General features: G+C 49.9%; 1 protein-coding gene and 1 pseudogene across 1 annotated transcript; one reads left to right on the plus strand and one right to left on the minus strand.

Annotated features, from left to right (window-relative positions):
• Window positions 1-14,627: 14,627 nt before the first annotated feature.
• mrps15 (mitochondrial ribosomal protein S15) lies at window positions 14,628-44,377 on the minus strand. The gene is made up of 8 exons (XM_068006377.1): window positions 44,213-44,377; window positions 42,933-42,989; window positions 40,563-40,638; window positions 26,692-26,740; window positions 22,616-22,700; window positions 21,017-21,075; window positions 15,996-16,187; window positions 14,628-14,852 (listed from the first exon to the last, which is right to left on the minus strand). The coding sequence occupies exons 1-8, from the start codon at window positions 44,343-44,345 to the stop codon at window positions 14,739-14,741; spliced, it is 765 nt and encodes a 254-aa protein (XP_067862478.1). The 5' UTR covers window positions 44,346-44,377; the 3' UTR covers window positions 14,628-14,738.
• A 22,240-nt stretch (window positions 44,378-66,617) lies between these two features.
• LOC137342474 (ralA-binding protein 1-A-like) lies at window positions 66,618-68,912 on the plus strand (annotated as a pseudogene).
• Window positions 68,913-72,089: the final 3,177 nt, after the last annotated feature.

Consider the following 72,089-nt stretch of genomic DNA (forward strand, 5'->3'; position numbering starts at 1 on the left):
TATCCCCAGAATCCCCCTCACCTTCTATCCCCAGTATCCCCCTCACCTTCTATCCCCAGTATCCCCCTCACCTTCCTCCCCAGTATCCCCCTCACCTTCTATCCCCAGTATCCCCCTCACCTTCTATCCCCAGTATCCCCCTCACCTTCTATCCCCAGTATCCCCCTCACCTTCCTCCCCAGTATCCCCCTCACCTTCCTCCCCAGTATCCCCCTCACCTTCCTCCCCAGTATCCCCCTCACCATCTATCCCCAGTATCCCCCTCACCTTCTATCCCCAGTATCCCCCTCACCATCTATCCCCAGTATCCCCCTCACCTTCCTCCCCAGTATCCCCCTCACCTTCCTCCCCAGTATCCCCCTCACCTTCTATCCCCAGTATCCCCCTCACCTTCCTCCCCAGTGACCCCCTCACCTTCCTCCCCAGTATCCCCCTCACCTTCCTCCCCAGTATCCCCCTCACCTTCTATCCCCAGTATCCCCCTCACCTTCCTCCCCAGTATCCCCCTCACCTTCCTCCCCAGTATCCCCCTCACCTTCTATCCCCAGTATCCCCCTCACCTTCTATCCCCAGTATCCCCCTCACCATCTATCCCCAGTATCCCCCTCACCTTCCTCCCCAGTATCCCCCTCACCTTCCTCCCCAGTATCCCCCTCACCTTCTATCCCCAGTATCCCCCTCACCTTCTATCCCCAGTATCCCCCTCACCTTCCTCCCCAGTATCCCCCTCACCATCTATCCCCAGTATCCCCCTCACCTTCTATCCCCAGTATCCCCCTCACCTTCCTCCCCAGTATCCCCCTCACCATCTATCCCCAGTATCCCCCTCACCTTCCTCCCCAGTATCCCCCTCACCTTCTATCCCCAGTATCCCCCTCACCATCTATCCCCAGTATCCCCCCCTCACCTTCTATCCCCAGTATCCCCCTCACCTTCTATCCCCAGTAACCCCCTCACCTTCCTCCCCAGTATCCCCCTCACCTTCTATCCCCAGTATCGCCCTCACCTTCCTCCCCAGTATCCCCCTCACCTTCCTCCCCAGTATCCCCCTCACCATCTATCCCCAGTATCCCCCTCACCTTCCTCCCCAGTATCCCCCTCACCTTCTATCCCCAGTATCCCCCTCACCTTCTATCCCCAGTGACCCCTCACCTTCTATCCCCAGTATCCCCCTCACCTTCTATCCCCAGTATCCCCCTCACCTTCCTCCCCAGTATCCCCCTCACCTTCTATCCCCAGTATCCCCCTCACCTTCCTCCCCAGTATCCCCCTCACCTTCTATCCCCAGTATCCCCCTCACCTTCTATCCCCAGTATCCCCCTCACCTTCTATCCCCAGTATCCCCCTCACCTTCCTCCCCAGTATCCCCCTCACCTTCTATCCCCAGTATCCCCCTCACCTTCTATCCCCAGTATCCCCCTCACCTTCCTCCCCAGTATCCCCTTCACCTTCTATCCCCAGTATCCCCCTCACCTTCTATCCCCAGTATCCCCCTCACCTTCTATCCCCAGTATCCCCCTCACCTTCCTCCCCAGTATCCCCCTCACCTTCTATCCCCAGTATCCCCCTCACCTTCTATCCCCAGTATCCCCCTCACCTTCCTCCCCAGTATCCCCCTCACCTTCCTCCCCAGTATCCCCCTCACCTTCTATCCCCAGTATCCCCCTCACCTTCTATCCCCAGTATCCCCCTCACCTTCCTCCCCAGTATCCCCCTCACCATCTATCCCCAGTATCCCCCTCACCTTCTATCCCCAGTATCCCCCCCTCACCTTCCTCCCCAGTATCCCCCTCACCTTCTATCCCCAGTATCCCCCTCACCTTCTATCCCCAGTATCCCCCTCACCTTCCTCCCCAGTATCCCCCTCACCTTCTATCCCCAGTATCCCCCTCACCTTCTATCCCCAGTATCCCCCTCACCTTCTATCCCCAGTATCCCCCTCACCTTCCTCCCCAGTATCCCCCTCACCTTCCTCCCCAGTATCCCCCTCACCTTCTATCCCCAGTATCCCCCTCACCTTCTATCCCCAGTATCCCCCTCACCTTCCTCCCCAGTATCCCCCTCACCTTCTATCCCCAGTATCCCCCTCACCTTCCTCCCCAGTATCCCCCTCACCATCTATCCCCAGTATCCCCCTCACCTTCCTCCCCAGTATCCCCCTCACCATCTATCCCCAGTATCCCCCTCACCTTCTATCCCCAGTATCCCCCTCACCTTCTATCCCCAGTATCCCCCCCTCACCTTCCTCCCCAGTATCCCCCTCACCTTCTATCCCCAGTATCCCCCTCACCTTCTATCCCCAGTATCCCCCTCACCTTCCTCCCCAGTATCCCCCTCACCATCTATCCCCAGTATCCCCCTCACCTTCTATCCCCAGTATCCCCCTCACCTTCTATCCCCAGTATCCCCCTCACCTTCTATCCCCAGTATCCCCCTCACCTTCCTCCCCAGTATCCCCCTCACCTTCTATCCCCAGTATCCCCCTCACCTTCTATCCCCAGTATCCCCCTCACCTTCTATCCCCAGTATCCCCCTCACCTTCCTCCCCAGTATCCCCCTCACCTTCCTCCCCAGTATCCCCCTCACCTTCCTCCCCAGTATCCCCCTCACCTTCTATCCCCAGTATCCCCCTCACCTTCCTCCCCAGTGACCCCCTCACCTTCCTCCCCAGTATCCCCCTCACCATCTATCCCCAGTATCCCCCTCACCTTCTATCCCCAGTATCCCCCTCACCATCTATCCCCAGTATCCCCCTCACCTTCCTCCCCAGTATCCCCCTCACCTTCCTCCCCAGTATCCCCCTCACCTTCTATCCCCAGTATCCCCCTCACCTTCCTCCCCAGTGACCCCCTCACCTTCCTCCCCAGTATCCCCCTCACCTTCTATCCCCAGTATCCCCCTCACCATCTATCCCCAGTATCCCCCTCACCTTCTATCCCCAGTATCCCCCTCACCTTCTATCCCCAGTATCCCCCTCACCTTCCTCCCCAGTATCCCCCCCTCACCTTCTATCCCCAGTATCCCCCTCACCTTCCTCCCCAGTATCCCCCTCACCTTCTATCCCCAGTATCCCCCTCACCTTCCTCCCCAGTATCCCCCTCACCTTCCTCCCCAGTATCCCCCTCACCTTCTATCCCCAGTATCCCCCTCACCTTCTATCCCCAGTATCCCCCTCACCTTCTATCCCCAGTATCCCCCTCACCTTCCTCCCCAGTATCCCCCCCTCACCATCTGTCCCCAGTATCCCCCTCACCTTCTATCCCCAGTATCCCCCTCACCTTCTATCCCCAGTGACCCCTCACCTTCCTCCCCAGTATCCCCCTCACCTTCCATGTATAATATAAAACCAAGTGCTTACTGTCATGTTCAAGTCTGCACCTTGTGATGATGTGCCTCTGCCTCCTAGGTGTTATTACATAAAGCAGAGTTAGTTTGTTCAGCTCTGTGTCTGACTCCAGCTGTGGCAGCTCAGGGAAGTAGGAGTTCATTTCACTTCACTCTTCACTGATCAAAAATAAAGTAATGCCGATGTTGAAAACCTGAAACATAATCAGGAAAAGCTGGAGATAAAACAGAGGCTGCCTGTGCTGAGTATCTCCAGTGTTGTCTGGTTTTGTTTCATGTCACTCTGTGTTGTACTGTGGTCCTGTTGTGATTTGGCTGCTTTACAAAACGATGAATACAATTTGAGGCGGGTTAAATGCGACACTCTAAAGGTGAGTTAATTTAAGCATCTTATAGCTGAATGGTGATTTGATAGAGGTATTTAAAATATGTAGGGATAGGACAGATTAGATAGAAACAGACTGTTTCCAGTGGTTTAGGGGTCTAGGAGAAGGGGACAAAGATTTAAGATTGAATGTGAGATTTGGGAGAGAGAGCAGGAGATACTTTTTTTTCAGAGGGTTGTGACACTGTAGAATGCAATACTGGAGTTAGTGATTGAAGCAGAGACCATGTCAGCATTTAAAAACAGGTTAGATCAGTGGGTGAAGGAAAAGGGAGTAAAGGGGATCTTGGAGCAGGATGGGCACATGGGATTAGGAGACATGTGGAGGGTAACCGCCAACACAAACTGGTTGGGCCGAATGGCCTGTGTCTGTGTCATAATTTCGATGTAGTTCTATAAACCTTAGGCATTAATGATAGATTCCAGTCTGACTTTCTGATGTGTGGGTGTTAGAAAGAGGGGAAAAGAATTGCCTGATAGTCTGATTAATATCTACCAGGACTTCAGATTCAACAGCCTAGACTTTCCAATAGGGGCAGGTCTTCCACCCGCCAGAGAGATGTGCTCCTGGCCCAAGCCCATCTTCTGGCCTTGGGTCATTAACATACTCGAGGCAGGCTCCTGGCCTGCTCCGAACTCGGGTCCCAGGTTGACATGTGCCAGTCTCCAGATGCCTGCACATCAGGAGGAAGCAGACAGCCTCCGAGCTGCCTGAAAAGTTCTTGGTTATCACAAGTTTTCTGCACTCCCGCTAAGACCTGTGTGGCCATATTCCGAGAGCAACTGCACAGGTCCCTCTACAAAAACAACCTCTGAGGTCCCGAGGCTGACCTTTAAACCGTGGGCGCCCGGACTGAACGGGCAGCCCTCACCTTGAAACATCTAATGGGGCAAATGGTGTGAAATACGGCAGAGGCCATATTTCCCTTATTTAAATAGGCTTTGCCTGCCCCTGCCCTCTGGGTGATAGGGGGAGGGTGGCATAGCGGAGGGCGTGCCCGAGCCCCTTCCCAGCTCTGTCCACCGTGGCAGGAGCTGGGGAAGCGGAGAGTCTATGGCAATATATCTCACAGGTTCTGCGGGGTTTAGCAATCAACAGTCGTTTAGTTGTACGGGTTCCTCATTTCGCCCTGTGGCGAAGGCAAGGAGAAAAAATGAAATGTGTGTCAGATTGCTCAACCTCACCCCGCAAGCCAGTTCTCTAAAATCACCGATCAGATTTCTCTCCTCTTAATAAATAGTTACTGCGGCCATTTTATACCGAGCTCCATTCATCAGCAGAGCCTCTCTCAGTACGGGACTCATGCCCTGGGGGGACTCGCTCAGGTGTAGAATCCTACTTCCCACTCAACCTCGCCTCAAAACTTTATTTGAAATTTAAGTTCGTTTTTCACCAGACATCACAAAAGTGCATCTCCCGACGACCCTATCCCAAGCCCATTCTGGGTATCAGCCACTCTGTGTGAAGGAGAGCTTCCTGACATCAGTCCTGAATTGGCCTTCTACCAGTTTATCCCTGTGTCCCCTTGCTCTGCAGTCATGGTTTAACTTTAAATAATGCTTAGGATTAACATACTCTAGCCCACTTAGTGGCCTCTCTTTGTCTGTAAGGGCCCTTCTCATTCACCTCCTTTCAAAGTTGAAGAGTCCACATTTTTCGAATCTTGCCCCATACCTCAGTCCCTCTGACATTTCAACTCATCCAAAACTCCAATGGCCAGACTCTGTCTCACCCTTCATCCTCACTGACTTCCATTGAAGCAATCAATTCAAAATCCTCGTCTTAATTTACAAATCCCCCAGGGTCTCACCCCAATCCACCCCTGAAACCTCCTCCGGCCCTACATGCTCACGTATGCCCTTCAGTCTCTTGACTCTGGCCTCTTGTGGATCCCCCCCCGTATCTGCTTCGCCATTGGCAGAGTCTTCAGTTGGTCCTCTGTGGGACACCCCACCATTGCTACCACCCTTGCCCTCTTGAAAAGTCTCCTGAAAACCTGACCCTTCCACCGGGCTATTCAGCCCCTGGCTCGTCCGTCAGCACTCAGTCTCCATTTTCTCCTCTCTCAGGCATTTGGGTTGTTTACTACATTACAGACTATCAATGCAAGTTGTTGTAAAATTAGTTAATGGCATAAATAAATTGGATTTGTTTATATATATGTTACCATGCCTGGCAAATTATTCCAAATACTTATCACCCTTTGAGTGATTGGGGTAAAGTTTTCACCATGTCTGCTGGTCTTTCTCTGAAGTTCCAGCGGGAGATCCGGATCCAGGTGATTTTACTGGCCTAACTTAGGCAAGCTGGGTTCACCTTATCTACATTATCTATTACTTTATACACCTCAATGAAGTTCCCAACTTTAACCTCTCTCTCCAGACTAGAGTTTTTTCAATCTTTCTTCAACCCCTTTGTACGTGGGATCACTTTTGTGTCGGCCGTGGCTCAGTGGTATGAGTCAGAAGGTCATGGGTTCAAGCCCCACTGCAGAGACTTGAGCACATAATCCTGATACTTCAGTGTAGTACTGAGGGAGTGCAGCACTGTCGGAGATGCCGTCTTTTGGATGAGACATTAAACCAAGGCCCCATCTGCCCTCTCAGGTGGACGTAAAAGATTCCATGGCACTATTTCAAAGAAGAACCAGGGCATTGTCCCTGACAAACAGATCAGAGAGTTAAATGCGGGGCTCAGAGTGGTGTGGGAGACAGGGGGTTCAATTCATGGGGCACTGGCACCAGTACTGGGGAAAGAGGGAGCTGTTCCTTTGGGATGGGCTCCACTTAAACTGGGCTGGGACCAGTGTCCTGGTGAATCGAGTGACTAGGGCTGTAGATAGGTGAGGGGAAATTTAAAAATCTAATGAGAAAAGTTAAGACAATAGAGCAGTGTAGTGACTTGGGTAAAGATAAGCAGAGTGTGACAGGAAGGGACAGGGAGTTTACCAATAATAGTGCAACAAGTAAGGTCAAAGCAGGAAAAAATGGTAAAAAGTCAAAATTAAAGGCTCTTTATCTGAATGCATGGAGCATTGGTAACAAGATGGATGAAATAATGGAACAAATAGAGATAAATGGATTTGACCTAATAGAATCATTAAATCATAGAAAGGTTACAGCACGGAAGGCCATTCGGCCCATTGAGTCCATGCCGGCTCTATGCAAGAGCAATCCAGCTAGTCCCACTCCCCCGCCCTATCCCTGTAGCCCTGCAATTTTTTTCCTTTCAAGTATTTATCCAGTTCCCTTTTGAAGGCCATGATTGAATCTGCCTCCACCACCCCCTCGGGCAGTGCATTCCAGATCCTAACCACTTGCTGTGTAAAAAAGTTTGTTTCTTTTGCCAATCACCTTGGCAGGCTTCCCCAGGGTGCACGGTGCCCCAGACTGAACCCACATTGCCTTACGTACTCCCCATCACCAGACTGGCATCTTTATCAATCATAAGGTTTCCACTCCCTCAATGTCCAGCTGGTTTGCAACCACAGGCAGTGCATCATGCAGGTCTGTGCCCGGTATCCTGGCAGCAGTCATGATTCAATTATCCTGCACCAGTCCCCTGTACCACTGTTGTTCCAACCAGGCTGTAAGGTCACAGGTTGACTACTGGGCAACAAGGGCAGTCTCCTCTGGATATGGCTCATGACTCCTGTCAGGAACCTGGGCCCAGTTGTAGAGCAGGCCTACAGTGAGAGCCGTGCTGCACCAGAAAACATCGAGCAAACAATCAGCGTCCTCAAACAACACTTCCGCTGCCTGTACCGTTCCGGAGGAGATTTGCAGTAAACCCCTGAGTGGGTATCCAGATCTGAGGTCATCTGCTGCATGGTCCACAACTTCACCATCACTCCTAGTAGTGTCACTGCCCCTTTTTTATTTCTTAGCTCAACCCATATGGCCTCGATTGATGATCCATTTAGCATATCATTCCTTCTAACAATTGTAATTGATTCTTTAACCAATAATGCTACCTCCCCTCCTTTTTTATCACCCACTCTATCCTGCCTGAAAACTCTATATCCAGGGATATTGAGCTGCCAATTATCTCCCTCTTTAAGCCAGGTTTCCATTATAGCAACGATGTCATGCTGCCATGTGTCTATCTGTGCCCTTAGCTCATCTGCTTTGTCCGTAATACTCCTTGCATTGAAGTATCTACCCTTTAACCCCGTCAAATTCCTGTACTGAACATTATTTAACCTTTTGCTTCTTTTGCCTTTCTGAGTCGCTAACTACGTCACTAACTGCTTTTCTATTTCTCGTTTCCTGGTCTGAATTTGTCCTATCTGTGCCTGCCCTTTGGTTCCCATCCCCCTGCCATACTAGTTTAAACCCTCCCCAACAGAACTAGCAAATGCCCCCGCGAGGATATTGGTCCCAGTTCTGCTTGGGTGCAACCCATCCGGCTTGTACAGGTCCCGCCTTTCCCAGAATCGGTCCCAATGCCTCAGGAATTTAAACCCCTCCCTCCTACACCATCTCTCAAGCCACGCATTCACCGCAGAAACACCTATCTGTTCCCCTTACGATGGAATCCCCTATCACTATTGCTCTCCCATTCTTTTTCCTCCCCTCCTGTGCAGCTGAGTCACTCGTGGTGCCCCGGTCTTGGCTCTTGCTGCTTTCCCCTGATAAGCCATCTCCCCCAACAGTATCCAAAGTGGAATATCTGTTTGAGAGGGAGATGGCCCCAGGGGACTCCTGCTCTACCTGCCTAGTCCTTTTACTCTGTCTGGCGGTCACCCATTTCCTTTCTGCCTGTGTAATTTTTACCTGCGGTGTGACCACCTCACTGAATGTGCTATCCACGATAGTCTCAGCATCGCGGATGCTCCACAGTGAATCCACCCGCAGCTCCAGCTCCGAAATACGGTTAGCCAGTAGCTGCAGCTGGACACACTTCCTGCACACATGGTCGCCAGGGACACCTGTAGTGTCCATGACTTCCCACATAGTGCAGGAGGAGCATATCACGGGTGTGAGCTCTGCTGCCATGACTTGCCTCAGATTAAGCTCATTAGTTACTCCCTTTAAGGAGTTTACTCCTTTAAATTACTCTTAATTTAGAGAATGTTAACTACACTAGGGACCTTGATTCACTAAAAAACACTACTTGCGATAAATTAAGTTTAGTTTTTTTTAAATTTAGTTTATGCTGTAAGTTACTGAGCCCACTGTCCTAAGAAAGAAGAAAACAGAAGAGATTGTCACCACCAACCACCGACCTGCCTTACCCGTGACCTCACACTGCAGTTTTGTTTTGTTGTTGCTGTGACCTGCTCTCGGGACGCTCCTCCCCGCTCTCGGGGCGCTCCTCTCCGCTCTCGGGACGCTCCACTCCGCTCTCGGGACGCTCCTCTCCGCTCTCGGGGCGCTCCTCCCCGCTCTCGGGGCGCTCCTCTCCGCTCTCGGGGCGCTCCTCTCCGCTCTCGGGACGCTCCTCTCCGCTCTCGGGACGCTCCTCCCCGCTCTCGGGACGCTCCTCTCCGCTCTCGGGGCGCTCCTCCCCGCTCTCGGGGCGCTCCTCCCCGCTCTCGGGGCGCTCCTCTCCGCTCTCCGCGCGCTCCTCTCCGCTCTCGGGGCGCTCCTCCCCGCTCTCGGGGCGCTCCTCCCCGCTCTCGGGGCGCTCCTCCCCGCTCTCGGGGCGCTCCTCTCCGCTCTCGGGACGCTCCTCCCCGCTCTCGGGACGCTCCTCTCCGCTCTCGGGGCGCTCCTCCCCGCTCTCGGGGCGCTCCTCTCCGCTCTCGGGACGCTCCTCTCCGCTCTCGGGGCGCTCCTCCCCGCTCTCGGGGCGCTCCTCTCCGCTCTCGGGGCGCTCCTCCCCGCTCTCGGGGCGCTCCTCTCCGCTCTCGGGACGCTCCTCTCCGCTCTCGGGACGCTCCTCCCCGCTCTCGGGACGCTCCTCCCCGCTCTCGGGACGCTCCTCCCCGCTCTCGGGACGCTCCTCTCCGCTCTCGGGACGCCCCTCTCCTCTCTAGGGACGCTCCTCTCCGCTCTCGGGACGCTCCTCTCCGCTCTCGGGACGCTCCTCCCCGCTCTCGGGGCGCTCTTCCCCGCTCTCGGGACGCTCTTCCCCGCTCTCGGGGCGCTCCTCCCCGCTCTCGGGGCTCTCCACTCCGCTCTCCGCGCGCTCCTCTCCGCTCTCGGGACGCTCCTCCCCGCTCTCGGGGCGCTCCTCTCCGCTCTCGGGGCGCTCCTCCCCGCTCTCGGGGCGCTCCTCTCCGCTCTCGGGACGCTCCTCCCCGCTCTCGGGGCGCTCCTCTCCGCTCTCGGGACGCTCCTCCCCGCTCTCGGGACGCTCCTCTCCGCTCTCGGGGCGCTCCTCCCCGCTCTCGGGGCGCTCCTCTCCGCTCTCGGGACGCTCCTCCCCGCTCTCGGGGCGCTCCTCTCCGCTCTCGGGACGCTCCTCCCCGCTCTCGGGACGCTCCTCCCCGCTCTCGGGACGCTCCTCCCCGCTCTCGGGACGCTCCTCCCCGCTCTCCGCGCGCTCCTCTCCGCTCTCGGGACGCTCCTCCCCGCTCTCGGGGCGCTCCTCCCCGCTCTCGGGACGCTCCTCCCCGCTCTCCGCGCGCTCCTCTCCGCTCTCGGGACGCTCCTCCCCGCTCTCGGGACGCTCCTCCCCGCTCTCGGGACGCTCCTCCCCGCTCTCGGGACGCTCCTCCCCGCTCTCCGCGCGCTCCTCTCCGCTCTCCGCGCGCTCCTCTCCGCTCTCGGGACGCTCCTCTCCGCTCTCGGGGCGCTCCTCCCCGCTCTCGGGACGCTCCTCTCCGCTCTCGGGACGCTCCTCCCCGCTCTCGGGGCGCTCCTCTCCGCTCTCCGCGCGCTCCTCTCCGCTCTTGGGACCCCCTCTCCGCTCTCGGGACCCCCTCTCCGCTCTCGGGACCCCCTCTCCGCTCTCGGGGCGCTCCTCCCCGCTCTCGGGGCGCTCATCTCCGCTCTCGGGGCGCTCCTCCCCGCTCTCGGGGCGCTCCTCCCCGCTCTCGGGACCCCCTCTCCGCTCTCGGGGCGCTCATCTCCGCTCTCGGAAGCCCCTCTCCGCTCTCGGAAGCCCCTCTCCGCTCTCGGAAGCCCCTCTCCGCTCTCGGAAGCCCCTCTCCGCTCTCGGGACCCCCTCTCCGCTCTCGGGACCCCCTCTCCGCGCGCCCCTCTCCGCTCTCGGGACGCTCCTCTCCGCTCTCGGGACCCCCTCTCCGCTCTCGGTGCGCCCCTCTCCGCTCTCGTGGCGCTCCTCTCCGCTCCCTGGGCGCTCTCCGTGCGCCCCGCTCCGCTCTCGGGACGCCCCTCTCCGCTCTCGGGACCCCCTCTCCGCTCTCGGGACCCCCTCTCCGCTCTCGGTGCGCCCCTCTCCGCTCTCGGTGCGCCCCTCTCCGCTCTCGGTGCGCCCCTCTCCGCTCTCGGGGCGCTCCCCTCCGCTCTCGGGGCGCTCCCCTCCGCTCTCCGTGCGCCCCGCTCCGCTCTCCGTGCGCCCCTCTCCGCTCTCGGGACCCCCTCTCCGCTCTCGGTGCGCCCCTCTCCGCTCTCGGTGCGCCCCTCTCCGCTCTCGGGGCGCTCCCCTCCGCTCTCGGGGCGCTCCCCTCCGCTCTCGGGGCGCTCCCCTCCGCTCTCCGTGCGCCCCGCTCCGCTCGGGGCGCCCCGCTCCGCTCTCCGTGCGCCCCTCTCCGCTCTCGGGGCGCCCCTCTCCGCTCTCGGGGCGCCCCTCTCCGCTCTCGGGGCGCCCCTCTCCGCTCTCGGGGCGCCCCTCTCCGCTCTCGGGGCGCCCCTCTCCGCTCTCGGGGCGCCCCTCTCCGCTCTCGGGGCGCCCCTCTCCGCTCTCGGGGCGCCCCTCTCCGCTCTCGGGGCGCCCCTCTCCGCTCTCGGGGCGCCCCTCTCCGCTCTCGGGGCGCCCCTCTCCGCTCTGCTGACTAAACAAATGCATCTCACCCCTTACTGCACCGAATCCCCTCACTCACCAAATTCCCAATTATAGACTCTGTCGAAACCAGACTCCATCGACAGCTGCTACTCCGTGCTCCCTCACTTATTGGCTTCAATAAATGAAAGGAAAGGAATGTCTGGACTACATATGCCTCAAACACTCAGCCCACTGGATGGAGCTACACCAGCAATACAGCCTGCAAAGCACTGGCCCACCCTTCACAACTTACACCCTCTCACTGCCATTTCACTGACACTGCTCCAACTTGGTTGCAGGTGCAGACCAAGGTGACCTTTGTCTGACATAAGGGCTGCATGTTTTCTCACTCACTCACTATGGCTCCTCAGAATAGTTGCATGGCCTCTACTCCTCCTTTCACACCAGATGGAAAGTACACCTTGCGTGACATTCTGATGCTAAAAGCATCCGTCTGCTTGGAATAGTAGGAACCCTCGTTCATGCCATCGTCACCCCCAGAGCTGACTTCGCCATTGCTCGCCAGCTGACCTCCCATTCTTCACGATCCACAAATTCCAGCTTCTCCAAAACTCTGCTGTTTGTATCCTCCCCTACACCAAGTCCCACTCACCCATTACCAGTGCTTGCTAACCTACACTGGCTTCTTGATCCCCAACATCTCAAATTTGAAAGTCTTGTCCTCCAATTCAGGGTCTATATCATATAGGGCCCTATACCAATTCAGGGTCTATATCATATAGGGCCCTATACCAATTCAGGGTCTATATCATATAGGGCCCTATACCAATTCAGGGTCTATATCATATAGGGCCCTATACCAATTCAGGGTCTATATCATATAGGGCCCTATACCAATTCAGGGTCTATATCATATAGGGCCCTATACCAATTCAGGGTCTATATCATATAGGGCCCTATACCAATTCAGGGTCTATATCATATAGGGCCCTATACCAATTCAGGGTCTATATCATATAGGGCCCTACACCAATTCAGGGTCTATATCATATAGGGCCTTACACTAATTCAGGGTCTATATCATATAGGGCCCTATACCAATTCAGGGTCTATATTATATAGGGCCCTACACCAATTCAGGGTCTATATCATATAGGGCCCTACACCAATTCAGGGTCTATATCATATAGGGCCCTATACCAATTCAGGGTCTATATCATATAGGGCCTTACACTAATTCAGGGTCTATATCATATAGGGCCCTATACCAATTCAGGGTCTATATTATATAGGGCCCTACACCAATTCAGGGTCTATATCATATAGGGCCCTACACCAATTCAGGGTCTATATCATATAGGGCCTTACACTAATTCAGGGTCTATATCATGTAGTTACTGTAAAGCTTCAATTTCCTCAGTCTTTTAAAATAATAAAGTTCCAATTCAATGTGCCTGCTCTTCTCCAATTTCCCTCAATCAAGTTTCTAAAATTTTGGCAAAAAGTTCTGGCTACATGCTTGACTAATCTGATTACAAAATTCACTCCTGAGGCAATATTCACCATCTGCTCACTGTAACCCATTAAGCAAGGGACAGGGAACGGTTTCTTCCAGATTCTCCCTGCAAATAAAGTCTCTGACTAGAGTTTATAGCAGACTACTAAAGCAGATGAGAGTCAGTGAGGTCTTTATTGAATGGACGGCCCACCTCAATGCTGTCCAGACCCTCAGTCGCTATGAATGAGATGGCTCGAGTCAACTCCCTGCACTCCTGAAACATGCAGCAAGGATATCTCTCCATTCACTGGGTACAGTCTGTGAGGGAACCCTTAGTAAGTCCGATACGTGCTCACCTGGGGGTTGGTGGACCCTCAGTCGATGGCACAGAACACAGCCCAACTACTTGCATCTGTATAGCAACGTGTGTGCAGGAAACATCCCAAAGCACGTCACAGAGGGAAACTGGACACGACACAGGAGTAGCACTAGATGATCAAAGACATGGTCAATGAGGTTTAGGGAGAGTTCCAGAGTGTAGGGCCAAGAAAGCTGAAGGCTTTATCACCAAAGATCGAGTGAAGGGAGGGGAGGATGCACAGGAGGTGGTTGTTGAGGTACAGTGGGGTAAGGCTACAGAGAGAGGTGTAAACGAGCACACAGACTCTGAACTCAGTGCATTGGGGAGCCAATGGAGATCGGTAAGGGCAGGGATGATATGGGATCAGGATGAGATGCAGATGCTGAAGTTTTGGACAAGGTGGGGTTTATATAGGGTGCAATGCAGGAGGCCAGCGAGGAGAGCTCAGGCTCAAACAGAACATCTAAGCTGTGCACTGATTCAGTGTGAGCAGACAGCCCGAGTGATGCAGCCCTCTCCCAGTCCCGTCTAACCGGACATGTTTGGACTAACCAGAGGGTTTCCACAACTGAGGTTCATCTTTAGTGCCCCCAACCCATGATTGACCCTGCTAGACCAGCTAACTCAGGACAGACCTGGGATTGGTCTTTACCAGTGGAACTATTGTTGCTAAATGAATCAAATCCTAGCCTGGGCCATTAGGCACCCAATTCACTCTCCATCCTCTCCTCGAGTTACACCCCGATTGTTACTGTGGAGTCTGTTTGCCAACATTTAGTACTTGGGTTATTCATTCCCTGACTGTTGCTGCAAATGTTATTCCAATGAGTTTGTGCAGCTGTCTCTGAGCTGACCCTGCCCAGACTCCAGCCCAACACATTCTCTGAACAGCAGCAATCTCGTGGGCTCGGTGGAGCTCAGCTCCATCTCCGTGGTGTTCTATTGGCGTGGGGATCAGAGAACGGGCCAGTGTGGTGACAGCAACAGCTGGAGTGAGAGGAGGGGGATCAGGAAGAGGTAGCAGTTGTCAAACTCACTTAAATCGATCTGGAAAACATAGGCATTAGAGGAATCTGATTCGTCTACAGACATTTCATTCACATCAGTGGGATTCACCATACACATCTCATCATCAACACGATTCGATGTTTTCTTAAAAAAAAAGTTTTAAAAGAGTGCAAAGGAGATTTAAAGAGATAAATATTTATTAATCTTTGACAGTGGAGTTTGACGGTCGCTGTGTAGCACATACACACACCCGTCCCAGCAGTGTGTGCTCCACACGCCCTCCCGATCATACCGGTGTGCCTTCATTCACTTGCTTGCTGACAGACTGGGCTTTCTCTGCAGCCGCTGCCTTCTGCTTCTGCCGTTCAGCAGCGCGCAGTTTCTGCACCTCCTGGAACACCTGAAACAAAGCAAAACACTCGTCCGTCTGTCTGCGTGCGTCCAGCCTTTCCCGTCTCTTATAATCCACACTGGCTTCCCGTGTTTGCACTCTCGGCTGGGACTGGCTGCTCTCTGCTCCCCTCTTCAATTCTGTCGGTCTCGATGGGGGTTTTTCTCATTGCCCAAACTGGTTCTGATGATATCACCACCCAAAAGGCTAACCTACTTTACCCCCTTCAAATCTGCTGTGTATTTCCAGCATTTTGTGATTTATCTTTTAATCAATAACTTTTGTAGCAAATATTGCTCTACTTTCATTAACAGAGCGTTTGGTTTTATGACTTGCCTTTATTCCTTTCCGAGTGCCCCATTAATTCTTGCAGTTTCACCCCTCCCTCCTCAGCGTGTTATCTCAAGCTGGACCGCAATTCCACTGGCACCAGGCGGACACCACGCCTCACCCAAGTGACCATTCTTCACGTATGAGTCTAGACAGTGTATGTCGGCAGGCTATTCAACCATGAGGTACCACTGCTGAGCCTGATTCCACATGCATCCAATATCAAGAATTGTACTTTCCAGTGTCAGTAAAGAGGGGTGTGTGTGTGTGTGTGTGTGTGGGGGGGAAGAGCAGAGAACTGCAGTTTCTTTCTGGAAGGCCAGCCTGGGATGGGCCGAGCGGCCTGCCCCAGCTGTAACTGTTCGGTGACCTGATAGAATATCAAATATCCTAGCCTCTCCTCAAACCAACTTCCGAACATCCTTGCAGTACTAAAGCAGGGAGACAGTATTGAGGTGGCACTCTCCTCACTGGGGTAAGTGCCTAGGAGGTAATTCTATAATTGTATTGTAAACTGGGCTCAATCTGAAAGCTGGGTGAAGCACGAACACTGCGCATCTACTGACATCTGTTCGGCTTTCTCACCACAGTGCTGGCGTATGTGTCCACTCCTAATGTGTCAGTCTAGACAGTGATCACTGATGAGCTATTCCACCATGGAGGTCATCGCACAGCCTGATCCTGCCCTCACCAGATATCCACACAGTACGCACTGGAAGGTGATCGGACTAATTTCCCTTCCAGAGAGCGGAGACCGATTGCAGCTCCCCAGATTATATTTAAGACTAAGCCCCCCGAGGAGCAGTTGGTTCAGGTCCTTACCCTTATGCACAAAGCTTTCTTGGCAGCCCATCTCTGTGTCACCCTCCTGTAATACTCGGGGGGAAAGGTGTACTGAATGCCCAGCTGGGTGCACACGTTCTCAAACACCTCGTAGCGAGTTCGACGCAGGTACTTCAGCAGCTTTTTCCGCCTGTCGATCGCCAGCAGCATGTGACGTTTGTTGGTCTTATCCTGTTCAAACAAAACCCACGTCTGAGCACCTTGTAAAGGGGTTCTGGAGTATGTAACTACCACACAACACAACTTGCATTTATATAGCGCCTTTAACATAGTAAAACATCCCGAGGCGCTTCACAGGAGTGATTATCAGACAAATTTTGACACCAAGCCACATAAGGAGATATTAGGACAGAGGCAGGTTTTAAGGAGCATCTTAAGAGAGAGGGGTGGAGAAAAAAAAAAGAGGTTTAGGGAGGGAATTCCAGAGTTTAGGGCCTAGAAAGCTGAAGGCACGGCTACCAGTGGTGCAGCGATTAAAATAGGCGATGTGCAAGAGGCCTGAGTATACCCTGAGCCACCTTAGTCTGGTACCAAGTTTGTGTTTGTGCGGGGAGGGGGAGGGAGGAGGGGGGAGGGTCATGCAATTGGTTTATAATTGCACACCTACTCAACAGTCACAAGTAAGAGTTTTGTGCTCCCTTTATTTTAACCGGTGTGAGAGATAATGTTCAGTTTGATTTCACCCGCACTGTGGGAGACTCTGGCAGGGGGGGGGGGGGAAATGAACTCAGGATCAATACAAGGAGGAATTATTGTCATGCAAAGGGTAGAATACACAATCCATTACCACACGGGGCCACTGAAATCCAATCAATCACAATATTTATAAACAATTTTACAACACCAAGTTATAGTCCAGCAATTTTATTTTAAATTCACAAGCTTTCGGAGGCTTCCTCCTTCGTCAGGTACATTTACCTGAGGAAGGAGGAAGCCTCCGAAAGCTTGTGAATTTAAAATAAAATTGCTGGACTATAACTTGGTGTTGTAAAATTGTTTACAATTGTCAACCCCAGTCCATCACCGGCATCTCCACATCAATCACAATATTTAGATAAACATGAGGAAAAATATAAAGGTCACGAGGAAAGAGCAGCAGAATGGGACTGGAGCAGAGCGCTAGTGTGTGAAGTTAGCACAGGCAAAATGGCCTCCTCCTGTCCTTAGGTTTCTATGAATTGGCACAAACTTTTAAAGCTCACCAGCACTTCTCTTGTATGAATTTTATGCAGGTTAAAAGTAAAGCTCCCTCTACACTGTCCCATCAAACACTCCCAGGGCAGGTACAGCACAGGTTAGATACAGAGTAAAGCTCCCTCTACACTGTCCCATCAAACACTCCCAGGGCAGGTACAGCACAGGTTAGATACAGAGTAAAGCTCCCTCTACACTGTCCCATCAAACACTCCCAGAGCAGGTACAGCACAGGTTAGATACAGAGTAAAGCTCCCTCTACACTGTCCCATCAAACACTCCCAGAGCAGGTACAGCACAGGTTAGATACAGGGTAAAGCTCCCTCTACACTGTCCCATCAAACACTCCCAGAGCAGGTACAGCACAGGTTAGATACAGAGTAAAGCTCCCTCTACACTGTCCCATCAAACACTCCCAGAGCAGGTACAGCACAGGTTAGATACAGGGTAAAGCTCCCTCTACACTGTCCCATCAAACACTCCCAGGGCAGGTACAGCACAGGTTAGATACAGAGTAAAACTCCCTCTACACTGTCCCATCAAACACTCCCAGGGCAGGTACAGCACAGGTTAGATACAGAGTAAAACTCCTTCTACACTGGCCCAAACACTCACGTTGTTTCCACTGATCGATGAGACAGTAATGAGAAGCACAAATTAAGATAAGTGCAAAAAAAATGAATGGGAAAGTTAGAAAAGAATTCTTCAGAGGGGGGTTAGAATGTGGAATTGCCTGCTACAAACTGTTATTGAAGCACAGTCTACAAATTCTTTAAAAATATCATCGAACGGTTACAGCATAGAAGGAGGCCATTCGGCCCATCGAGCCTGTACCGGCTCTTTGTAAGAGCAATCCAGTTAGTCCCAATCCCCCGCTCTTTCCCCATAGCCCTGCAAATTTTTTCCTTTCAAGTATTTATTCAATTCCTTTTTGAAAGCCGCGATTGAATCTGCTTCCACCGCCCTTTCAGGCAGCACATTCCAGATCATAACTCACTGCGTAAAAATCTTTTCCTCATGTCGTCTTTGGTTCTTTTGCCAATCACCTTAAATCTGTGTCCCCTGGTTCGCAACCCTTCCACCAATGGGAACAGTTTCTCTTTATTTACTTTATCTAAACCCTTCATGATTTTGAACACTTCCATCAAATCTCCTCTTAACCTGCTCTAAGGAGAACAACCCCAGCTTCTCCAATCGATCCACGTAATTGAAGTCCCTCATCCCTGGAACCATTCTGGTAATTTTTTTCTGCACCCACTCGAAGGCCCTCACATCCTTCCTATGTTCCTTGTGCCTGCTAAACAGTAGCTTTGAAAAGAGAAAAATTAACGGATATGGAGACTGATAACAAGAGTGGGATTAGATTGAGTTGGATATTAAAGGGTGTGGGGAGTGAGCAGGAGAGTACCTGCTCTGGGAGTGTTTGATGGGACAGTGTAGAGGGAGCTTTACTCTGTATCTAACCCGTGCTGTACCTGCCCTGGGAGTGTTTGATGGGACAGTGTAGAGGGAGCTTTACTCTGTATCTAACCCGTGCTGTACCTGCCCTGGGAGTGTTTGATGAGACAGTGTAGAGGGAGCTTTACTCTGTATCTAACCCGTGCTATACCTGCCCTGGGAGTGTTTGATGGGACAGTGCAGAGGGAGCTTTACTCTGTATCTAACCCGTGCTGTACCTGCCCTGGGAGTGTTTGATGGGACAGTGTAGAGGGAGCTTTACTCTGTATCTAACCCGTGCTGTACCTGCCCTGGGAGTGTTTGATGGGACAGTGTAGAGGGAGCTTTACTCTGTATCTAACCCTGTACCTGTCCTGGGAGTGTTTGATGGGACAGTGTAGAGGGAGCTTTACTCTGTATCTAACCCATTAATACCCCACCCAGGCTGTCGAACTGCACCAGATCTGCTGCTGATGGCACTGCGATAAACCAAGAGCAGCTCTCACTAATCTGAGTGGAGCAGGTGATAGGAACGCTCAAACTGCTTCAGTGCCTCAGAGAGGAGGAGGGAATTGTCAGCCAGGTCTGGTGCTGCTGGTTGCCTGGAGATCCCTGTGGACAGCGAGAGAGGTCAGACTCGGTCGTGATCCCTGCCAGAGTCGAATATCCAGCTAACACTCACTGTCCACCTTTACAATGAAGAGCAGACACCTGGCTGAGGATCACAAGTGACACTGTCGCCTGCAGAAACATCCGGCAGCAAGGAATCAATATCCCTCCTTGGAAAGTGGCGGGAAATTGGTAGAAAAGGAGGATTTCTGTAACAATGAGAGTAAATTGAGAAATCAATCGGGCTCATTTTGTCATCTCCTTTCCCAATATACTGTCACAAGCCATTTTTGTGAAGCAAGCCTACAGGAAATCGTTCACCCATGTACCGAGATTTGTGTCAGTCAGTGAGAAAATTGCAAAATTGAATGATCTAAAAAAAGAGAAACGGAGAACGGCCAACAGCAATTTAACATGTACTGGTGTCAGCCGCAGCTCAGTGGGGGCTCTCTCCCTCCGTCAGAAAGACGTGGGTTCAAGCCCCACTGCCGGACTTCAGCCCATTATCCAGGCTGACACCCCAGTGCAGTACTGAGGGAGTGCTGCACTGTCGGTGGTGCCGTCTTTCGGATGAGACGTTAAACCGAGGCTCTATCTGCCCTCTCAGGTGGACGTAAAAGATGCCATGGTACTATTTCAAGGAATAGTAGGAGTTCGCCCCGGTGTCCTGGCTAACATTTATCCCTCAACCATCATTAAAACAGATTATGTGCTCATTATCACACTGCTGTTTGTGGGAACTTCCTGTGTGCAAATTGGCTGTAGTAATTTGCTACACTTCAAAAATTCTGTAAAGTGCTTTGGGATGTTGTGAAGTCATGAAAGGCGCTCCATGTGCACGCTCATTCCTTAGTTCTCACAAGAATTAGGGTAATCATCCAATTTTTTTTTTATTACTTCTTCCCTGCTGGCTCACACAGGGGTACAGTTCCACAGACCCTGGCTCACACAGGGGTACAGTTCCACAGACCCTGGCTCACACAGGGGTACAGTTCCACAGACCCTGGCTCACACAGGGGTACAGTTCCACAGACCCTGGCTCACACAGGGGTACAGTTCCACAGACCCTGGCTCACACAGGGGTACAGTTCCACAGACCCTGGCTCACACAGGGGCACAGTTCCACAGACCCTGGCTCACACAGGGGCACAGTTCCACAGACCCTGGCTCACACAGGGGCACAGTTCCACAGACCCTGGCTCATACCCGAGCCTCACTCGATGCCCACACATACTCACTACCCAGCACTGGCCAAGTATCAGCACTGGGGACTCAACTGATTATTTTTCATTTATTAGGATGAGAGAGGCCAGAGACCTGAGCCCATAATCCAGACTGACAATCCAGTGCAGTGCTGATAAATGCAAGCTGGGCCCTTTCTCGTCTGTCATGACTCGGTATGATAAACAGCACACTTACCCATTGAGCAAGGCTTGATCACCTCACCATGAACAGGTCTAACACCGCTGACTGGCAGTGCCGACAGCTCTCTGAACTGAAAGAGGTAACAGAGTGCAGCTCAGCACTGCACCCCCAACAAAGCCCCATCCTTCACCTCCCCTACCCCTTGGTTTTAGCGAGGGTGGGCTATTTGCCTGGCAGTGAAAGGGGACAGAGAGCCTGGAGCTCAGCTGGGGTTGGGATTCCGAGACAGGGAGGGACCGCACACTGCGACGTGTGTCTCAGCTTTACACTGTCCCCATGAGGTGATGGAACCCCCACTCATCATGTGAAGAGTTCACTGACTCTGTGCCACTCACCTTCCTGTGTAGCTGCAGGTGCTCCTGGTAATTCCGAATTTTTGCTGTTAAGATGGCAACTGTGAGAAGAGAGAGAGAGAGACAGACAGAGTCCAATAATTTAACACATGCTGGTCTGTACTCCACGCAGAACTATTTCAGACATCAGAGAATTCCCATCACATGCTTTATATACACACACACACACACACACACACAGTAACTGGCCTCCCGTTACAGTGTCCAAGGGGAGCATGGAGTCTGCTTCATGGTCTGATGTATAGCGGTTAAAAGCACAGGCCAGATTAAAGGCCTCACTAAAGCCCTGTACAATTGTAGTAAGACTTCCTTACTCTTGTACTCCAACCCTCTTACAATAAAGGCCAACATGCCATTTGCTTTCCTAATTGCTTGCTGTACCTGCATGCTAACTTTCTGTGTTTCTTGTACGAGGACACCCAGATCTCACCAACATTTTAAAAATATTCTGCTTTTCTATTCTTCCTACCAAAGTGAACAACCTCACATTTCTCCACATTATACTCCATCTGCCACCTTCTTGTCGACTCATCTATATCCCTTTGCAGACTCCTTGTTTCCTCCTCACATCTCCACATCCCAGAAATATACGTAATAGTGGAATGGCTGATGTGGGAAAAAGAAACAGTCATAATGGCATTGGGGCTGTGCTACTCTAAGCTCGAGGGAACTTGACTCAGTAACTAACTATTCTATACCTGACCTAGATTGTTTGATGTTGCACTGATTGTCCAAAAGTGAATACATATTATTCTGCAGCACTAACACCCCTCACTTTGGTGAGCACTGAATTTAGAGTTTTACATATAATTATTGTCTTTAATCAATTCTCGGAATGTGGGCGTCGCTGGCAAGGCCAGCATTTATTGCCCATCCCTAATTTCCCTTGAGAAGGTGGTGGTGAGCCGCCTTCTTGAACCGCTGCAGTCTGTGTGGTGAAGGTTCTCCCACAGTGCTGTTAGGAAGGGAGTTCCAGGATTTTGATCCAGTGACGATGAAGGAACGGCGATATATTTCCAAGTCGGGATGGTGTGTGACTTGGAGGGGAACGTGCAGGTGGTGTTGTTCCCATGTACCCGCTGCCCTTGGCCTTCTGGGTGGTAGAGGTCACGGGTTTGGGAGGTGCTGTCGAAGGAGCCTTGGCGAGTTGCTGCACTTTATCTAAATCCTTCCCTTCATCAGAGCTGCAGGAAGTCAGAGGAGCAGCAGCAGCAGGAAACCCAGCCCGAGCCCCCAACCACGGACCCCCAGCCTACAGGCCCCCAGCACCTCCCGGCCCCTGAGCCCCCTACCTACAGGCCCCAGGGCCCCCTGCCTACAGGCCCCCAGCACCTCCCAGTCCCTGAGCCCCCTACCTACAGGCCCCAGGGCCCCCTGCCTACAGGCCCCCAGCACTCCCGGTCCCAGGGCACCCAGCACAATTCAATCACTTAAGTCTTGGTGGAGATGCTACAATACTGCCCCACGTTATAAATATTATTAATACACATGCTTATCCCTGTAGGTACAGGATGATAGGGAATTCAGTAGTTGTAACTAAACACAGCAACGTGGATGGGAGTGATGGAAGAGCAAACTCACTCTGTACTTCTGTGGAGCCAATGTCGCTGGGACTCCTCCGCACCTTCTCCACCAGCTGGCTGGTTTTCAGTTTCACCTTCTCTCTCTGAAAGCGAGTCATTCACAGAATCAGTTCAATATCAACACTGTAGGACAGTCAAACCAAAATCAACAGCACGAGGAGGAACCAGACCCAGGTGAGGGCCCCCCGAAACATCGCTCTAGCTTGAGGCGTTTATAAGGAATGTTCCAGGGAACATGGATAAAATGGGCCAACCCTTCAACACGGGCTCCGTCTTCACTTTAAAGACATGTCCATTTAAAATCATGTCAATGGTTGGACTCCCACAGACAGCTGCCATCTTTGGACACTGATGGGATGTTTGCTACTCAGCAGGGAGCGAATTTCGTTGACTTGGTCCAACACCTCACCCGGGTCGCCAATCTTCACACCTCACCCGGGTCGCCAATCTTCACACCTCACCCGGGTCGCCAATCTTCACACCTCACCCGGGTCGCCAATCTTCACACCTCACCCGGGTCGCCAATCTTCACACCTCACCCGGGTGTGTCAACAGCCAGCCGTTCAACCCATCTTGTTCCAAGGATATCAGATCGCAATTGGGTAACAGAAATACTCAAATTGAACAGAACATTTCCCGCCCCATCTGGAAGTGTCGATGCATGCTGGGTACCATCCCACAGACTTTCCATTTCTTTCTACTTTTAAAATTATTCCTCCTTGACCATTCGTTTACCTTTGACCACTTCATTCAGCCACTGTGGTCTGGGTCTTATGTCTCTGACTCCCTTTCTCTTTCCTCATCCCTTCACACAGCTTTAATAAGCTACATATTCATGAATTTCATCAAAGATTTACTAGGAGGATACCAGAATTAAGAGGTTATATCTATCAGGAAAAAATCAAATAGGCTGGGGATCTTTTCTCTAGAAAAGAGAAGACTGAGGGGTGACCTGGTCTTTAAGATTATGAAAGGGTTTGATAGGGTAGACGTAGAGGAAATTTTTCCACTTGCGGGAGAGACCAGAACTAGGAGCCATAAATATAAGATAGTCACTAATAAATCCAATAGGGAATTCAGGAGAAACTTCTTTACCCAGAGAGTGGTGAGAATGTGGAACTCACTACCACAAGGAGTGGTTGAGGCGAATAGCATAGATACAGTTAAGGGGAAGCGAGATAAACACATGAGGGAGAAAGGAATAGAAGGATATGCTGACAGGGTTAGATGAATTGGGAAGGGAGATGGCTCGTGTGGAGCATAAACGCTGGCATAGACCAGTCGGGTCCACCCCCAAGTAACACCTCCATTCTACTTCCGAATTGCTCCTCCCCAGATCTCTTCTCGCTGCCCCAATATTTGCTGTGCTGAAATCTTGTATTAATCTCAGACAAAGTCTTTATTACAAACCAAAGCCCCCCGCCCCACTCCCCCTCCCACTTGTCCCCCATTCCTGTAAAGATCCTGGGCTCCATGAAGCCCCTTACTATTGTGATGCCCCTTGTGGTTGAGTGAACTTGCCATTACACATACTATTCATTTTTCAGTAACACTGTACCCTGCAGTTGGAGTTCCACAAGAATAATGGATAGGGAAGGATTTCCAGTAAAGCAACTTCCCCCTTTCCAGTCTCCCACATGAAGTTTTTGAAAGCCTGTGTTTGTATTACAATTACAGATGAGGAAGGTCACCCCTCCAGTACGACAGCCTTAGACTCTCTCCCTCACATTATCTAACTCTTCAACCTGTCCCAGGTTTTCGCCTCCACCACCTGCCATGAGATCACTCCAGGCAGCCTAGAGTCACCAGTTCAAACGCAGAAAATGGCTAATCGTGCGAGGCACTGCGGGACAGCTGGCAACCTAGCAACGGGAAGCCCGGAGTCGCAACCTAGCAATATGGCTAAGTAAAGAAGTTAAGGAATAGTACTAGATTAAAAGAAGAGGCTTATAATGTTGCGAAGAGTAATAAGCCTGAGGATTGGGAGTTTTAGAAACCAGCAAAGGATGACCAAAAAATTGATAAAAGGAGAAAAGAGAATACGAGAAATATAAAAAATGATTTGTAAGAGCTTCTACAAGTATGTAAACAGTAAGAGTTTAGCGAAAGTAAACGGTGGTCCCTTAAAGGCTGAGACAGGAGAAATTATAATGGGGAATAAGGAAATGGCAGAGACGTTAAACAAATATTTTGTATCTGTCTTCACAGAATACACAAAAAGCTTACTGGAAATAGTGGGGAACCAAGGGTCCAATGAGAGTGAGGAACTTAAAGTAATTAATATCAGTAGAGAATAAGTACTGGAGAAACTAATGGGACTAAAAGCCGACAAGTCCCCTGGACCTGATGACCTATATCAGAGGGTTCTAAAAGAGGTGGCTGCAGAGATCTTCCATAATTCCCTAGATTCTAGAACGGTCCCAGTGGATTAGAAGGTAGCAAATGTAACCCCGCTATTCAAGAAAGGAGGGAGGAAAAAAAAACAGGGAACTACAGGCCAGTTAGCCTGGCATCAGTAGTCAGGAAAATGCTAGAATCTATTATTAAGGAAGTGGTAACAAGGAACTTAGAAAATCATAATATGATTAGGCAGAGTCAACATGGTTTTATGAAAGGGAAATCGTGTTTGACAAATCTACTGGAGTTTTTTGAGGAAGTAACTAGCAGGGTAGATAAAGGGGAACCAGTGGATGTAGAATATTTGGATTTTCAAAAGGCATTCGATAAGATGCCACAAAAAAGGTTGTTATGTAAGAAAAGGGCTCATGGGATTGGGAGTAATATATTAGCATGGATAGAGGATTGGTTAACAGACAGAAAACAGAGTAGGGATAAACAGGTCATTTTCAGGTTGACAGTCTGTAACTAGTCGGGTGCCGCAAGGATCGGTGCTTAGGCCTCAGCTATTTACAATCTATATTAATGACTTAGATGAAGGGACCGAGTATAATGTATCCAAGTTTGCTCACCATACAAAGCTAGGTGGGAAAGTAAGCTGTGAGGAGGAAACAGAGTCTGCAAAGGGATACAGACAGGTTAAATGAGTGGGCAAGAAGGTGGCAGGTATAGTATAATGTGGGGAAATGTGAGGTTATTCATGTTGGTAGGAAGAATAGAAAAACAGAATATTTTTTAAATGGTGAGAAACTATTAAATGTTGGTGTTCAGAGAGACTTGGGCATTCTGGAACAAGAAACTCAAAAAGTTAGCATGCAGGTACAGCAAGCAATAAGGAAGGCAAATGGTATGTTGGCCTTTATTGTAAGGGGATTGGAGTTCAAGAGTAAGGAAGCCTTGCTACAATTGTACAGGACTTGAGAGATCACACCTGGAGTAGTGTACACAGTTTTGGTTGCCTTACCTAAGGAAGGACATACTTGCCTTGGAGGCAGTGCAACAAAAGTTCACTAGACTGATTCCTGGGATGAGAGTGTTGTCCTATGAGGATAAATTGAATAGAATTGGCCTATATTCTCTGGAGTTTAGAAGAATGAGAGGTCATCTCATTGAAACATAAGATTCTGAGAGGGCTTGACAGAATAGATGCTGAGAGGTTGTTTCCCATGTTTGGAGAGTCTAGAACTAGGGGGGCATAGTCTCAGGATAAGGGGTCGGCCATTTAGGACTGAGATAAGGAGGAATTTCTTCACTCAGAGGGTTGTGAATTTTTGGAATTCTCTACCCCAGAGGGCTGTGGATGTTGAGTATATTCAAGGCTGAGATAGATAGATTTTTGGACTCTAGGGGAATCATGGGATATGGGGATCAAGCAGGATAGTGAAGTTGAGGTCAAAGATCAGCCATGATCTTAACTGATTGACGGAGCAGGCTCGAGGGGCCGTATGGCCTATTCCTGATCCCATTTCTTATGTTCTAACGGGCACCGCAACCTAGCAATGGGCACCGCCTTTGGGGTGGTGGTAGGGAGAGGGGGAGGGGGAGAGAGAGAATATCGGCGATGAAATCAACCAGGACCTCACTACAAAATCAGGAATTGATCCTGTGGGAAATCTTGTACTCCACATCATGTTTTTCATAAATATATTTAGAGAGCTAAGAAGGGGAGTGACTTACATGACTTGCCATTTCCAGTGAGAGCAACCTTCGAACCACATCATCGGTCCTGCAGAACAATCACATCACAACCCATATATACAGGCTGACAGTCTGATTCTTTTATATTCTCGCCCCCCCCCCCCCCCCGCCCCCACTTCTACCTTCATGGACCTGCACAACACACCAAGTCTAGCCAACAACTGCTCCCCAGCTCCACCAATCATCTGTAACAAGCAATGGGAGGTTACAAAGCAGCTCAAGGCTGCAGTCTTCCCCTCCACATGGGTAGCCACCCTCTCTATACCCCCAAAAAACTCCCCCCACCCTCCATGGGTAATCACCCTCTCTCTACCCCCAACAAACTCCCCCCACCATGGGTAATCACCCTCTCTCTACCCCCAACAAACTCCCCCCACCATGGGTAATCACCCTCTCTCTACCCCCAACAAACTCCCCCCACCATGGGTAACCAAACTCTCTCTACCCCCAACCAACTCCCCCCCTCCATGGGTAATCCCCCTCTCTCTACCCCCAACCAACTCCCCCCCTCCATGGGTAATCACCCTCTCTCTACCCGCAACAACCTCCCCCCGCCCCATGGGTAACCACACTCTACCCCCAACACCCCCCCCATGGGTAACCACACTCTACCCCCAACACCCCCCCCATGGGTAACCACACTCTACCCCCAACACCCCCCCCATGGGTAACCACACTCTACCCCCAACACCCCCCCCCCATGGGTGACCGCCCTCTCTCAGCCCCTAACACCCATCCCCCCGCCATGGGTAACCACCCTCTCATTCTCACTCTCCCACCTCCCCATGTGATCACTTTGAGCCTTACTGTAGGGCTTCCCTGAATGTTCTGACCCACTTAGACCAGGGCACTGCTGGAATCCACCCACCCAACAACTAGCGAGGTGACACCTTCCCTTAATATTGTTTATTTTAAACAGGTTGATAAAACATTAAACGGAGGCAGGTTCAAAATAAACGGGGGCAATCTTCAATGAAACAACAGACACAAATTTTATAGGAATATGTTAAACTGTTTACTACGGATATCGTTCTGTCCAATTTCAAGACATGAGCTCTTTTATCTAACTTAGTCCTTCGTGAGCTTTAGACTAACCCGACAGTAAGTTCATGCAGAGGGAGGCAGACCATATTCACGGGCAGAGTTGGCCATCAGTGAAATCGTCAAAGCAGGGCCTCCAAAAGTGTGCTCTTTGTGCTTTCAATATTGAGTCAGATATGTTCACTGTTTAAGGAACTGGCCTATTCAATTAAAAAAGCTGAATTACACCACATACATACCACAGAGTTACTTAAAAACTGATAAAAATACAATCCTTGCGTGTAAATCTGATTCTGAAATGGGGTAGTTAGCAAATAAGAATCATACAGGAAGAATCACGCAAGGTTCATAATCTTCAATAACACTGCGATTAGTGATCCAGGGTAGGCTAAGACTGCTGGAAAGGACGCAGAAAAGCCCATGGGATTAAAGAGACAGTGGCAGCGTGGATATAAAATTGACTAAGGGAGAGAAAGCAGAGAGTAGTGGTGAATGGTTGTCAGACTGGAGGGAAGTATACAGTGGTGTTCCCCAGGGGTCAGTATTAGGACCACTGCTCTTTTTGATATATATTAATGACCTGGTCTTGGGTATAGAGGGTATAATTTCAAAGTTTGCAGATGACACAAAACTGGGAAATGTAGTAAACAATGTGAAGGATAGTAACAGACTTCAGGAGGACAGTCAGACTGGTGAAATGGGCAGACACATGGCAGATGAAATTTAATGCAGAGAAGTGTGAAGTGATGCATTTTGGAAGGAAGAATGGAGAAAGACAATATAAACGAAATGGTACAATTTTAAAAGGGGGGCAGGAACAGAGATCTAGGGGTTCACATACACAACTCTTTGAAGGTGGCAGGATAAATTGAGAAGGCTGTTAAAAAGGCATACGGGATCCTGGGCTTTATTAAAGTACAAAAGGCATAAAGTACAAAAGCTAAACCTTTATAAATCACCTTAGTAAACTGAGTTATGTGTTACCGGATAATCTTCTGACATCTAAATGTTAGAAATCTAATGTTTTTTAAAATTCATTTTTGGGATGTGGACATCACTGGCAAGGCCAGCATTTATTAAGAGTTAACCAGGTTGGTGTGGACTGGAGTCACATATAGGCCAGACCGGATAAAGACGGCAGGTTTCCTTTCCCTAAAGGACATTAATGAACCAGTTGGTTTTTACGACAATCTGGCATCTTCACGGTCACTTTTTTTCCACATGAATTTCCAATGGGAAAAGTTGACAGTAAGTGCCACTAGTGGCAAAAAGGTGTAATTACAGCACGGACTTAAATTTACCCTCAACTAGTTTGAATCTCTGACGGCCTCTCTTCCACAGCATTCTCCACGCCTGGGTGGTCCTGGAGAGGGAGCGCACAATGTCTGCCAGTACACTCGATGCCTTCCGCAACAGTGGACACTGCAGGGACTGGAGGGCATCATCGACAATGATAATAAAATCCTTATTTAATTGGTTGTGGTGATTGATCAGTCAGGACGATATGGGGTGATCCAGTGTCCTCGGGACATGTTTGTGTCTAACACCCACCCCGCTCCTTGTTTTTAGAAAGGGGGCTTAAACCAAAACAAGTTTGAACTCTGCTCCCCGGTCCGTCTCAATTTATTTATTTTTTTAAAAACAGATTTACCGTTTCGATACCATTTACAATCTTAGAATCTCTAAATAAGATCAACATCTCAAGACAGCTTATTTCCAGATTAGCCTCATGCCTCTTCTCTGCAGTGAAACTACCATAAATGTAGCCTCAAAGTAGCATTTTCAGCAATCAGGCTGAACTCTGGGGAACAGATTGAGCTAAAGCTAAAGCTAAAATTATAGATGAGAGGAACTCTTAAACAGGCCTCAGTTGGCAAGGCCACACTTAGAGATACTGTGTCAGGAGAATGAAAACTCTGCTATCGGAAGCTGTGTAGCTTCTTTGTTGCAGAGAGCCAAGAGCTTATGGGAGCATAATTGCCAACTGATGTGATTTGTTTTTCTTTGATAGTGAACCAGAGGTCATTACCATTTCCCAGCACCACTGTTTAAACTGACTGATCCCTAAAGGGTACAGCGTGCAATACATGTGTCACTCCAGATTGGCTAATGATCAACTGGGGCTTAATTGAGAATCAAGAGCATAAGAGATGGTGTGTGTTTGTCTGTAAGCAGCCCAAGGCTATCCAAAAAGAATGGGAGGGGGAAAGAGTTCCAGAACTTTCAAGACTTACAGGCCACAAAAGATGATGTGGACAGACATTAAGTGCCACTTGAATGATTCCCTGAGAAGTGAGATTTGAGCCAAATACAGTGACCGGTGCAAGGGCCATCGACTCAGGACAGAGGATCCAGGAGGGAGCGGATATCACCACTACAGACAGAGGGTTACATCGAAACAAGAGCACCAAAACAAACCAGTTGGCCCGACTGGTCTATGCCAGCATTTATCCTCCACAAGAGCCTCCTCCCTCCCCACTTCATCTAACCCCATCAGGCCATCCTTCTATTCCTTTCTCCCTCATGTGTTTATCTAGCTTCCCCTTAAATACATCTTATGCTGTTCGCCTCAACTACTCCTTGTGGTAGCGAGTTCCACATTCTAACCACTCGCTGGGTAAAGAAGTTTCTCCTGAGTTCCCTAATGGATTTATTAGTGACTATTTTATATTTATGACCTCTAGTTTTGGACTCCCCACAAGTGGAAACATTTTCTCTACGTCTACCCTATCAAAATCTTTACGACCTCTATCTGGACACCGCTCAGCCTTCTCTTTTCTAGAGAAAAGATTCTCAGCCTGTTTGGCCTTTCCTGATATTAGTTCTGGTATCATTCTTGTGAATCTTTTTTGCACCCTCTCCAATCCCTCTATATCCTTTTTATAATATGGAGACCAGAACTGTTCACAGTACTCCAAGTGTGGTCTAAACAAGATTCTATACAAGTTTAACATAACTTCTTTGCTTTTCCATTCTATCCCTCTAGAAATAAACCCTAGTGCTTGATTTGCCTTTTTATTAACCGGTGTTGCTACTTTTAGTCATTTGTGCATCTGTACCCCCCGATCCCTCTGCTCCTCTCCCCCATTTAGACTCTTATCCAAGCAATGAGGCCTCCTTATTCTTCCTACCAAAATGCACCATCTCACACTTATCTCTATGTTGAAATTCATTTGCCAGTTACACGCCCATTCTACAAGTTTATTAATGTCTTCTTGCATTTTGATATTCTTTCTTTGTATTAAATACACCCCCCAATTTGGTGTCATCTGCAAATTTTGAAATTGTGCTTCCCATTCCCGAGTCCAAGTCGTTTATGTAAATGGTGAACAGTGGTTCTAGCACCAATCCCTGTGGAACACCAATTCCCACCTTTTGCCAGTCTGAGTAACTACCTTTAACCCCTACTCTCTGTTTTCTGTTTTGTAGCCAGCTTTCTATCCATTCTGTTACTGTCCTCTGATTCCACACGCTCTGACCTTACTCATGAGTCTACAATGCGGTACCTTATCGAAGGCCTTTTGAAAATCCAAATATATTACATCTACTACATTACCCTTGAATATTCTTTCTATTACTTCTTCAAAGAATTCAGTAATGTTGGTCAAGCACGACCTTTCCTTCTGAAATCCCTGATTATTCTTTATTATATTTTCGGTTTCTAGATGTTTTTCTATTACATCTTTGAGTAAAGATTCCATTATCTTTCCTCCCACTGACATTAAGCTAACTGGTCTATAGTTCCCTGGACTCATTCTCTCTCCCTTTTTAAATACATGCAAAACATTAGCTGTCTGCCAGTTCTCTGGCACTATTCCCTTTTCTAGTGAATTTTTATATATATGTAACAGTGCCTCTGCTATCTCCATCCGGACCAGGGGTTTTATCCTCTCTAAGTTTGATTAGTTTATCAATCCCCCTTTCTATCTTAAATGTTTTAACATCTTTTTCGATCTTTTCTTCTAATGTCCTGCCCACCTGGTTAGTCTCCCTGGTAAATACTGAGGCTAATTATTCGTTTTCCTGCTATTTCACTGTCATTACCTGTGAATTTATCCTGGGTATCCTTCAGTAGCCCGCTCCCTATCCTGATTTTTCTTTTGTTATTTATATGTCTGTAGAATACTTTACTATTTCTTTTTATATTCCTTGATAATTTAATACCTTAGTTCCTCTTCGCTTTCCTAATTGTTTTTTTGACTTCTTTTCTAACCTCTTCCTATTCCCCTTTGTCATCCCCTCCTTTATTGTCTATGTACTTAGTGTAAGCCTGTTTCATTAGTTTCAATTTTACCCTTATCTCTTCATGGTGTTTCATTATTGACTAGTTTGTTCTTGTCTGTTAGAGGAATATATTTCTCCTGAATTCTATTGATCGCTGTTTTAAATATTTCCCACTGCTGATCTATCTCTTGATCGGTCAAGAAAAGATTTCCAGTTTACCTTCCCTCGTTCCATTCTCATCCCCTCAAAATTAGCTTTTTTCCAATCTATTACTTTGGTCTTTGTCTTACTCATTTCTTTCTCAATAATTATTTTAAACATTGTGTTATTGAAAATTCTTAGAGGGCTTGACAGGATAGATGCTGACAGGCTGTTTCCCCTGGCTGGAGTCTAGAACTAGGGGTCATCGACTCAAGATAAGGGGTCGGCCATTTAAGATTGAGACGGGGAAAAATTTCTTCACTCACAGGGTTGGAAATCTTTGGAATTCTCTACCCAGAGGGCTGTGAATGCTCAGTCATTGACTATATTCAAAGCTGAGATCAATACATTTTTGGAAACTAAGGGAATCAAGGGATGGGGGATAGGGCGGGAAAGCAGAGTTGAGGTAGAAAATCAGCCATGATCTTATTGAATGGCAGAGAAGGCTCGAGGGGCCATATGGCCTACTCCTGCTCCTATTTCTTATGACCGCTATTGCCTAGAAGATCTGCTATGCTTACTTCTCTTATCTGTTCCAGTTCATTTCCCATCGCTAGATCCAGAAGTGATTCCTCTCGTTGGGCTTTTCACATACTGGGTACAAAAGGAGTCCTGTACACACTGTAAAAACTCCATTCCCTTTTCTCCTTTCACTAACTCTTCTTGCCAGTTTATTTGGGGGCAGCTGAAATCTCCCATGATTATTATTCGATGTTTTTACTCATTTCATAGATTTGTCTACATATTTCTTCCTGCACTTCCCTTGCACTATTAGGTGGTCTGTAGAATATCCCTACTAATGTGATCGATCCCTTCCTATCCTTTGTCAATCCATATGGGTTCTGTTTCTATCTTAATGTTACTTGTGTCACTTTTTTCAATTGCCATTATGATGTCTCTAATTGTACAGCTACCTCACCCCCCCACCATCTTCATTCCCTATCCTTTCTAAATAAATTACATCCTGCACTATTTAACTGCCAGTTCTGTTCTTTATATAACCATGTGGCTCCTCACGGTGAATTATTGCCTCCAGTTCCCCCATTTTGTTTTGGGTGCAGTGCACATTGCTATATAGGCAATTTAATTTGTTTTTAAGCAATTCTTCCCCTCCCTTTATTTTTAAGTCATTTCGTTCTGATGTTTCTGTAACTGTATTTGTTCCCTGACCGTTTATTTTACCCTTATTCCTTATCTTGGTCTGACTTTTACTCTCATTTCCTATTTCTTTTCTTCAGACTTAAGTTATCTTCCCCAGATCCCTCCCCCACTCCTACTAGTTTAAAGTCCTATCTACAACCCTATTTGTCCGCTAGGACAGTGTTCCCATTCGGTTTAGGTGAAGCCCGACCGAGCGGTAAAGCTCCTTCCTGTCCCAGTATTCCATGAAATGGAACCCCTCCTTCCCACACTAGTTTTTCAGCCACACATTCACCTTCGTGATCTATCTATCCCTGTGCCAGTTAGCACATGGCTCAGGTAGTAATCCCAAGATTACCAACTGTGAGGTCCTGTTTTTCTAATTTAGTTCCTAACTTCTGATATTCCCTTAGTAGAACCTCCTCCCTGTTCTTCCCTATATCATTGGTTCTGACATGGACCACGACAACTGGATCCTCCCCCTCCCTCCCTTTCCAAGTTCCTCTCCAGTTGCTCCGAGATAGCCTTTACCCTTCCACCAGGAAGGCAACACACCTTCCTGGACTCGGTTGCGACTGCAGAGGACACTATCTATCCCCCTATTTATCAAATCCCCCATGACTACAAACTTTCTATTCTGCTCCCCCACCCAACTTGGACTGCCTCCTGCTCCACGGTGCCATGGTTAGCATTCTGGCTGCCCATCCTGCAGCCTACATCCATATCCTCGCAGGTAGAAAGTACATTGCATCTGTTGGACAGGACCAGTGTGCACAGGACCTCCTTCTCTACCTCCCATTGCTTCCCCTTACCCTGCTGAGCTATGCGTCAGTGTCTCTAACTCGCACTCCAGCCCAAGGACTGTGAGCTGGAGGGTCACCACTCTGACCCCAGGAGGGAGTGGATATCACATCTATAGGCAGAGGGTCACCACTCTGACCCCAGGAGGCTGACATAATTGTCTCAGAAGGCGCCGTGCCATCTAACCCCACTACGCCAACTAAGGGCAAGATTGGTTAAGTTCCTGGAATCTCTGCTAAATCTATGAGCATATCTTTAATTAGCTGAACAAATTTGACTTTTTAATATATCCAACAGACGGGCTGCATAATGCTGCTAATTTATCAGTTGTATAAGGAGTCTAACCATAAATTAACCACACTAAATTACATCAATCGCACACATTGATTTAATATCAACTTATAATCAGCAAAGTCAGTCAACGCTGAATTAATGTGACATATTTGAACTGCCGTTGTAACTTTAATGATTAATTCTGTCCATTAACAATTCACACTAAATAATTTGCATAATTTAATGTTTAATATGTAAATGGTGCTGCAAGATGCTAATAAAAGAATGTAGTTTGTAACTTCCTCTTTGATGAATTGGCAAGAAGAGGTTAATTCATTAATTCAGTAGTTTATACATATTCTAATGGTGCTGCAAGTGTAAATGTTAATATAATCCAAACTGGTTTAGACAAACCAAAGTTAGTCATTTAGTCTGGCATTTTCCTAGATGAGGAATGGTGAAGTTCTTTGATGAGGAGTTAAAGATTCGTCTGATGCAGTGATCAATAATCGAGATTTATTAGGGTACAGACACCAGTTTTCTTACATCTCTGCACTGCCTCCAGCACTTGAACGTCTCCCCCACGTCTCAGTGACCAGAACTGGACACAGTGCTCGTGGAAATTTACGGCACAGAAGGAGGCCATTCGGCCCATCATGTCTGTCGGTCGAAAAAGAGCTATCCAGCCTAATCCCACTTTCCAGCACTTGCTCCGTAGCCCTGTAGGTTGGGGCACTTCAGGTGCACATCCAGGTACTTTTTAAATGAGTTGAGGGTTTCTGCCTCTATCACCCTTTCAGGCAGTGAGTTCCAGACTCCCATCACCCTCTGGGTAAAAACATTTCTCCTCATCTCCCCTCTAATCCTTCTACCAATTCCTTTAAATCTATGCCCCCTGGCTATTGACCTCTCTGCTAAGGGAAATAGGTCCTTTTATCCACTCTATCTAGGCCCCTCATAATTTTATATATCGCCCCTCAACCTTCTCTGTTCCAAAGAAAACAACCCCAGCCTATCCAATCTTTCCTCATAGCTAAACTTCTCAGCCCTGGCAACATCCTCGTAAATCTCCTCTGTACCCTCTCTAGTGCAATCACATCTTTCCTGTAGTGACCAGAACTGTGCGCAGTACTCAAGCTGTGGCCCAACCGGTGTTTTATACAGTTCTAGCATAACATCCCTGCTCTTATATTCTATGCATCAGCTAATAAAGGAAAGTATCCCATATGCCATCTTATCTACCTCTCCTGCTGCCTTCAGGGATCTGTGGACATGCACTCCTAGGCCCCGCTGTTCCTCGACACCTCTCAGTATCCTCCCATTTATTGTGTACTCCCTTGCCTTGTTTGCCCTCCACAAATGCATTACCTCACATTTCTGTGGATTGAATTCCATTTGCCACTTTTCTGCCCACCTGACCAGTCCATTGATATCTTCCTGCAGTCTACAGCTTTCCTCCTCACTATCAACCACACGGCCAATTTTTGTATTATCTGCAAACTTCTTAATCATGCCCCCTACATTCAAGTCTAAATCATTGATATATACCACAAAAAGCAAGGGACCTCGTACTGAGCCCTGCAGAACCCCCTGGAAACAGCCTTCCAGTCACAAAAAATCCCATCGACCATTACCCTTTGCTTCCTGCCACTGAGCCAATTCTGGATCCAACTTGCCACTTTCCCTTGGATCCCATGGGCTTTTAATTTTCTGACCAGTCTGCCATATGGGACCTTGTCAAAAGCCTTGCTAAAATCCATGTAGACTACATCAAACGCGCTACCCTCATCGACCCTCCTTCTTGCCTCCTCAAAAAATTCAATCCAGTTAGTCAGACACGACCTTCCCTTAACAAATCCGTGCTGACTGTCCTTGATTAATCCGTGCCTTTCTAAATGACGATTTATCCTGTCCCTCAGAATTGATTCCAATAATTTGCCCACCATCGAGGTTAGACTGACTGGCCTGTAATTACTCGGTCTATCCCTTTCTCCCCTTTTAAACAATAGTACAACATTAGCAGTCCTCCAATCCTCCGGCATTACGCCTGTATCCAGGGAGGATTGGAAAATGATGGTCAGAGCCTCCGCTATTTTCTCCCTTGCTTCTCATAACAGCCTGGCAATTTATCTTTCAAAGATGCTAAACCCCTTAATGTTTCCCCCCTCACTATGTTTATCCCATCCAATATTTCACACTCCTCAACTACAATGTCTGCGTCGTCCCCTTCCTGTGAAGACATGCAAAGTACTCATGAACTACCATACCCACGTCTTCCGCCTCCACACATAGTTTACCTTTTTGGTGTCTAATAGGCCCTACTCTTTCCTTAGTTATCCTCTTGCTCTTTATGTATTTATAAAACATCTTTGGGTTTTCCTTGATTTTACTTGCCAGTATTTTTTCATGCCCTCTCTTTGCTTTCCTAATTTCCTTTTTAATTTCACCCCTGCACTTTCTATACTCCTCTAGGCTTTCTGCAGTATTGAGTTCTCGGTGTCTGACATAAGCTTCCCCTTTTTGCCCTTCTCCTACCCTGTGTGCTCCTTGACATCCAGGGGGCTATAGATTTGGGAGTCCCACCCTTTTTCTTTGTGGGAACATGTTTACTCTGCATCCCTTGAATCTCCCCCTTGAATGTCTCCCACTGCTCTGACACTGATTTACCTTCAAGTAGCTGTTTCCAGTCCACATTTACTATATCACATCTCAGCTTGGTAAAATTGGCTTTTCCCAATTGAGAACTTTTACTCCTGGTCTTTGTTTGTCCTTTTCTATAACTACGCCAAATCTAACTGAATTATGATCACTATCACCAAAATGCTCTCCCATTGATACTCCTTCCACATGCCCAGCTTCATTCCATAAAACTAAGTCCAGAACTGCCCCCTCTCTTTTTGGGCTTGCAACGTACTGGCTAAAAATGTTCTCCTGAATGCATTTTAAGAATTCTGCGCCCTCTATACCTTTTACACTGATTCTATCCCAGTTAATATTCGGGTAGTTGAAATCCCCTACTATTACTGCCCTATTGTTTTTGCACGTCTCAGAAATTTGCCTACATATTTGCTCTTCTATCTCCCTCTGACTGTTTGGGGGTCTATAGTACACTCCCAGCAGTGTGACTGCCCCTTTTTTGTTCTTCAGTTTAACCATCATGGCCTCATTTGATGATCCTTTGAACAGACCATCACTTCTTACAGCTGTAATTGATTCTTTAACTAATATTGCCACACCCCTCCTTCTTTAAATCCCTCTCTCTATCTCGTCTGAAAACCCTGTAACCAGGAGTGTTGAGTTGCCATTCCTGCCCTTTAAGCCATGTTTCAGTAATAGCTAAGATATCGTGCTGCCACATGTCTATCTGCACCCGGGGCCCAAGGGGCGGGCGGCCCAGAACTGCACCCGGGGCCCAAGGGGCGGCCGGCCGGCCCAGAACCGCACCGGGGGCCCAAGGGGCGGCTGGCCCAGAACCGCACCCGGGGCCCAAGGGGCGGCCGGCCCAGAACCGCACCCGGGGCCCAAGGGGCGGCCGGCCCAGAACCGCACCCGGGGCCCAAGGGGCGGCCGGCCCAGAACCGCACCCGGGGCCCAAGGGGCGGCCGGCCCAGAACCGCACCCGGGGCCCAAGGGGCGGCCGGCCCAGAACCGCACCCGGGGCCCAAGGGGCGGCCGGCCCAGAACCGCACCCGGGGCCCAAGGGGCGGCCGGCCCAGAACCGCACCCGGGGCCCAAGGGGCGGCCGGCCCAGAACCGCACCCGGGGCCCAAGGGGCGGCCTGGCCCAGAACCGCATCCGGGGCCCAAGGGGCGGCCTGGCCCAGAACCGCATCCGGGGCCCAAGGGGCGGCCTGGCCCAGAACCGCATCCGGGGCCCAAGGGGCGGCCTGGCCCAGAACCGCACCCGGGGCCCAAGGGGCGGCCTGGCCCAGAACCGCACCCGGGGCCCAAGGGGCGGCCTGGCCCAGAACCGCACCCGGGGCCCAAGGGGCGGCCTGGCCCAGAACCGCACCCGGGGCCCAAGGGGCGGCCTGGCCCAGAGCTCTGTACGGTTTGATCACGACTTCCTCTCACTATTTGGCTCCCTAGTGCAACATTCTATTGGCTTTGTTGAGTGCTGTAATGTGTTGGTTGGACGAGGCCTCCTACATCTTTTTCAACTTCATCCTTAGCTATTAGAACATCAACCATGGAGTCAGTGGCACTCATTTTCCTTCATGCGTGCAGTACCTCACATTTGACCATATTAAATTTTCATTTGCCACCGAGAACAAATAAAAGATATAATCTATTAAGCAGCAATTGGCAGTCGTCGCGGACTCGATGGGCCGAATGGCCTCCTTCCCTGCTGTAACCTTTCTATGATTCTATGGCCCACTCACGTATTCTGTCCAACTCATTCTGTAACTTCTGAGCTGCCTCCTCTGATTACACCGCCCCTCCTAGTTTTGTATATCTGCAAATGTGACCAATTTGCATTGGGTTCTGCTGTAAATTAGAAACAGTAGCTGTCCCAACACAGCCCTGGGGCATCCCACTCCCTACTTCTCCCCACACAGATGCAATTCCTCTAAAAAGTATTTGTGCCTTTCTACCAGTCAGCTGATTTCTTATCCATTCTCAAGATTTACCCTGAATCTCCACAGCTTTGAGCTTCATTAACAGGCTTTTGTGTGAAACTTTGTCAAATAACTTCCTGAAGCCGAATTACAACAGGTCGTAGGGATCACCTCAGTCAGTGTGATTGTCAAGGAGGTTAGGCAGGCAGGATCTTCCCTTCTGAATCCTTGCCAACTGCTACTTAATAGATTATGTTTTTTTACTTGTTCTCAGGAGGTGGGTGACACTGGCAAAGCAGCATTTACTGTCAATCCCTAGTTGCCCTGAGGTCATTAAGGATCAATCACTTAACGTAGGACTGGAGTCACGTGTAGGGCTGACTAAGTAAGGATGGCAAGTCCCCTCTCTGAAGGACAATAGTGAACCAGTCGAGTTTTTAAAATGAAACATTAGTTTTCATGGTGACTACAAAAACAAATCACAAGAATTACTGAATTCAGTTTCACAACTTGCCATTGTGGGATTTGAACGCAAAGCTCTGGCTCACTCGTCCAGTACCAGATACAACTGGTAAGTACCCTGGAGAACTGCAGACTTGACCGGTTCAAGTATTGAGTCTGCCAGACAGAGTTCACTTGGCCCCAAACATCCATCAGCAGATATTTAATCTGGGAGCCCCCTCGATCACAGAGACCAGTTCCCCTTCCGGCCAAGAGGATAATCGCAAGTGTGGGTTTGAGGCTTCAGTAGGCAGACAGCTGATATCAGAAACTCATCAGCAGCACAGGAACAGGAGTAGGCCATTCAGCCCCAAGAGCCTGGTCCACCATTGTTAGATCATGGCTGATCTGTAATCCCAACTCAAATCTACCAATCTCAATCTTGAAATTTTCAATTCACCCCCAGCCTCAACAGCTTTTTGGGGGAAGAGAGTTCCAGATTTCCACTCCCCTTTGTGTGAAGAAGTGCTTCCTGACATCACCCCTGGACGGCCTAACTCTAAGTTTAAGATTGTGCCCACTTTGTTCTGGACTCCCCCAACAGGGGAAATAGTTTCTCTCTATCTATCCTATCAACTCCCTTCTTCATTTTAAACACCTCGATCAGATCACCCCCCAACCGTCTAAACTCAAGGGGATACAAGCCACCAGTTGGAGGTGCGGAGCTGCAGAAGTTGCTTGGCTCTCTGAAACCCAATCATAGCAGGCAGCAACCCCAGGTATATGAGAGCACGCTCTCAGATCTGACATCCAGCTGCTGTCATTCAAAGTCTCAGAGTTTCGATATGACAGACATCTGCCTCCAGCACGCTGGAAAGGCCAACTGGATAGTCTAGACATCCAGCCTCAAACCAGGCGAATTCACCAATGACTTAATCCAAGTCTTCACATGAGTGAAGAGATTTGGGCGTGAGGCTGACTTCCCTCCAGAGGGCTCAGTGACAGATTATTGGAGAGCACAGCCTCCCGACCTGTATCCGCCCTCCTTCTACAGCAAGAGCACAGTGGAGAAACTGCAAGTGGAAAAAGCCAGTCGTGTGCATGGACTGACAGGTAGGGGATGAACACTGGGCAGCAGCAGTCAGGAACCCCGACTGTTCTGGGCACGTACTTGTTCACTAATTCCACGTCCCTGTAGTCCTTCTGCAGCATGGTCGGTGCCAGATCATCCAGCTGGCTGGGAAGTTCTGCAATCAGGAAAAAAAAACATTAAATGTAAGGGAATTGGGACTTCATAGAATCAGAGCACAGGAGGAGGTCATTCAGCCCAGTGTGCCTGTGCTGGCTCTTTGAAAGAGCTATCCAATTAGTCCCATTCCCCTGCTCTTTTCCCATGGACCTGCAATTTTTTTCCTTTACAAGTATTTATCCAAATCCCTTTTGAAAGTTACTATAGAACCTGCATCCTCCACCCTTTCAGGCCGTGCATTCCTGTTTGTTCCCAATTTCCATCTCCAACCCCTTCCTGCAAGACTGACTCTTGCTGGGGTACAGCTCCACTCATTGGCTGCACTCTGACAGTGCAGCCAGTGTCCACTCCTTACGGGAGGGAGCAAAGCACAGTCCCGTGGTCCGCCCATGTCTCACTTGCACTTTCCAATGCGGGTCACTGGATAGTGATCAGAAGCAGAAACCGGGGCCGATTTGCTCCTTTTGAGCTGAGGCCAATGAAAGGTCTCCAACATCATTGGGCTTGGACCTGTCCCGCTGAGGTTTTAAACTGACCACTGGTTCCAGGCAGTCTACAATGGCTCAGCTTTGTCCCTCAAACACCAGGTTTCGCTTTGCTGAAAACCTATAGAATCAAAGAAGGTTACAGCATGGAAGGAGGCCATTCGGCCCATCTAGTCCTCGCCAGCTCTAGGCATGAGCAATCCAGCTAATCCCACTACTCTGCCCTATCCCCGTAGCCCTGCACATGTTTTTCTTTTCAAGTACTTATCCAGTTCCCTTTTGAAGGCCATGATTGAATCTGCCTCCACCACCCCCTCGGGCAGTGCATTCCAGATCCTAACCACTCGCTGTGTAAAAATGTTTTTCCTCATGTCACCTTTGGTTCTTTTGCCAATCACCTTAAATCTATGTCCTCTGGTTCTTAACCCTTCCGCCAATGGGAACAGTTTCTCTCTATCCACTCTGTCTAGACCCTTCATGATTTTGAATAACTATCAAATCTCCTCACAACCTTCTCTGTTCCAAGGAGAACAATCCCAGCCTCTCATCCCTGGAATCATTCTAGTAAATCTCCTCTGTACCCTCTCTAAGGCCTTCAGATCTTTCCTAAAGTGTGGTGCCCAGAACTGGACACAGTACTCCAGTTGTGGCCGAACCAGTGTTTTATAAAGGTTCATCATGACTTCCTTGCCTTTGCACTCTTATGCCTCTATTTATAAAGCCCAGGACCCCATATGCTTTTTTAACCGCTTTCTCAATCTGCCCTGCCACTTTCAACAATTTGTACACATATACCCCCAGTTCTCTCTGTTCCTGTACCCCTTTTAGAATTGTGCCCTCTAGTTTATATTGTCTCTCCTAATTTTTCCTACCGAAATGCATCACCTCGCATTTTTCTGCGTTAAACTTCATCCGCCACGTGTCCAGCAATGCCACCAGCCTCTCTATGTCCTCTTGAAGTCTATCACTATCCTCCTTACTGTTTACTATCCTTCCAAGTTTTGCGTCATCCACAAATTTTGAAATTGTGTCCTGTACACCCAAGTCCAAGTCATTAATATATATCAAGAAAAGCAGTGGTCCCAGCACTGACCCCTGGGGAACACCACTGTACACCTCCCTCTAGTTCGAAAAACAACCGCTCACCACTACTCTCTGCTCTGTCTGCAAGCGTGACCCTGACCTGCTGGTCACTTGCCATTTTAATTCCCCGTCCCACTCCCACTCTAACCTCGGCCTCTTAACACTGTTCCAATGAAGCTCGAGGAACAGCACCTCATCTTTCGATTAGACACTTTACAACCTTCCGGACTCAACATTGATTTCAATAACTTCAGATCAGAATAATTGCTCCCATTTTTTTGGACAGCAGGTGCTGGTAATGGTTCTGCTGTTGCCATTTACAGCTACTCTAGACCCATCTTTTGTTTCTTTACCTGTCCCATTCCCACCCTCCTTACCTTGCACCACCATCCCTTTTATCATTTAATCAATCCTGCCCTCCACCCTATCACAGACCTTCCCTTTTGTTCTTTCCTCCCTCCTTTCCCTGGCTCTGTACTTGTTTAAAAACTTGAACTCTTTAACATCTTCCAGTTCTGTAGAAAGGTCGTCCACCTGAAACATTAACTCGGTTTCTTTCTCCACAGATGCTGCCTCACTTGCTGAGCTAGTCCAGCATTTTCTGTTTTTATTCCCGGTTTCTGTATTAGTTTAGTTATTGACATGTTGTTTCAGGACACCAATAACTGTCCTGCACAGCTTCCCTCTGGGTACCTCGACTGTCCTTTGGAGGTTCTGTACATACCTTGACTTTTCCTGGAGGCACTGGCGTAACAGCGTACAGTCTGCACCAAACTGCTACCTGAAAGGGAGGCACAGAAAACAGTGAACAAGATCTCTCCCGCCGTCCCACACAACACTCCTCCACCGCCCGTCCCACACGCCCCGCCCCACACAACACTCCTCCTCCCCCACCCCCCCCCCCCACACGCCCCCTCCTCCCCCCCCCCCGTCCCGCACGCCTCCTCCCCCCCCCCGTCCCGCACGCCTCCTCCCCCCCCCCCCGTCCCGCACGCCTCCTCCCCCCCCCCCGTCCCGCACGCCTCCTCCCCCCCCCCCGTCCCGCACGCCTCCTCCCCCCCCCCCGTCCCGCACGCCTCCTCCCCCCCCCCCCGTCCCGCACGCCTCCTCCCCCCCCCGTCCCGCACGCCTCCTCCCCCCCCCCCGTCCCGCACGCCTCCTCCCCCCCCCCGTCCCGCACGCCTCCTCCCCCCCCCCCCGTCCCGCACGCCGCCTCCTCCCCCCCCCCCCGTCCCGCACGCCCCCTCCTCCCCCCCCCCTCCTCCCCCCCCCTCCTCCCCGTCCGCCCCCTCCTCCCCCCCCGCCCCCTCCTCCCCCCCCGCCCCCTCCTCCCCCCCCCGTCCCGTCCGCCCCCTCCTCCCCCCCGTCCCACACGCCCCCTCCTCCCCCCCGTCCCACACGCCCCCTCCCCCCGTCCCACACGCCCCCTCCCCCCGTCCCACACGCCCCCTCCTCCCCCCCCCCCTCCCCCCGTCCCACACGCCCCCTCCTCCCCCCCCCCCCTCCCCCCGTCCCACACGCCCCCTCCCCCCGTCCCACACGCCCCCTCCCCCCGTCCCACACGCCCCCTCCTCCCCCCCCCCCCTCCCCCCCCCTCCTCCCCCCCCCCCCCCTCCCCCCCCCCCCCTCCCCCCCCCCCCCCCCCACACGCCCCCTCCTCCCCCCCCCCCCTCCCCCCGTCCCACACGCCCCCTCCTCCCCCCCCCCCCCTCCCCCCGTCCCACACGCCCCCCCCCCCCCATCCCACACGCCCCCTCCTCCCCCCCCCCCCCCCACACGCCCCCTCCTCCCCCCCCCCCCCCCCCCATCCCACACGCCCCCGTCCCCCACGACCCCCCTCCCCCGGTCATCCCCCACCACCATTAATGCAGCAATTACAACAGGCCGCATCACCACCCCCGAAGCTGGATTATATTCGATTCCCCCTCAGGGACATAAAACGCCGCCGGGCCGGGCCGCCCTCTCCCCGGGCCGGGGTTCCGCTCCCTGCCGCTTGTTACTCACCTGGCCGCAGCCTGACGCCGAATTCGATTGCTCCCGGCGCCCAGCAGCGCAGGGACCGGACGGCCCGGCTCCGGCCCAGGGACAGGCCGCGATCCCCGAGCTCCAGCAGCGCGCACACCGCCCGCCGCCACATCCCCGTCACAGGCCGCCCGACCAGTGCACGTCATCACAAGAGCGACCATCACCATAGGAACAACTCAGGGAGCCCAGCCCGCAATAACCCAACCCCCCCCCCCCACACACCCCATAATAACCCAACCCCCCCCCCCACACACCCCATAATAACCCAACCCCACACCCCATAATAACCCAACCCCCCCCCACACACCCCATAATAACCCAACCCCCCCCCACACACCCCATAATAACCCAACCCCACACCCCATAATAACCCAACCCCCCCCCACACACCCCATAATAACCCAACCCCCCCCCCACACACCCCATAATAACCCAACCCCACACCCCATAATAACCCAACCCCACACCCCATAATAACCCAACCCACACACACCCCATAATAACCCAACCCACACACACCCCATAATAACCCATCCCACCCCCCCCACACACCCCATAATAACCCAACCCCCCCCCACACCCCATAATAACCCAACCCCCCCCACACACCCCATAATAACCCAACCCCCCCACACACCCCATAATAACCCAATCCCCCCCACACACCCCATAATAACCCAATCCCCCCCACACACCCCATAATAACCCAATCCCCCCACACACACCCCATAATAACCCAACCCCCCCACACACCCCATAATAACCCAATCCCCACACACCCCAAAATAACCCAACCGCCCCCCCCCACACACCCCATAATAACCCATCCCCCCCACACACCCCATAATAACCCAACCCCCCCCCACACACCCCATAATAACCCAACCCCCCTCCACACACCCCATAATAACCCAATCCCCACACACCCCAAAATAACCAAACCGCGCCCCCCCCCACACACCCCATAATAACCCAACCCCCCCCACACACCCCATAATAACCCATCCCCCCCACACACCCCATAATAACCCAACCCCCCCACAACCCCCCCCATAATAACCCAACCCCCACACACCCCATAATAACCCAACCCCCACACACCCCATAATAACCCAACCCCCACACACACCCCATAATAACCCAACCCCCACACACACCCCATAATAACCCAACCCCCACACAACCCCCCCCATAATAACCCAACCCCCCCACACACCCCATAATAACCCAACCCCCCCACACACCCCATAATAACCCAACCCCCCCACACACCCCATAATAACCCAACCCCCACACACCCCATAATAACCCAACCCCCACACACACCCCATAATAACCCAACCCCCCCACAAGCCCCCCATAATAACCCAATCCCCCCACACACACCCCATAATAACCCAACCCCCCCACACCCCCCAAAATAACCCAACCCCCACACACACCCCATAATAACCCAATCCCCCACACACCCCATAATAACCCAACCCCCACACACACCCCATAATAACCCAATCCCCCACACACCCCATAATAACCCAAACCCCCACACACCCCATAATAACCCAACCCCCCCACACCCCCCAAAATAACCCAACCCCCACACACACCCCATAATAACCCAATCCCCCACACACCCCATAATAACCCAAACCCCCCCACACCCCATAATAACCCAAACCCCCCCACACCGCAACATATTAGCTTATAAGAGTAAGGAAAACCCAAAGATGTTTTATCAGTACATTAGGAACAAGAGGATAGCTAAGGTAAAGGTGGGGCCTATCAGGGATGATGAGGGTAACTTGTGTGTAGAAGCAGAGGATGTGGGTAGGGTTTTAAATGAATATTTTATCTCTGTATTCACAAAGGAAAGGGATGATCCGGACATAGTAGTTAAAGAGGAGAGGTGTGAAATATTGGATAAAGTAAACATAACGAGAGAGGAAGTACTAGAGGGACTGGAATCCTTGAAAGTTGATAAGTCACCAGGGCCGGATGGATTGTTTCCTGGGCTATTGAAGGAAGCCAGGGAGGAAATAGCAGATGCTCTGAGGATCATTTTCCAATCCTCACTAGATACAGGGGAGGTACCAGAGGACTGGAAGACTGCAAACGTAGTACCATTGTTTAAAAAGGGTACGAGGGAAAGGCTGAACAATTATAGGCCGGTCATTCTTATCTCGGTGGGGGGCAAACTATTAGAATCAATCCTGAGACATAGGATAAACTATCACTTGGAAAGGCATGGTTTAATCAGGGATAGTCAGCATGGATTTGTTCAGGGAAGGTCATGCCTTACAAATCTGATTAAATTCTTTGAGGAAGTGATAAGGAGGATTGATGAGGGTAGTGCAGTGGATGTTGTCTACATGGATTTTCGTAAGGTATTTGACAAGGTCCCACGTGGCAGACTGGTCAGAAAGGTAAAAGCCCATGGGATACAGGGAAATGTGGCGAATTGGATCCAAAATTGGCTCAGTAACAGGAAACAAAGGGTAAAAGTCAATGGATGTCTCTGCGAATGGAAATCTGTTTCCAGTGGTGTGCCACAGGGCTCAGTGTTGGGTCCCTTGCTGTTTGTGGTATATATTAATGATTTGGACTTGAATGTAGGGGGCATGATTGGCAAATTTGCAGATGACACAAAAATTGTCTGTGTAGTTGATAGTGAAGAGGATAGCTGTAGACTCCAAGAGATATCAATGGGTTGGTGGAGTGGGCGGAAAAGTGGCAAATGGAGTTCAACCCGGAGAAGTGTGAGGTAATGCACTTAGGGAGGGCAAACAGTAAAAGGGAATACGCAGTAAACGGGAATATATTGAGAGGGGTAGAGGAAGTGAGAGACCTTGGAGTGCATGTGCACAGGTCCCTGAAGGTGGCAGTACAGGTAGATAAGGTTGTGAAGAAAGCATACGGAATGCTCTCCGTTATTAGCCGAGGTATAGAATACAAAAGCAGGGATGTAATGATGGAACTGTATAAAACGCTGGTAAGGCCACAGCTGGATTATTGTGCACAGTTCTGGTCACCACATTACAGGAAGGACGTAATTGCTCTGGAGAGAGTGCAGAGAAGATTTACAAGAATGTTGCCAGGGCTTGAAAATTGCAGCTACGAAGAGAGATTGGATAGGCTGGGGTTGTTTTCCTTGGAACAGAGGAGGTTGAGGGGAGACTTGATTGAGGTGTACAAATTATGAGGGGCCCAGATAGAGTAGACAGGAAGTACCTGTTTCCCCGAGCCGAGAGTTCAAGAACTGGAGGATATAGATTTAAGCTGATTGGCGGAAGGATTAGAGGGGACATGAGGAAAAACTTTTTTACCCAGAGGGTGGTGGGTGTATGGAATTCACTGCTCGAATTGATGGTAGAGGCAGGGACCCTCAACTCTTTTGAAAAGTACCTGGACCTGCACCTAAAGTTCTGTAAGCTGCAGGGCTACGGACCGGGTGCTGGAAGGTGGGATTAGATTGGGCACCTGGTTGTTCTTCGAGCCGGCGTGGACACGATGGGCCGAATGGCCCCCTTCTGTGCTGTACTTTTTCTATGGTACTATGGTTCTAATAACCTAACCCCAACACACCACATAATAATCCATCCCCCACACACCCCATAATAACCCAACCCCAACACACCCCAAAATAACCCAACCCCCACACACCCCATAATAACCCAACCCCCACACACCCCATAATAACCCAACTCCCCACGCACCCCATAATAACCCAACTCCCCACACACCCCATAATAACCCAACCCACCACACCCAAAAATAAGCCAACTCCCCACACACCCCATAATAACCCAACCCCAACACACCCCAAAATAACCCAACCCCCACACACCCCATAATAACCCAACCCCCACACACCCCATAATAACCCAACTCCCCACGCACCCCATAATAACCCAACCCCAACACACCCCATAATAACCCAACCCCAACACACCCCAAAATAACCCAACCCCCACACACCCCATAATAACCCAACCCCCACACACCCGATAATAACCCAACCCACACACACACCATAATAACCCAACCCCCACGCACCCCATAATAACCCAATCCCCCCACACACCCGATAATAACCCAACCCCCACACACCCCATAATAACCCAACCCCCCCACACCGCAACATATTAGCTTATAAGAGTAAGGAAAACCCAAAGATGTTTTATCAGTACATTAGGAACAAGAGGATAGCTAAGGTAAAGGTGGGGCCTATCAGGGATGATGAGGGTAACTTGTGTGTAGAAGCAGAGGATGTGGGTAGGGTTTTAAATGAATATTTTATCTCTGTATTCACAAAGGAAAGGGATGATCCGGACATAGTAGTTAAAGAGGAGAGGTGTGAAATATTGGATAAAGTAAACATAACGAGAGAGGAAGTACTAGAGGGACTGGAATCCTTGAAAGTTGATAAGTCACCAGGGCCGGATGGATTGTTTCCTGGGCTATTGAAGGAAGCCAGGGAGGAAATAGCAGATGCTCTGAGGATCATTTTCAATCCTCACTAGATACAGGGGAGGTACCAGAGGACTGGAAGACTGCAAACGTAGTACCATTGTTTAAAAAGGGTACGAGGGAAAGGCTGAACAATTATAGGCCGGTCAGTCTTATCTCGGTGGTGGGCAAACTATTAGAATCAATACTGAGAGACAGGATAAACTATCACTTGGAAAGGCATGGTTTAATCAGGGATAGTCAGCATGGATTTGTTCAGGGAAGGTCATGCCTTACAAATCTGATTAAATTCTTTGAGGAAGTGACAAGGAGGATTGATGAGGGTAGTGCAGTGGATGTTGTCTACATGGATTTTCGTAAGGCATTTGACAAGGTCCCACATGGCAGACTGGTCAGAAAGGTAAAAGCCCATGGGATACAGGGAAATGTGGCGAATTGGATCCAAAATTGGCTCAGTAACAGGAAACAAAGGGTAAAAGTCCATGGATGTCTTTGCAAATGGAAATCCGTTTCCAGTGGTGTGCCACAGGGCTCAGTGTTGGGTCCCTTGCTGTTTGTGGTATATATTAATGATTTGGACTTGAATGTAGGGGGCATGATTGGCAAATTTGCAGATGACACAAAAATTGTCTGTGTAGTTGATAGTGAAGAGGATAGCTGTAGACTCCAAGAGATATCAATGGGTTGGTGGAGTGGGCGGAAAAGTGGCAAATGGAGTTCAACCCGGAGAAGTGTGAGGTAATGCACTTAGGGAGGGCAAACAGTAAAAGGGAATACGCAGTAAACGGGAATATATTGAGAGGGGTAGAGGAAGTGAGAGACCTTGGAGTGCATGTGCACAGGTCCCTGAAGGTGGCAGTACAGGTAGATAAGGTTGTGAAGAAAGCATACGGAATGCTCTCCGTTATTAGCCGAGGTATAGAATACAAAAGCAGGGATGTAATGATGGAACTGTATAAAACGCTGGTAAGGCCACAGCTGGAGTATTGTGCCCAGTTCTGGTCACCACATTACAGGAAGGACGTAATTGCTCTGGAGAGAGTGCAGAGAAGATTTACAAGAATGTTGCCAGGGCTTGAAAATTGCAGCTACGAAGAGAGATTGGATAGGCTGGGGTTGTTTTCCTTGGAACAGAGGAGGTTGAGGGGAGACTTGATTGAGGTGTACAAATTATGAGGGGCCCAGATAGAGTAGACAGGGAGTACCTGTTTCCCCGAGCCGAGAGTTCAAGAACTGGAGGATATAGATTTAAGCTGATTGGCGGAAGGATTAGAGGGGACATGAGGAAAAACTTTTTTACCCAGAGGGTGGTGGGTGTATTGAATTCACTGCTCGAATTGATGGTAGAGGCAGGGACCCTCAACTCTTTTGAAAAGTACCTGGACCTGCACCTAAAGTTCTGTAAGCTGCAGGGCTACGGACCGGGTGCTGGAAGGTGGGATTAGATTGGGCACCTGGTTGTTCTTCGAGCCGGCGTGGACACGATGGGCCGAATGGCCCCCTTCTGTGCTGTACTTTTTCTATGGTACTATGGTTCTAATAACCCAACCCCAACACACCACATAATAATCCATCCCCCACACACCCCATAATAACCCAACCCCCACACACCCCATAATAACCCAACTCCCCACCCACCCCATAATAACCCAACTCCCCACACACCCCATAATAACCCAACCCCCACACACCCCATAACAACCCAACTCTCCACGCACCCCATAATAACCCAACTCCCCACACACCCCATAATAACCCAACCCCCACACACCCCATAATAACCCAACTCCCCACACACCCCATAATAACCCAACCCCCACACACCCCATAATAACCCAACCCCCACGGACCCCATAATAACCCAACTCCCCACACACCCCATAATAACCCAACCCCCACACACCCCAGAATAACCCAACCCCCACACACCCCATAATAACCAAACACCCCATAATAACCCAACCCCCACATATCCCATAATAACCCAACCCCCACACACACCATAATAACCCAACTCCCCACACACACCATAATAACCCAAACCCCCACACACCCCATAATAACCCAACCCCCACACACCCCAGAATAACCCAACCCCCACACACCCCATAATAACCCAACCCCCACACACCCCAGAATAACTCAACCCCCACACACCCCATAATAACCCAACCCCCACACACACCATAATAACCCAACCCCCCACGCACCCCATAATAACCCAACCCCCACACACCCCAGAATAACCCAACCCCCACATATCCCATAATAACCCAACCCCCACACACCCCATAATAACCCAACCCCCACATATCCCATAATAACCCAACCCCCACACACCCCATAATAACCCAACCCCCACACACACCATAATAACCCAACTCCCCACACACCCCATAATAACCCAACCCCCACACACCCCATAATAACCCAACCCCCACACACCCCAGAATAACCCAACCCCCACGCACCCCATAATAACCCAACTCCCCACACACCCCATAATAACCCAACCCCCACACACCCCATAATAACCCAACCCCCACACACCCCAGAATAACCCAACCCCCACATATCCCATAATAACCCAACTCCCCACGCACCCCATAATAACCCAACCCCCACACACCCCAGAATAACCAAACACCCCATAATAACCCAACCCCCACACAACCCATAATAACCCAACCTCCCACACAACCCATAATAACCCAACCCCCACACAACCCATAATAACCCAACCTCCCAAACACCCCATAATAACCAAACACCCCATAATAACCCAACCCCCACATATCCCATAATAACCCAACTCCCCACGCACCCCATAATAACCCAACTCCCCACGCACCCCATAATAACCCAACCCCCACATATCCCATAATAACCCAACTCCCCACGCACCCCATAATAACCCAACCCCCCACACACACCCCATAATAACCCAAGACCCACACATCCCATAATAACCCATACCGCACACACAACATGATAACACAACCCCACACTCACCCCATAATAACCCTAACCACCACATACCCTAAAATAACGCAACCTACCACAGACCCCATAATAACCTGACCTCCCACACACCCCATAATAACCCAACCCCCACACACCCCATAATAACCTAAACTCCACACACCCCATAATATCCCAACACCCCATAGTAACCCAATCTGCTACACACACCCGATGATAACCCAAACCCCACACACCCCATAATAACCCAAACCCCACACACCCCATAATAACCCAAACCAGACACGACCTATAATAACCCAACCCACTCACGCCCAATAAAAAACCTACTCCACACACCCCATAATAAACCAACGCCCCACACATCCCATAATAACCCAACCCCCACACATCCCATAATAACCCAACCCCCACACACCCCATAATAAACCAACGCCCCACACATCCCATAATAACCCAACCCCCACACACCCCATAATAACCAATCCTGCACACATCCCATAATAACCCAACCCCCACACACCCCATAATAACCAATCCTGCACACACCCCATAATAAACCAACGCCCCACACATCCCATAATAACCCAACCCCCACACACCCCATAATAACCAATCCTGCACACACCCCATAATAAGCCAACCCTCACATACCCCATAATAAGCCAACCCCCACACACCCCATAATAACCTAATCTGCTACACACACCCCATAATAAGCAAACCCTCACACACCCCATAATAACCCAACCCCCAACACACCCCATAATAACCCATCACCACACATCCAATAATAACTCAAACCCCACACACCCCACAATAACCCAACCCCCACATACCCCATAATAACCCAACCCCCACATACCCCATAATAACCCAACCTAATAACCCAACCGCACGCACCCCATGATAACTGAACCTCCCACACACCTCATAATTTTCCAACCCCCACATACCGCATAATAACCTAATCCCCCACACTCACCCCATAATAACCCAAACCGCCACACATCCCATAATAATCCAATCCCCCCACTCCCTATAATACGCAACCTCCCACACACCCCATAATAACCCAATCCCCCACACACCCATTAATAACCAAACCCCCAAACACTCCATAATAACCGAACCCCCACACACCCCATAATAACCCAACCCTCACACACCCCATAATAACCCAACCCCCCACACACCCCATAATAACCGAACCCCCACACACCGCATAATAACCCAACCCTCACACACCGCATAATAACCCAACCCTCACACACCCCATAATAACCCAACCCTCACACACCGCATAATAACCCAACCCTCACACACCCCATAATAACCCAACCTCCCACACACCCCATAATAACCCAACCCTCACACACCCATTAATAACCAAACCCCCAAACACCCCATAATAATCCAACCCCCACTTATCCCATAATAACCCAACCCCCCACACACCCCATAATAACCCAACCCTCACACACCGCATAATAACCCAACCCTCACACACCCCATAATAACCCAACCCTCACACACCCCATAATAACCCAACCCCCCACACACCCCATAATAACCCAACCCTCACACACCCCATAATAACCCAACCCCCCACACACCCCATAATAATCCAACCCCCACTTATCCCATAATAACCCAACCCCCCACACACCCCATAATAACCGAACCCCCACACACCCCATAATAACCGAACCCCCACACACCCCATAATAACCCAACCCTCACACACCCCATAATAACCCAACCCTCACACACCCCATAATAACCCAACCCCCACACACCCCATAATAACCCAACCCCCACACACCCCATAATAACCCAACCCTCACACACCCCATAATAACCCAACCCTCACACACCCCATAATAACCCAACCCTCACACACCCCTTAGTAACCCAACATCCCCGCACACCCCATAACAACCCACACTCCACAGACCCCATAATCACCCAACCCACTCACGCCCAATAATAACCAAACCCCCACACACCCCATAATAACCTAAGGCCCACACACCCCAAAATAACCCAACGCCCCCATACACCCCATAATAACCAAAAGCAGGACTTCAAAGGTAGTGATCTCAGGATTACTACCGGTGCCACGTGCTAGTGAGTATAGGAACAGGAGAATAGTCCGGATGATTGCGTGGCTGCAGGGATGGTGTAGGAGGGAGGGATTTAGATTCCTGGGACATTGGGAGCGGTTCTGGGGAAGGTGGGACCTGTACAAGCGGGACGGGTTACACCCGAGCAGGACCGGGACCAATGTCCTCGCGGGGGTGTTTGCTAGTGCTGTTGGGGAAGATTTCAACTAGAATGGCAGGGGACTGGGAACCTGAGCAGGGAGACAGAGGAGGGAGAAACAAGGATAGAAACAAAAGATAGAAAGGGAAGAAGCAATAGTGGTAGGAAGAGAAAACAAGGGCAAAAAACAAATAGGGCCAGAGTGCAAAATAAAACTAAGATGACTAGCAATCTTAAAAAGACAAGTCTAAAGGCATTGTGTCTTAATGCGTGGAGCATTCACAATAAGGGAGATGAATTAACAGTGCAGATAGATATTAATGGTTATGATATAGTTGCGATTATACACTCCATAATAACCCAATCCCCCACACACCCCATAATTACCCAACCCCCAGGCACCCCATAATAACCTGACCCCCAGACACCCCATAATAATCCAACCCCCCCACACACCCCATAATAACACAACCCCCCACACACCCCATAATAACCCAACCCCCACGCACCCCATAATAACCCAACCTCCCACACACCCCATAATAACCCAACCTCCCACACACCCCATAATAACCCAACCCACACACACACCCTGTAATAACCCAACCCCCACACACCCCATAATAACCCAACCTCCCACACACCCCATAATAACCCAACCCACACACACACCCTGTAATAACCCAACCCCCACACACCACATAATAACCCAACCCCCACGCACCCCATAATAACCCAACCCCCACACACCGCATAATAACCCAACCCCCACGCACCCCATAATAACCCAACCCCCACACACCCCATAATAACCCAACCCCCACACACCCCATAATAACCCAACCCCCACACACCCCATAATAACCCAACCCCACACACACCCCATAATAACCCAACCCCCACGCACCCCATAATAACCCAACCCCCACACACCCCATAATAACTCAACCCCACACACACCCCATAATAACCCAACCCACACACACACCCCATAATATCCCCAACCCCCACACACCCGATAATAACCCAACCTCCCACACAACCCATAATAACCCAACTCCTCACACACCCCATAATATCCCCAACCCCCACACACCCCATAATAACCCAACCCCCACACACCCCATAATAACCCAACCTCCCACACAACCCATAATAACCCAACCCCCACACACCCCATAATAACCCAACCCCCACACACCCCATAATAACCCAACCTCCCACACACCCCATAATAACCCAACCCCCACACACCCCATAATAACCCAACCCCCACACACCCCATAATAACCTAACCCTCCACACCCCATAATAACCAATCCTCCCACACACCCCATAATAACCCATCCCCCACACACCCCATAATAACCCAACCTCCCACAGACCCCATAATAACCCATCCCCCACACACCCCATAATAACCCATCCCCCACACACCCCATAATAACCCAACCCCCACACACCCCATAATAACCCAACCCCCACACACCCCATAATAACCCAACCCCCCCACACACCCCATAATAACCCAACCCCCACACACCCCATAATAACCCATCCCCCACACACCCCATAATAACCCAACCTCCCACAGACCCCATAATAACCAATCCTCCCACACACCCCATAATAACCCATCCCCCACACACCCCATAATAACCCAACCTCCCACACACCCCATAATAACCCAACCCCCCCACACACCCCATAATAACCCAACCTCCCACAGACCCCATAATAACCCAACCCCCACACACCCCATAATAACCCAACCCCCACACACCCCATAATAACCCAACTCCCCACAGACCCCATAATAACCCAACCCCCACACACCCCATAATAACCCATCCCCCACGCACCCCATAATAACCCAACCCCCACACACCCCATAATAACCCAACCCCCACACACCCCATAATAACCCAACTCCCCACACACCCCATAATAACCCAACCCCCACACACCCCATAATAACCCAACCCCCACACACCCCATAATAACCCAACCTCCCACAGACCCCATAATAACCCAACCCCCACACACCCCATAATAACCCATCCCCCACACACCCCATAATAACCCAACCCCCACACACCCCATAATAACCCAACCCCCCCACACACCATAATTACCGAACCCTCACACACTGGAGGGTTGTAGGGCTGGAGGAGGTTACAGAGATAGGGAGGGGCGAGGCCATGGAGGGATTTGAAAACAAGGACGAGGATTTTAAAATCGAGGCATTCCCGGACCAGGAGCCAATGTAGGTCAGCGAGCACAGGGGTGATGGGTGAACGGGACTTGGTGCGAGTTAGGATACGGGCAGCAGAGTTTTGGATGAGCTCAAGCTTATGGATGCTGGAAGATGGGAGGCCGGATAGGAGAGCATTGGAATAGTTATGTCTGGAGGTAACAAAGGCATGGATGAGGGTTTCAGCAGCAGATGAGCTGAGGCAGGGGCGGAGACAGTTGATGTTACGGAGGTGGAAGTAGGCGGTCTGGGTGATGGAACGGATATGGGGTCAGAGGCTCATCTCAGGGTCAAATAGGATGACGAGGTTGCAAACGGTCTGGTTCAGCCTCAGACAATGGCCAGGGAGAGGGATGGAGTCGGTGGGTGGGGCATTCCTTGTGTACAGAGAGTGTTCTTGTAGTAGTTGCTGATCTTGCAATTTGAGGTGAAATGAATATCAATGTTGGTTTTTGGGCAGATGTAATTGATTTGAGGGTGGAAGGATTGGGACAGATGTTGGAGATGATTGTTAATCTTGGGGAGCGGGGATTGTCCATCTGAAGTTATCTTCAATGAGCTGCTGCTGAAGAGCTCCGGCTGCAGGCAGGTGTTGGACCCTCCACTTCCTCGCTATCCTCATTCATCAGTGGCCTCTCCCTCATCATGATGCAGGTCCTCCTCCAATGGGGTTCCATGGGTTGTCCCCGTTGCAGAGTAAAGTAAACCTCTATCCTATGGGACACTGTCTCTGGTCTGTATTGCAGGAGGTCACCAGACCCTGTCCAGGCAGTGGAATCATTTCCCGAGGAGCACTCACCTGCTGAATGAGGGCTCAAGTGGACCCATGGATCTGATTGTAGAGAAGCTTGGCCGGTGAGCCTGGGTGCCTGACAGGAGCCTGAGCAAAGTGTGCAGGGGATAGCCCATGTCCCCAAACAACCAACCTCTCTCATGCTGTGCTGGGGGCAAAGAGTGGGGGGATGGAAGATTGGGGTAAGGTAAATGTGTGTGTGGCAGCTGTCAGGAAAGTGGGCACAGACTTGTGTGATGCGCTGCTGGTAATCACACTCCAGTCGCACACTAATGGAGTGGATGCCCTTGTGGCTCAAGGCAGTGGGGTTGTGTGAAGGAGTCCGAAGGGGGATGTGGGCAGTCAATGAGGCCCGAGACTTGGGGGAAGCCTGCAATCTGTCCGAACCCCAGAGCCCCATCCTGCGGTTTCTGGTTGTCCCTGGGGAAGGTGATTACTCTAGCAAACATGGCAACTGTCAACTGCTTAATGCAAGCCTGGTCTGTAGATTGACTGATGTTGCTGCTATCCCCTGTTGCAGTCTAGACAGAGCCGGAGGAAATGAAGTTCAGAACTGCAATAACCTTGACTACAACAGGTAGTTGCCAGCCTAGGCAGTGGGTTGCAGGTCTGGTTGCACGAGGTGACACAACTCTGAGACAGCTCTCTAGGAACATAGGAACATGAGTAGGCCATTCAGCCCCTCGTGCCTGCTCCGCCATTTGATAAGATCATGGCTGATCTGTGATCTAACTCCATATACCTGCCTTTGGCCCATATCCCTTAATACCTTTGGTTGCCAAAAAGCTATCTATCTCAGATTTAAATTTAGCAATTGAGCTAGTATCAATTGCCGTTTGCGGAAGAGAGTTCCAAACTTCTACCACCCTTTGTGTGGAGAAATGTTTTCTAATCTCACTCCTGAAAGGTCTGGCTCTAATTTTTAGACTGTGCCCCCTACTCCTAGAATCCCCAACCAGCAGAAATAGTTTCTCTCTATCCACCCTATCTGTTCCCCTTAATATCTTATAAACTTCGATCAGATCACCCCATAACCTTCTAAACTCTAGAGAATACAACCCCAATTTGTGTAATATCTCCTCGTAACTTAACCCTTGAAGTCCGGGTATCATTCTAGTAAACATACACTGCACTCCCTCCAAGGCCAATATGTCCTTCCGAAGGTGCAGTGCCCAGAACTGCTCACAGTACTCCAGGTGCGGTCTAACCAGGGTTTTGTATAGCTGCAGCATAACTTCTGCCCCCTTGTACTCCAGTCCTCTAGATATAAAGGCCAGCATTCCATTAGCCTTATTGATTATTTTCTGCACCTGTTCATGACACTTCAATGATCTATGTACCTGAACCCCTAAGTCCCTTTGGACATCCACTGTTTTTAACTTTTTACCATTTAGAAAGTACCCTGTTCTATCCTTTTTTGATCCAAAGTGGATGACCTCACATTTGCCTACATTGAATTCCATTTGCCACAGTTTTGCCCATTCACCTAATCTATCAATATCGCTTTGTAATTTTATGTTTTCATCCACACTGCTTACAATGCCACTAATCTTTGTGTCATCGGCAAACTTAGATATGAGACTTTCTCTGCCTTCATCTAAGTCGTTAATAAATATTGTGAATAATTGAGGCCCCAAGACAGATCCCTGCGGGACTCCACTAGTCACATCCTGCCAATGTGAATACCTTCCCATTATCCCTACTCTCTGTCGCCTTTCGCTCAGTCAATTTCCTAACCAAGTCCGTACTTTTCCCTCGATTCCATGGGCTTCTATCTTAGCTAACAGTCTCTTATGTGGGACCTTATCAAATGCCTTCTGGAAGTCCATATAAATAACATCCATTGACATTCCCCTGTCCACTACTTTAGTCACCTCTTCAAAAAATTCAATCAGGTTTGTCAGGCACGACCTACCTTTCACAAATCCATGCTGGCTCTCTCTGATTAACTGAAAATTCTCGAGGTGTTCAGTCACCCTATCCTTAATTATAGACTCCAGCATTTTCCCCACAACAGATGTTAGGCTAACTGGTCTATAATTCCACGGTTTCCCTCTCTCTCCTTTCTTAAAAAGCGGAGTGATGTGCAATTTTCCAATCTAGAGGGACAGTTCCTGTGGGTATGTTGTCCTGGGCCTCCTCAAGAGTGAGGATTCCTGCCCATCTCCTCCTATTTGCTCTCCTCACAGCTGCAGCTCTGTCTGCTCCCTCCTCCTCAAGCCCCTCCTCCTCCTCCTCCTCAAGCCCCTCCCCACCCTGCTCATGCTCCTCCCATCCTCCTCAAACTCCTCCTCCTCATGTTCCTCCCCTACCCCTCAAGCTCCTCCTCCTCCTCCTGCTCAAGCTTCTCCTCCTCTTCCTCCTCAAGCTCCTCCTCCTCCTCAAGCTCCTCCTCCTCCTCCTCCTCAAGCTTCTCCTCCTCTTCCTCCTCAAGCTCCTCCTCCTCAAGCTCCTCCTCCTCCTCCTCCTCAAGCTCCTCCTCCTCCTCCTCAAGCTTCTCCTCCTCTTCCTCCTCAAGCTCCTCCTCCTCCTCAAGCTTCTCCTCCTCTTCCTCCTCAAGCCCCTCCTCCTCCTCCTCAAGCCCCTCCCCACCCTGCTCAAGCTCCTCCCATCCTCCTCAAACTCCTCCTCCTCATGTTCCTCCCCTACCCCTCAAGCTCCTCCTCCTCCTCCTCCTCAAGCTGCTCCTCCTCCTCTTGCCAGAGTGGAATTCCTAACAGGACCCCCATGAGAAAGTAAATGTGATGTGTGAATTCACAATGCTCTACAGAAATTACAAACACTTTGAAATTATCTAAGTAGAAAAAACCACTACGTAATAAAAGTAAAATGTCTCCCAAAAGTTTTTATAGTTTTACCTGAGAGCAGCTAAAGATCACTTTAAATTTACTGAAAATGGCCATCTTGCAATTTATAACACCCATGGAACAGGAGGAGGCAATTCAGCCCCCCGAGCCTGTTTTGCCATTCAATTAGATCATGGCTGATCTGTACCTCAACTCTACTTACCCGCCTTGGTTCCATGTCCCTCGATACCCTTACCCAACAAAAATCTATTGATCTCAGCCTTGAATGCTCCAATTGACCCCCAGCATCAACAGCCTTTTGGGGGAGAGAGTTCCAGATTTCCACTCCCCTTTGTGTGAAGAAATGCTTCCTGAGTTCACTCCTGAATGGCCGAGCTGTAATTTTACATCTATCAGTTTTCTGTTAAGCAATTTACAGGTCATTTACCCCAATGACTCCCTCTCTGTGATTGGAGCAACTGTTGCTTTTCTGCTTTCTTTAATCCAGCCCTACCAACTTTCTTGTTGACCTCCCACTTTCCCATTCTGACAGAGGATTGCACAGAAATATTAACCTTCCTTTTCTCTGCATGGACACTGATGGACAGGCTGTGAACTACCAAAATGTCCTGGTCTAGTCCCAGATATTCTCCATGAGTGTGATGAACAGCTCCTGCCAGGGGGTGGCACTGAAGGACCTGACTTATAACTGGCCGAGTCTCTCCAGTTCATACATTCGTTTTAAGAAGAAACACAGAAACAAGCAGAGTTGACTGATGTAGTTTGCATCTGTGCAATTGCAGACACGGAGGAGGTACAGTTTGTCCTGACGATAGTTTTAATGATAACGTTGGGATTTCCTGTTTTGTGTGTAACTGGGCCGTACAATGGCTGATGAAAGTTAATACAAACAAGTGTGAAGTGCTGCACGTAGGAAGGAGGAATAGATGACACAAGCACTCTGTGAGTGGGGTTGAAGTAGCCGAGGGAGCCTGAAAGAGACCCAGGAGTGTTAGTAGACTTGAGTACTGTGTCCAGTTCTGGTCACCCAGAAACCAGTGAGACATTCAAGCTATGCGGCTGATGCCCGGTCCCTAGGGTCAGGGAGACTGGAGAGACCGGGTCTTTTCACCCTGGACAGGGGGAGTCTGAGAGGTGAACTTACAGAAAGATATAAGATAGTAAAAGTTATAGAAAAAGTTAACCTGGAATATCACTTTTAATTACATTTCAAGAGTGGAACTAGAGGACACAGATTCAAACGAGGGGAAGATTGGGGAATTTTAAACGTTAGTGAGTTATGCCCAAAGCCACTTATGTCTGGGTTTTCTGCAACCTTTTATACTGGTTTAAGATTCAATGCGCCCGGATCAGGCCCCGCCCACAAGCTGGCCCCGCCCCCAGGTCGACATTGCGAGTTCCCACCGATTGGGCTGGTCCAGGAAGGGCCTTCAAATTGGGCTCAGGCACCAGTAGGGACATTTTAAAACATTTTTCATATAAAAAAATATTTAATTTATGAAGAAACTGACCAATGGAACTATTAAATGGCTCAGTATAGATTTTTTAAAGTCATTTTCAGTGATTTTAAATCAGGTTACTCAGAGGTGGAGATGGGACACCCTTATTAAAAATGCTTATATTTTGGTGATAAACCCATTTTCCGCTGTATTAATAAAACTGCCCCAGGTTACCGCTCTTAAATACACCAAGGAATACTTTTTAATGCAAGGAACAAAAAATAAACGATTATGTTCTACTAAGCTGCCTGATTGCGCTGTTTCACGAAAGATTTTACGTTTTGTGATTATGTAAATGCCTTTTAGCGGAAATTTGAACTGTAACCAAACCAGCGAAATTTTGGGGGCATTTTGGGGGCAATTACCCGATTGTGACCAAAGTGGAAACTCTACCCCTGGAATAAACTCCCAGACAGAGGAGTGGAGGCAAAATCCCTGGAATCATTTAATAAACATTTGGATGGTGTAGTGGGGGGCAGGGTCACCAAACCTCGGTCTCCAGGAATGAAAGATTAATCTCCTGGACACTGCCGCAAACAACTTGGGAGAAAAATCATCGGGGCATGGAAAACAATTCTGTTTTTTTTTCATTTTCTTTGAACACTTTTTCTTAGTTATAAAAATATTGGAGATGAGGAGAAAGCTGTTTGACTGGGTGGGGCGGTTGAAGGCTGGAGGTCATGTGATGAACCCTCCAGGAATACGTCCAACCAGAGTTGGCAACTCTAATTGGGGGAATGTTAGGATCTGTCCGGATGGACGAACTGAGGTGAGACGCCATTCCTTCTCCACCAATATTTTGTGATCTTCTTCTCACCCCGAGTTGATCTCATAAAATTCCACCTCTAAATGAGACTGAAGCCTTTACCCAGTAAACTATCAGTGAATCAGCACAGACCGGGGATCAGGGCCTTTACCCAATAATCTATCAGGGAATCAGCACAGACCGGGGATCAGGGCCTTTACCCAGTGAACCTGCAGAGGGAGATTCATTAAAAAGGCACCTTCTCTTGAATTTGTAAGCCTTGCTTTATGGAGATTATCAGCGTTTGGTGAAATTCTGCCCCTGTGAGTTGAATGAGATGTTATACCATTTACTGCATTGTGACACAGTGACACAGTAACAGCTTCAGGCAGCACCAGCCCATCGAGCCCACCTATCCACAGTGTCCCCTGGTGCATCTCTAATCACCCTGAATTCTATTTGTTGACTAAAATCTGTTTAAGTTCCTTCTTGAACCCCATTTAGGTTTCTTGTTACACCCTCCATGTCTGTAATCTGTTCCACATTCTTACCACCTGTAACAGAGTGAGAGAGGGGGGATATGTAACAGTGTGAGAGAGGGGGGATATGTGACAGAGTGAGAGAGGGGGGATATGTGACAGAGTGAGAGAGGGGGGATATGTGACAGAGTGAGAGAGGGGGGATATGTGACAGAGTGAGAGAGAGGGGATATGTGACAGAGTGAGAGAGGGGGGATATGTGACAGAGTGAGAGAGGGGGGATATGTGACAGAGTGAGAGAGGGGGGATATGTGACAGAGTGAGAGAGAGGGGATATGTGACAGAGTGAGAGAGGGGGGATATGTGACAGAGTGAGAGAGAGGGGATATGTGACAGAGTGAGAGAGGGGGGATATGTGACAGAGTGAGAGCGGGGGATATGTGCCAGAGTGAGAGAGGGGCGATATGTGACAGAGTGAGAGAGGGGGGATATGTGAGAGTGGAGGGATATGTAACAGAGTGAGAGGGGGATATATAACAGAGTGAGAGAGGGGGGATATGTGACAGAGTGAGAGAGGGACGATACGTAACAGAATGTTAGAGAGGGAGGATATGTAACAGAGTGAGAGAGGGGCGATATGTGACAGAGTGAGAGAGGGGGGATATGTGACAGAGTGAGAGAGAGGGGATATGTGACAGAGTGAGAGAGGGGACATATGTGACAGAGTGAGAGAGGGGGGATATGTGAGAGTGGGGGGATATGTAACAGAGTGAGAGGGGGATATATAACAGAGTGAGAGAGGGGGGATATGTGACAGAGTGAGAGAGGGACGATACGTAACAGAATGTTAGAGAGGGAGGATATGTAACAGAGTGAGAGAGGGGCGATATGTGACAGAGTGGGAGAGGGGCGATATGTGACAGAGTGAGAGGGGGGATATGTGACAGAGTGGGAGAGGGGTGATATGTGACAGAGTGGGAGAGGGGCGATATGTGACAGAGTGAGAGGGGGGATATGTAACAGAGTGAGAGAGGGGGGATATGTGAAAGAGTGAGAGAGGGACGATATGTAACAGAATGTTAGAGAGGGAGGATATGTAACAGAATGAGAGGGGCGATATGTAACAGAGTGAGAGAGGGGCGATATGTGACAGAGTGAGAGAGGGGGAGGATATGTGCCAGAGCGAGAGATTGGGGATATGTGCCAGAGTGAGAGATTGGGGATATGTGCCAGAGTGAGAGAGGGACAATATGTAACAGAGTGAGAGAGGGGGGATATGTAACTGTGTGAGAGAGGGACGATATGTAACAGAGTGAGTGAGGGAGGATATTTAACAGAGTGAGAGAGGGAGGATATTTAACAGAGTGAGAGAGGGAGGGTATGTGACAGAGTGAGAGGGACGATATGTGACAGAGTGAGAGAGGGGCGATATGTAACAGAGTGAGTGAGGGGGGATATGTGACAGAGTGAGGGGGCGATATGTGACAGAGTGAGAGAGGGGCGATATGTGACAGAGTGAGAGAGGGGGGATATGTGACAGAGTGAGAGAGGGGCGATATGTGACAGAGTGAGAGAGGGGCGATATGTGACAGAGTGAGGGGGCGATATGTGACAGAGTGAGAGAGGGGCGATATGTGAGCCATAGGATATTGAGAGCTCTGTATTCAAGATAGGGATACCACTTTAAGAAGTTATATGGAAGGCGGTATAGCTTTAAGAAATCATTGATCTTAATTGCCTTTATTCAGGAACAGAGGGATAAATGGCTCGGCAATGGTTCACATGAGACAGGAAGAAACTGAGTGGGATCAGAGGTCGGCTGGAAAGTAATTTCCTCTCACTCTGTCACATACCCTCCCTCTCTCACTCTGTTAAATATCCTCCCTCACTCACTCTGTTAAATATCCCCCCTCTCACACTGTTACATATCCCCCCTCTCGCTCTGGCACATATCGTCCATTTCTCACTCTGTTACATATCCTCCCCCTCTCACTCTGTCACATATCCTCCCCCTCTCACTCTGTCACATATCGCCCCTCTCTCACTCTGTTACGTATCGTCCCTCTCACTCTGTCACATATCGCCCCTCTCTCACTCTGGCACATATCGCCCCTCTCCCACTCTGTCACATATCGCCCCTCTCTCACTCTGTTACGTATCCTCCCTCTCTAACATTCTGTTACGTATCATCCCTCTCTCACTCTGTCACATATCCCCCCTCTCTCATTCTGTTATATATCCCCCTCTCACTCTGTTACATATCCCCCCACTCTCACATATCCCCCCTCTCTCACTCTGGCACATATCCCCCGCTCTCACTCTGTCACATATCCCCCCTCTCTCACTCTGTCACATATCCCCCCTCTCTCACTCTGTTACATATCCCCCGCTCTCACTCTGTTACATATCGTCCATTTCTCACTCTGTTACATATCCCCCCTCTCTCACTCTGTCACATATCGCCCCTCTCTCACTCTGGCACATATCGCCCCTCTCCCACTCTGTCACATATCGCCCCTCTCTCACTCTGTTACGTATCCTCCCTCTCTAACATTCTGTTACGTATCATCCCTCTCTCACTCTGTCACATATCCCCCCTCTCTCATTCTGTTATATATCCCCCTCTCACTCTGTTACATATCCCCCCACTCTCACATATCCCCCCTCTCTCACTCTGGCACATATCCCCCGCTCTCACTCTGTCACATATCCCCCCTCTCTCACTCTGTCACATATCCCCCCTCTCTCACTCTGTTACATATCCCCCGCTCTCACTCTGTTACATATCCCCCCTCTCTCACTCTGTCACATATCCCCCCTCTCTCACTCTGTCACATATCCCCACTCTCTCGCTCTGGCACATATCCTCCCCCTCTCTCACTCTGTCACATATCGTCCATTTCTCACTCTGTTACATATCGTCCCTCTCTCACTCTGTTATATATCCCCCTCTCACTCTGTTACATATCCCCCCACTCTCACATATCCCCCCTCTCTCACTCTGTCACATATCGCCCCTCTCTCACTCTGTCACATATCGCCCCTCTCTCACTCTGGCACATATCCCCCCCCTCTCACTCTGGCACATATCCCCCGCTCTCACTCTGTCACATATCCCCCCTCTCTCACTCTGTCACATATCCCCCCTCTCTCACTCTGTCACATATCGCCCCTCTCTCACTCTGTCACATATCCCCCGCTCTCACTCTGTCACATATCCCCCCTCTCTCACTCTGTCACATATCCCCCCTCTCTCACTCTGTCACATATCGCCCCTCTCTCACTCTGTCACATATCCCCCCCCTCTCACTCTGGCACATATCCCCCGCTCTCACTCTGTCACATATCCCCCCTCTCTCACTCTGTCACATATCCCCCCCCTCTCACTCTGGCACATATCCCCCGCTCTCACTCTGTCACATATCCCCCCTCTCTCACTCTGTCACATATCCCCCCTCTCTCACCCTGTCACATATCGCCCCTCTCTCACTCTGGCACATATCCCCCCTCTCTCACTCTGTCACATATCCCCCCTCTCTCACTCTGGCACATATCCCCCCTCTCTCACTCTGTCACATATCGCCCCTCTCTCACTCTGGCACATATCCCCCGCTCTCACTCTGTCACATATCCCCCCTCTCTCACTCTGTCACATATCCCCCCCCTCTCACTCTGGCACATATCCCCCGCTCTCACTCTGTCACATATCCCCCCTCTCTCACTCTGTCACATATCCCCCCTCTCTCACTCTGTCACATATCGCCCCTCTCTCACTCTGGCACATATCCCCCGCTCTCACTCTGTCACATATCCCCCCTCTCTCACTCTGTCACATATCCCCCCTCTCTCACTCTGTTACATATCGCCTCTCTCTCACTCTGTTACATATCCCCCCTCTCTCACTCTCCCAGTATTGAATTGTTCAATGCTGCAAGTAATGACCCCATGTGGGTGAATAAACCTCACTTGTTTTGAACATTAAGCTCTAGTCTGTGTGTCTAACTGACTATCGGGTCCTGGGCCTATTTCAGCCTATAACACGTGTTGTCAGGAGTGATTTTCTGCACTCTGAGAAAGGCCAAGATGCATCATCATGGAAGAAATGCTGAGAGCATCTTACAGATCACAGGAGTGGACTAACAAGATTCTGGAACTCCAAGAAGAAATGAATGGGATCCTGAGGGTGAAAGTAGAAGATGAGGCAGTAAAGCAAGCACGAGAAAATGAAGAGGGAAAGCAGCTGGTGAACGATGATAGTCGCAGGGCCGAGATGGACATTCACAAAATTGAAGAGGAGAACTGTACTGATGGGTCAAGCAAGAAGGATTCAGATTGGCCAGCGAGCATTAATGGGGGAAAAAGCAAACAAAGTTGAGGTAAACGAGAATTGCAGAGTGAAGGAGAAAGTTGTAGACCAGGATCTCCCAGAGCTCGAGAAGCCGACCAATGAAACAGTGTCAAAATGTGAGGAGGAGGATTCTTCAAAAGTGTTCCGTGGACACCAAGCTCTCTGACAAGGCAACGCCTGGAAATAACCAAACATATTCCTTATCTGTAAATTGCTCCCCACTAAAGGAGGTGAGGAATTTACAGATAAGGAGCCGTCGAGGAGAAAGAGGACATCTCTGAGACAACAGATCCTGGAGAAGTACACTCGGAGGTGGAAGAGAAATGTGGAAATGCATAAAGAGATACCTGACCATATTAATTTTCTAATACCCTTAAACCATAAAAAGAAGAAATGCATGATGGATAGTTGACCATATTAACTGACCAGCTGAATATAATAGAAAGCTTATATTTTAGTTTCTCACCAAAGACATACAGAAGCACTATTGTTCCCTTATGTTGATAACTGTCTGACTAACAGAAACGAATGACCATATAGCCTTGAGACTAGATACAGACCTACTGATAAAAAAGACTGTTTATTAAGGAAAATCACTTTCCCAGGCCTGTGTGTAACATCACGAGGCAGTCATGAGGAACCAGAGGGTGGGTTCCCTATTTTGATTGACTAACCACTTGAACCAATAAAGAATGTACATGTACGCCCATATTCTACGACAGGTGGGCGTTGCTGATTAACTGTATAAACATGAGCTGTTTCCTTTGTTCAGGGAAGACGTAGCCCTAACCATTGTTTAGGGTACAGTTTCCCTTGTAAACAAGTTTCTTTTAATAAATTGTTACTTGTCTGAAATAATTGTTTGGAGTTAATGCATTGTATATAATAGGTAATAATAAGTTTAAGTTTTCGACAGAAACAGGAGGCCGAAGCCAGTGGAGTGAGATGTTTAAGGAGAATCTCCAAACCCACGGTGAAAGTGACGGAGAACCAGGAGGAAAAAAAGGCAAGTTGAGACAGACAGAAAGAAGAACTGAGTGGTCTGTGGCCGTCTTTGAGGACACAGCTCAGGGCCAATGAAACCAAGGGCCCATCAAAGGTGAAATGGCCAAAGGGTATCCGGGCCCTGAAAAAGCCTAGTTTCTCCAAGAAGAAAGAAAAAGACTTTAAGATCAAAGAGAAGCCAACAGAAGAAAAGCACAAAGAGAAAAAACACAAGGAGAAAAAGTCCAAAGATACACCAGCAGTGGAAAGAGACAAAGCCGCCTGCTCCAGACCAGGGAGCAGTTCAGGTGGATCTGCCGCCTTCCCTCAGGCCTATCTTTGGTGGTCCATTGGCCGAGGCTGCTGAGAGGACTATGCTGTATGATGGGGTCCAGCGGCCAGGAGGTTTTCGAGAATGTATTGACTGCATGGAGAATTATAGCATGAAGGGAATCAGGTACCAAGTCAAACGTTGATGAGCTGAAAGTGGGGTATGATCGTGAAGTGTCTCCCAATCTGGAGGATTATGATGCAAACACAGTGGCCAGGCTATTGAAACAATACCTCCGTGAACTGCCTGAAAATGTTTTACCAAGGAGGTCATGATGTGGTTTGAGGATGCAGATGGAAAAGGCATGGAGGGTGGAAAAGTCCAGGAATGCCAGCGTCTATTAAAGGAACTGCTTGCATCCAATTACCTCCTCTTTTCTTGGCTTATTGTCCATATGGACCATTTCAATGAAAAAGAAAGTGAAACAAAAACGAACGTCCAGACTAATGTATTTCACTCCTGACGGAGAGCTGTTTGGGGAGATCGAGCTGAAGCCAGCAATGAAACCAGTTCGCTGGTCTAGTGTGGCAACAATGCCAGCTTTTCCTGAGATACTAGAGAGCATTCAGGAAGAAATTCAGCGGCAGGAATTTCTGCTGAATTACTTGCACAGGGTCCAGCAGGTTGGCATACAGGACTTGTCTAAAGAGGAGAGGTTGTGGGAGATGCAGCAAATTTTAACACGAAAACTACGTGATGCAAAAAGGCAGGAATGTGAAACATAGCTTACCCAGGCTGTTATTGATAGTGTGAGTGCCTCTAAACTCCAGAGAATACAACCCCAATTTGTGTAATCTCTCCTCGTAACTTAACCCTTGAAGTCCGGGTATCATTCTAGTAAACCTACGCTGCACTCCCTCCAAGGCCAATATGTCCTTCCGAAGGTGCGGTGCCCAGAACTGCTCACAGTACTCCAGGTGCGGTCTAACCAGGGTTTTGTATGGCTGCAGCATAACTTCTGCCCCCTTGTACTCCAGTCCTCCAGATATAAAGGCCAGCATTCCATTAGCCTTATTGATTATTTTCTGCACCTGTTCTTGACACTTCAATGATCTATGTACCTGAACCCCTAAGTCCCTTTGGACATCCACTGTTATTAACTTTTTACCATTTAGAAAGTACCCTGTTCTATCCTTTTTTGATCCAAAGTGGATGACCTCACATTTGTCTACATTGAATTCCATTTGCCACAGTTTTGCCCATTCACCTAATCTATCAATATCGCTTTGTAATTTTATGTTTTCATCTACACTGCTTACAATGCCACCAATCTTTGTGTCATCGGCAAACTCAGATATGAGACTTTCTATGCCTTCATCTGCGATACCTCTGCAGCTCTTGATTTGCTCAATCACCCCCTCCCCTCCACCCAGCCACCCCCTCATAATTTAAAAAAACTTCAGATCCCCTCTCAATCTTATCCTTTCCAAGGGTGGCCAATCTTTCCTCGTACATCATTCCCTTAAGTTCTAGAATCCACTGGGCAGTCCTTCTCTGGACTATTAAGATATCGCGTGTGGTGAGTGATCTGAGACAAGGCACCTTGAGTAATGGGAAAGGTCTTCTCTTTCTGACCAGGACCTGTCTGTCTCCCCGTGTCTATGTAACTCAATTCCCTCTGTGTCCATTCACAAGTGTATTGTGGCTGCCGCTCTGACCCAAGCCCAGTATTTCTATCTCCCCTTTTTCTTTTGGCCCCTCTCTCCTGTCCCCTTCCCTTCCTGTCACTCAGTCATGCTACCTTTCATTTCTCGTCTCTCGTTTATTTATCCCCCCAATCCCTACCAACCCTTCAGCACTCCTCCACCTTCCTACTCTCCTGCCGCCATCCCAGGCTTGACTCCCTCTTAGATAAGTCCACAGCTTCTCTCTGTGCGTCTCTTGGCATTCTCCGAAGGTCCCATCGAGGCACTCGTCGCTGCCTCCTTACAAGCAGCGACCCCAACTGCCCCATCCTACTCCTTCACCGACCTTCCCAACTAGTGTGCCCGATGGGGGCTAATCTTGCCAATCTCCTGCCTGTCCCACTCACCCCTCCCAGCGCTGACCCTGTGGACTCTGCCAGCGGATCAGCTCTCACCGCCCCTCTCCGCATCTCCCTCCAGAATGTCCGTTCACTTGTGAACAAGGCCCTTGCCATCCATGAGCTTATTGTGGATGATTGCGTCAACATCATGGCCTTAATGGAAACCTGGCTGACGGGTGATGGTACCTTCTCCCTTAATGAAGCCTCCCTGCCTGGTTATACCTTTCACCACTTGCCCCACCCAGACCTCTGCAGTGGTGGTGTGGCCCTTCTCACCAAATCACAAGCTGGACTGTCCCTCGGCTCCTCTGGCACCTTCTCTTCCTTTGAGCATCTCACCTTGTTCCACCCCTCTTGCCTCTCCATTAAAATCCTCGTAGTCTACTCCCCCCCCCCCCCAAAAAAAACCTCACACCACGCCCCACTCCTCCAGATATCCTCACTCCTTTCCTCCCTCAGATTCAGTACTGAACGACTCCTCATTTTTAGTGATTTTTAAATCTCAATCTGTTTCCCTTGCCCTCTCCTCTCTGACTTTACTGCCCTCGCGAAACACTCTGACCCACCCCCCTCAACCTTGTTATCTCCCCTGGCCCCTCTCCTTCCAAGGTCTCAATCACTGTCAAGGCCATCTCTGACCACATCCTTTCATCCCGCACCACTCACATTCCCCTTCCGACTCTACCTCCGAGTACATCCACCTCTGGAAAAACCTCTCCCTCGGTCATTTACACCTGCACGTTCAAACTCCCAACTGCCCAGTCTTTGGCCGTCCAGTGGCTGCGATACCTCTGCAGCTCTTGATTTACCCAGACACCCCCTCCCCACGACCCAGCCACCCCCTCCCCACGACCCAGACACCCTCTCCCCTCCACCCAGACACCCCCTCCCCTCCACCCAGACACCCCCTCCCCTCCACCCAGCCACCCCCTCCCCTCCACCCCCTCCCCTCCACCCAGACACCCTCTCCCCTCCACCCCCTCCCCTCCACCCAGACACCCTCTCCCCTCCACCCCCCTCCCCTCCACCCAGACACCCTCTCCCCTCCACCCCCTCCCCTCCACCCAGACACCCTCTCCCCTCCACCCCCTCCCCTCCACCCCCTCCCCTCCACCCAGACACCCCCTCCCCTCCACCAGACACCCCCTCCCCTCCACCAGACACCCCCTCCCCTCCACCCAGACACCCCCTCCCCTCCACCCAGACACCCTCTCCCCTCCACCCCCTCCCCTCCACCCAGACACCCCCTCCCCTCCACCCAGACACCCCCTCCCCTCCACCCAGACACCCCCTCCCCTCCACCCAGACACCCTCTCCCCTCCACCCCCTCCCCTCCACCCAGCCACCCCCTCCCCTCCACCCTGACACCCCCTCCCCTCCACCCAGCCACCCCCTCCCCTCCACCCAGCCACCCCCTCCCCTCCACCCAGACACCCCCTGTACTGTACGACACCCAGCTCAATCTCTCCACCACCGCCTCTCTGTGCTGTACCACATTCAGTTTTGGATGAGCCGTAGTTTCCTCCAACTAAATATTGGGAAGACGGAAGCCATTGTCTTCGGTCCCCGGCACAAACTCTGTTCTATCACCAGCGATTCGATCCCCCTCTCCAGCCTCAGGCTGAACCAGACTGTTCGCAACCTTGGTGACCTATTAAACTGAGTTTAGTTTCTGACCCCATATCCGCTCCATCACCCAGACCGCCTACTTCCACCTCCGTAACATCGCCCGTCTCTGCCCCTGCCTCAACTCATCTGCTGAAACCCTCATCCATGCCTTTGTTACCTCCAGACTCCACTATTCCAATGCTCTCCTGGCCGGACTCCCATCTTCCACTTCATCTCTGTAAACTTCAACTCATCCAAAACTCTGTTG

This window comes from Heptranchias perlo, chromosome 26, assembly GCF_035084215.1.
Source record: "Heptranchias perlo isolate sHepPer1 chromosome 26, sHepPer1.hap1, whole genome shotgun sequence".
Lineage (NCBI taxonomy): Eukaryota > Metazoa > Chordata > Chondrichthyes > Hexanchiformes > Hexanchidae > Heptranchias > Heptranchias perlo.

What these genes read in the sequence shown, in the direction of transcription:
- mrps15 (XM_068006377.1), bottom strand. Translation starts at nt 44,345, where the DNA reads ATGTGGCGGCGGGCGGTGTGCGCGCTGCTGGAGCTCGGGGATCGCGGC. An exon ending in GACGTGGAATTAGTGAACAA is followed by an intron (nt 26,741 to 40,562) that starts GTACGTGCCCAG and finishes ATTGTTCTGCAG; the next exon opens with GACCGATGATGTGGTTCGAA. An exon ending in CACTGGAAATGGCAAGTCAT is followed by an intron (nt 22,701 to 26,691) that starts GTAAGTCACTCC and finishes ACTCGCTTTCAG; the next exon opens with AGAGAGAAGGTGAAACTGAA.